Source organism: Callithrix jacchus, chromosome 6, assembly GCF_049354715.1.
Source record: "Callithrix jacchus isolate 240 chromosome 6, calJac240_pri, whole genome shotgun sequence".
Classification (NCBI taxonomy): domain Eukaryota; kingdom Metazoa; phylum Chordata; class Mammalia; order Primates; family Cebidae; genus Callithrix; species Callithrix jacchus.
The window spans coordinates 30,337,893-30,398,907 of record NC_133507.1 but is presented as its reverse complement, the minus strand read 5'-3'; the positions used below and the strand labels follow the sequence as shown (position 1 = coordinate 30,398,907).

The 61,015-nt window shown below is 52.3% G+C and overlaps 3 pseudogenes across 1 annotated transcript; 1 reads left to right on the top strand and 2 right to left on the bottom strand.

Annotated features, from left to right (window-relative positions):
- Positions 1-2,514: 2,514 nt before the first annotated feature.
- LOC128930872 (sphingosine-1-phosphate transporter SPNS2-like) lies at positions 2,515-13,868 on the top strand (annotated as a pseudogene).
- A 1,412-nt stretch (positions 13,869-15,280) lies between these two features.
- On the bottom strand, positions 15,281-33,171 carry LOC128930871 (myb-binding protein 1A-like; annotated as a pseudogene). The gene is made up of 26 exons (XR_013519299.1): positions 33,122-33,171; positions 32,280-32,853; positions 31,660-31,734; positions 31,478-31,552; positions 31,262-31,369; positions 29,347-29,522; positions 29,021-29,188; positions 28,777-28,892; positions 27,129-27,424; positions 25,954-26,066; positions 25,166-25,289; positions 24,788-24,955; positions 24,602-24,701; positions 22,191-22,287; positions 21,934-22,083; positions 21,563-21,649; positions 21,333-21,481; positions 21,073-21,243; positions 20,797-20,975; positions 19,338-19,586; positions 19,069-19,195; positions 18,929-18,981; positions 18,310-18,454; positions 17,960-18,085; positions 16,872-17,008; positions 15,281-16,705 (listed from the first exon to the last, which is right to left on the bottom strand). The product of XR_013519299.1 is annotated as a myb-binding protein 1A-like (transcript).
- Positions 33,172-37,428: 4,257 nt separating this feature from the next.
- On the bottom strand, positions 37,429-40,259 carry LOC100403436 (glutathione hydrolase 6-like; annotated as a pseudogene).
- Positions 40,260-61,015: the final 20,756 nt, after the last annotated feature.

Here is a 61,015-nt window from a genome sequence, read left to right as displayed (position 1 = left end):
GAATAAGCAGAGGTGAATTTGAGCCCAGGAAGTGTCCTCCACACCCAGGTCTGTGCACCTGCAAGGGGATTCTGCTCAAGTCCTCTGGAATTAGGGGGTCTCCTTGCACACCCACTATGTACACACACTCCCTGGCCTGCTTTTTCTCACATAAGAGAAAAGCAGTCACTCCCCCAGCCAAGTGCAAGGGGCTGTGCCCGGCCCTCTCGCCCCACCTTCCCCTCTCTTTTCCTCCTTCCTTCCTCTCTCCCTCTATCTCTTCTCTCAGGTCCCATCTCGCCAGGGTCTCAGGCCCACGCAAAAGCAGCCAGGCCCATGCACACATTCAGCCGGGCAGTCAGAGGCCAACGGGCTGCCTTGTCTGCAACTCCCAGCCTTTGTCTGGCCAACTGTCCATCAGCTGTGGGACTGCCTTCCTGGGGGAGGAATGGGGATGGGGGCTGCCTCGCTGTGTGACCTAGGGTCTACCCTGCCTTCCTCTGCCCCTCTTCATTCCACCTGGGACCTCCAAGGCCCCTCCCATCACTGGCAGTGGACTCCTGTTGAGTCTTTTAACCTCTTGTCCTGGAAGAACAAAGCCAGGTCATGGTGTGTTCTTGGCATCCCCTCATGTCTTCCTTTGTCATCCATGGACGTCACAGTCATCACTGGGGACTCTGAGGCCCCACCCGGGCCTATCTCCTGTCCTCCAACATGCTGAGTGGACTCCTGCCCCAGGGCCTGGGCGCCTGCTGTTCTTGCCCCAAGAATTGCACAGTTTGTTTTCTTACCTCCTCCAAGTCCTGGCTGAAATATCTCCTCCTCTGACCCCTCTCTTTAACATTGTGGTGGCCAGGTGTGGTGGTTTATGCCTGTAATCCCAGCACTTTGGGAGGCTGAAGCAGGCCGATCGCTTGAGGTCAGGAGTTTGATACCAGCCTGGTCAACATGGTGAAATCCTGTCTCTACTAAAAAGACAAAAATTAGCCAGGCATGGTGGCGTGCAAGTGAGCCTGGTGGCCACAGTCAAAAATAAGGACTGGGCTGGGCACAGTGGCTCATGCCTAAAACCCTAGCACTTTAGCCTGGAGGCTGAGGCAGGGTTCAATTGCTTGAACCCAGGAGTCGGAGGTTGTGGTAAGGTGAGATTGTGCCACTGCAATCCCACCTGGAAGACAGAGCAAGACTCTGTCTAAAAAAAAAAAAATTGGTGGTGGTGGTGGTGGTGAATGACAGGAGGGTAGGATGGGGGGATGGATGATAGTGTTTTCAGCCATCAGGAAAGCCCCTGAGATGCTGGGAGCAAGGGCAGCTGTGTGATTCAGCATGTGTGAAATGGAGTTCCAGTCCCAGTTCTGCCTTGATTTGCTGAGTGACCTTGTGTAGATCCCCTCCACTCTCTGAACTTCTTTCCCAAGTAGAATAATGAGTGCAGTGTGGTAAATTATAAGGAATACAGGCCCTGGAGTCAGGCAGATGGGGTCACATCCCCACTGGGACTTTTATTGCCTGTGGGCTGTTGGGAAAGTCACTTTCCCTCTGCATCTGTCTCCACGTCTTTGAGGTGGGAGGGGCTGGAAAGGTACATGATACATGAGATACAGCCAGGTGCTCACAACTGTAATCCTCACACTTTGGGAGGCCAAAGCAGGTGGATCACTTGAGGCCAGGAGTTTGAGAACAGCCTGGACAACATGGCCAAACCCCATCTCTACTAAAATACAAAGATTGGCCAAGTAATGCCAGCTATTCAGGTGGCTGAGGCATGAGAATCACTTGAACCCAGGAGGTGGATGTTGCAGTGAGCTGAGATTGTGCCACTGCACTCCAGCCTGGGTGACAGAGTAAGACCCTGTCTCAAAACAATAAACAGAAACAAATTTTAAAAAGACACATGAGATATGACATACTGAGCCCCCAGCACAGTGTCTGGCATGTAGAAAGTGTTCAAAAATAGGTCTTTACTCCTTTAGAAAGTACCCAAGGCTGGTCGCGGTGGCTCACGCCTGTAATCCCAGCACTTTGGGAGGCTGTGGTAGGTGGATCATGAGGTCAGGAGTTTAAGACCAGCCTGGCCAACATGGTGAAACCCCATCTCTACTAAAAATACAAAAACTAGCTGGGCATGGTGGCGCAAGTCTGTAATTCCAGCTACTGGGGAGGCTGAGGCAGGAGAATTGCTTGAACCCAGGAGGCAGAGGTTGTAGTGAACCAAGATTGCACCATTGTACGCCAGCCTGGGTGACAGAGCAAGACTCTCAAAAAAAGTACCCAAAGGGCTCACCTAAAACTGGGAAAACTGGACATGTATTGGAGGGGATGGTGCCATGGAATTGCCTGACCTCATAAGGCTTGTCCTGCCATTCTGGGGTGCAGGTGGGGCTGAGGTCCCCTCTCTCTGGGCTGCTTCCTCAGTCACTTTGCCCCACAGGCACTTGACCTCAAGTGGGTGTGAAGTGGGCTGGTGTGCTGGGGCATGGGCCCAGGCCACCCCTCAAGCTCTCCTTTCCCTGCGCAGTGTTCATCTGCAGCTTCATGGTGGCAGCCCCCATTCTCAGCTACCTGAGCAGTCGCTTCACCAGGAAGGTGATTCTCAGCTGTGGCATTTTCTTCTGGTCTGCAGTCACCTTCTCCAACTCCTTCATTCCCCAGCAGGTGAGGCCCGCCCTGGCTTCTTTCCCACCCCTGCAACCCGGGCCCTCCAGCGAGTGGTGAGTCTCACTGGCCTGTGCTCATCCAGCCCAGGGCTTCCAGCTTCTTTGCTTGAACCCCAGCATCTTCCCAGTGCAGAGGGACAAGGTGGTCTTTGGACACTTTCACAAACCAGCCCTGCAGCTGGGGCCTTTTCCATGCTGGCCTGACTGGAGAGACCTGTAGCCTTAGTGGCATGACTCTTTTTGAGTGGCCCTCTGACTTGGGATGGATGCCAAGAACAAGTCTGGCCTAGGAGTGAGGGCTCTGGGTTCTAGTCCTCGCTCGGCTGTTACCTGGCTATGTGATTCTGGGGGAGTCACTACCCCCCTCTGGTTCTTGCTCAGTTTGTGCTTGGTCTGATGACCAGCTAACTTCTTGGGTCATCCCAGAGAAGCAAACATCAATTCAACACAAAGAAGCATCCTCTCATTTAGCTCTCCCAGGCCTCAGCTTGACTATTCCAACTTTGTGGTTTACTCAGCTTTGTGACCTGGAGATACTTACTCTTAATCTCTCTGAGCCTCAGTTTTCTCATCATTAAAATGGGGATGATGCTTCCCAACTCGAAGGTTTCCTGTAAGAAGTAGCCTAGCTGTGAAGGGCCAGGCCCTGGAACACAACCCATGTTCATCCAGTCCCTGTTTCTGCTCTTTCTTCTGAAGATGAGCCTGTTCCCTTGCTAGATAGTGAGTTTCCCATCTCTAGGTGCATTCAAGCAGAGAGGGGCAATCACATGATGGCTGCTGTAGAGAAAGATGATGGAAGAAGGGAGAACAGATCTGTGTTCGAGGAGCTTTCAGTATAGCCCTGTCCTTGTGAGCACCGAGGCTTTGGGGCAGGAAGATTTGATGGGATCTCCTGTGCTCAGAGCCTTCAAGAGGTGCAGAAAGAGTCCTCACTAGAGACAGCTGTCTCTTGAAATCCATAGGGTCAGGGAAGGCTTCCTGGAGGAGGTGGTGTTTGAACTAGGCAGACAGGACTGAGAGATTATGCCTTTTGGTGAAGGCATCATGGGCAGAAGGGGCCAACCCACAGCTGCAGAAATGGTGCAGTGAATTGAAAGAGTAAGCTTGGGCTGGGCGCAGTGGCTCACACCTGTAATCCCAACACTTTGGAAGGCCGAGATGGGTGGACCACCTGAGGTGAGGAGTTAGAGACCAGCCTGGCCAACATGGAGAAACCTCATATCTACTAAAAATACAAAAATTAGCTGGGCGTGGTGGTGTGCCCCTGTAATCCCAGCTACGTGGGAGGCTGAGGCAGGAGAATCGCTTGAATCTGGAAAGTGGAGGTTGCAGTGAGTGGAGATTGTGCCATTGCATTCCAGCCTAGGTGACAAGAGCAACACTCCATCTCAAAACAAAACAAAAAAAAAGACTGAGGATTGCATCTTCACTGGAAAGGAAGCGGGGACTGAGTCATGGAGAACCTTGAATGCCAGGCTCAAGGGTCTGGGCTTCCTTCTGTGGTAGTTTGAAGAACAGTGGCCAGGTCAGATGTGGGTGGATAGAGGGGACGCTGGAGGGAGGGCAGAGAGAATCAGCAGGTTTTCAGGGACACCCTTGCTTTGTGCGGCAGCGTCATGGAGGAGGGTCAGGTCAGGTGTGCTCCAGGCCCAGGATGGCAAGTTAGCCTTGTGGCCACAGTCAAAAATAAGGACTGGGCCTGGCGCAGTGGCTCGTGCCTGTAATCCTAGCACTTTGGGAGGCTGAGGTGGGCGGATTGCCTGAGCTTAGGCATTCGAGACCCCCTGGGCAACACAGTGAAACCCTATCTCTACTAAAATACAAAAGAAATTAGCTGGGCATTGCAATGTGAAGCTGTATTCCCAGCTACTCAGGAGGCAGAGGCAAAAGAGTCACTTGAACCTGGGATGCAGAGGTTGCAGTGAGCCCAGATTGCACCACTGCACTCCAGCCTGGGTGACAGAACAAGACTCTGTCTCTACAAAAAAAAATGACTGGATCAGAAACCTCTAGGGCCCCTCAGGGGCTTGTCTTGCCCCTGGCCAGGCCCCTTGCCATCAACCTCTGGGGCTGCTCCTGGGACTGACCAGTGAGTCAAGGCCATCATGCCAAATCTGGGTCCACCTCTGGGTGTGTTAAAGGGGAGGGATGGTTGGTAGAGGAGATAAGCAGAGGCACAGAGAGAAACAGTTCAACCCCAATGAATCTAGAAATCCATCGCAGTCACAATTTGGTCCCATGGGGGTTTTTGGTAGACCTTGGCCATGTGGTTCTGAAGTTAATTTGGCAGAGAAAATGCCCAGGAGCCACCAAGAATATTGTGAAAAATGAAAGGGGATTTGCCTCTCAGTTATGAAAATGCAGCTATTCTAACTCGAACAGCAGAGCCATGGACTAAGATTCATGTGACAGTTCTCATTTCTGTGGGGATTTAGTGGAGGATGAAAGCTGCATCTGAAACAGGTGGCTTGGGAAAAACTATCTCTCCATCTGGATTGAAAGAAAAGTTTGGTCTGTATTTCAAACCATCCTGCAGAATAAAGTCTGGATAGGGGAGAGTAAAGCAGAAAGCAAGCTCTTAAAATCTAGGACTATACATCAATAAGAAAAAGACAAATAACGCAGCAGAAAAATGGGTAAGGGATAGTTACAGACAGCTTTGGAAGACACCCAAACGGCCAATAAATGTAGGAAGAGACAGTGCTCAGCCTTTCCAGTGATGGGGAAATGCAAATGAGAGCAGCGAGGTACCATTTCACACCTGTCAGATTGGCAACAATTGCAAAGGCTGACAATACCACGTGTTGTCAAAGCTGCGGGGACTCGGGGACTCCAGCCCTGCTGTTGGGAGTGTAAATTAGTAGAGTCTCTTTGGAGAGTGAAATGGCAGGATATTACAAAACTCTCTGTATCTCCCATGGCCCAGCCCTCTACTTGGGGTATATACCCAAGATAGAAACTCCAGCTTGTAGACACATCCATGTAAGAAGGTTCATTTCAGCACTGTCATAGCAAAACAAAAACAAAAACAAAAACAAACAAAAAAAAAAACAAGGAAGCAATCGAAATGGCCATAGTGTGTATGACTTTTTTTTTTTTTTTTGATAGTTTCACTCTCACTCTTGTTGCCCAGGCTAGAGTACAATGGCACAATCTCAGCTCACTGCAACCGCTGCCTTCTGGGTTCAAGTGATTCTCCTGCCTCAGCCTCCCAAGTAGTTAGGATTACAGGTGCATACCACCACACCGAGCTAATTTTTGTATTTTTAGTAGAGACAGGGTTTCACCATCTTGGTCAGGCTAGGCTCGAACTCCTGACCTCAGGTGATCCACCCACCTGAGCCTCCCTAAGTGCTGGGATTACAGGTGTGAGCTACTGTGCCCATCCCTGTGAGACTCTTGACATCAAAAGAATGAACTAGATCTTGATACATCAGCATAAACGGGTTTCAAAAAGATAAAATGAGGGGGCAGAAGGAAGTTACAGGATAAGACGCATGGAAGGTTTCCTTTTACGTTCGTTTTATTTTTAAATGTTGTTTGTTTTGAGATGGAGTTTTGCTCTTTCACCCAGGCTGGAGTGCAATGGCTCAATCTCAGCTCACTACAACCTCTGACACACCCTTCTTTCCCTACCCTGGGTTCAAGTGATTCTCCTGCCTCAGCCTCCAGAGTAGCTGGGATTATAGGCACCCACCACCATGCCTGGCTAATTTTTGTATTCTTAGTAGAGACGGGTTTTGTCATGTTGGTCAGGCTGGTCTCAAACTCCTGACCTCAGGGGATCCACCCGGCTTGACTTGCCGAAGTGCTGGGATTACAGGTGTGAACCATTATGCCTGGCCTTAAATGTGTCTCACTGCGCCTTGTCGCCTAGGCTGATATGCAGTGGTGTGATCACAGCTCACTGCAGACTTGACCTTCTGGGCTCCACTCACCCTCCTGCCTCAGTCTCCTAAGTAGCTAGGACTACAGGCATGCACCTTGATGTCCTACTGATTTTTATTTTATTTAAACATTTCGTAGAGACAGGGTCTCGCTATGTTATCCAGGCTGGTCTCGAACTCCTGGCCTCAAGCAATCCTCCTGCTTTAGCCTCTCAAAGTGCTGGGATTACAGGTGTTAGCCCCTGTGCCCTGCATCACACAGAGGGCCAGGCATGGTGGCTCATGCCTGTAATCCCAGCACTTTGGGAGGCCGAGGTACCTATAATCCGAGCTCCTCAGGAGGCTGAGGCAGGAGCATCACTTGAATCCGTGGGGGCAGAGGTGGCAGTAAGCCAAGATCGCACTACTGTACTCCAGTGATACTCTGTCTCAAAAAAAAAAAAAAAAAAACAATGCAAAAGAGACAAATGACCCCATGGAAAAACAGACCTAGGTTGTGGGCAGGTGATCCCAGGAAGAGATACAGAGGTGAGGAGCTAAGGGCAGATGGGGAGATGGGAAGAGCGAGAGGAAGAGAGAGAGACCAGCATGAGGGGTCAGAGATGGGTCAGCCCAGGCAGCACCCGCTATCACAGCCAGCTGGGGACGAGGTGAGCAGATGGATGGAAGTCAGGGAGCCCCCGAAAAGGGCTGGATGTGGGCAATGCTGGCCAGATGGGTGGTCAGGGTGGGGCTGGAGAACAATGACCAGGCTGGATTCTCAGGTCCTGGGCAGCTGGGGACAGGAGGGGACAGGTCCACATCAAAGGGTTGTGCCACCAGCAGCTGGCAGGGCTCCACCCTTCCCCACTGAGCCAGGCTTTGCCCTTTGGTGTGTGCAGGGGAAGGGGCTCTGGGCTGCCTGGGCTTCCCTGCCCACTCCCGACTCATACTGGGCTCACAGTGCTGCCAGAGTTGGCCCAGTCACCCGGCTTGGGAGAGGGACAGAGTGAAGTTTGGTGGCTTGAGGCTCCCGAACTGTGGTCAAAGCCAGGGAGCAGGTCTCCTACTTGGTGGAGAGTGGACACCTAGGCTTGTGTCCCCAGAGCTTATGGGGGCAGAGGGGTCTGCCTGGTCCATACCACTCTCAAGTTGGGATCATCCTGTCCCATCCCAGCATGGGCCCCATCAGACCCACTATACAGAGGGGCAAACAGGCCTGGAGTGGCTGGGGAGGTCGTTTTTACAGAGGTGCAGCTCACCAGCACCCTTACCCTTCTCTCCCCTGGCTCCTGAGCCTTGCCAGAAGGAGGGAGCAAATGGGAAGCAGAGATGAGAGGCAGAGAGTGGGTAGCTGGTCCCCAGCATCCGCCACCCCTCCCCACAGTAATTCTGGCTGCTTGTCCTGTCCTGGGGGCTGGTGGGCATCGGTGAGGCCAGCTACTCCACCATCGCACCCACAATCATTGGCGACCTCTTCACTAAGAACACACACATGCTCATGCTGTCCATCTTCTACTTCACCATCCTGCTGGGCAGGTGACAGTCGAGACATCAGGGTCTGGCTGAGGATCTGGGGAAGGTTCCCTGCACCCTCAGGGAACTCAACAGATGGATGGTCAGCCTTTGAAAAACGCCTGGACCTGCTCCCTGGCCAGCTGGCTGGGTGGTGAGGGTGGGAAGCCTCCTTGCAGACCAGTGGGCACTCCCTATTTTCAGCCTGTCTCTGCTCAGCCTGATGTGTCTCTTCTCTGCAGCGACCTGGGCTACATCACTGGCTCCAGCGTGAAGCAGGCAGCTGGAGACTGACACTGGGCCTTATGGGTAAGGCCTATGTCCCTTCCCTCCACAAGGACACCCTCCAGTCCAGCTCTTGCCCCAGGGTTGCCCAGAGATGGAGCCCAGACTAGGTCATAGGCCTCCAGGATTCCTCCCCAGCTGCCTGGACCCTGAAATCCCTGCCCTTCCAGATTAGTGCAGATCAAGGTGTCAGAATGCTCAGGTGTGCGGGGAGCCAGACACAGTCCCACCGCCCTCAGGATCCCCAGGCTGATGGTTGGAATCTCCTGCCCGGCAGTCCCAGGTTGAGAACCAAGGATTCTTCCACCATGTCAGGAAATTCCAGGTCCATGGTGGTGCTTCCTGCTTCAAGCCCTGGTGCTGTGCTAGGGTAAGTCTGGGACAAGACCTCTGCATGGGGCCCCCAGGGTCTGGAGTCACTTCCTGTCTCACTGGGTTTGGGGCAAGTTACTGAGGCCCCAGTACAGCGCAATCAGGAAACAGAGGCCCCCAGTCTCTCGGAGGAGTGGAAGCTTAAGACAAAGTGTTTTTTCCTAAAAGCAGGAAGGAAGCAGCCTCCGTGGAATTTCTTAATGGGGGACAAGAGGGAGGTGGCATGCAAAGGAACTCCCCAACCCAGGGACTCCCAGTCCCGGGGATGTGAAGGGAGACTGTTCTGAAGGGCTGGTAGGATGGAAGCCAGGCTGTCAGATGTCACTCTTTCATCCGGAGACAAACTTGGGGCCTTGGAGGTTCTCTTCTGGAAAATGGGCTGGATACAGGGAAGACCCAAAAGGGCTGGTGAGCCTCTGTTCTTGTGGGGCCTGTATGGGCCACCCTTCTAAATGCCAGCCTACCTGGTCTGTCAGTCAGTTGCTCCACGCCTAGACAGCACTTTCCCAGTGCCCTGTGGCTGAGGAACCTATGTTGGGAACCTGCCTCAGGAATTCTCTCCTCCCTCAAAGTCATCATCCCATCTGGCTATCTACTTTTCTCTCATTTGTCCGTCTGTCCATTCATCAATCTGTCAATACATCCATATATTGATTCCTCCCTTCCTCCCTCACTCCCTCTCTCCTTCTGTTCTCCATCCATCTCTTTAGCCAATCTCTCCTCCTCTGTCCATCCACACACTGCTTTACTTATCCACCCCTTCTTTTTCCTCTAGTCTGTCTGGCTTCCCTGCACCTTCCCCACTCCTGTCCTGCCCCGGGTCTGGAAGGTCCATCTCAAGCCCCCAGCCCCTTGACTGACCTCAGCCCCAGCTTTTCTCAGCAGCCCAGTTAGGAAGGCTGGGCAGACCCCCAGCTCAGAGAAGCTTGTGGCCTGGAGAAGGCGCAGTTTGCCTGAGTCCCCCTTCTGCAGCAGAGACAAGGCTGGCCAGGCCCTGGTGTCCTAACTTCCTGCTCCCTGACAGGTGTCACCTGTCCTGGGCGTGATCACAGGAATGCTCATCCTCATCCTGGTCCCAGCCACTAAGAGAGGCCATGCCAACTAGCATGGGGACCAGCTCAAAACCTGGACCTCATGGCTCCGAGATATGAAGGCCCTGATCCGAAAGTGAGTCTGGCTGGGAAGGACCTGGTGGGCAGGGGGAGGAGTGCTGAGGTGAGGGGCTCTCCCTGCAGGGCAGCCCCCCACACCCTCAGCTGGAAACCCACCAGTTCTGCTGTCTCAGTGCTGGGAGGGACGTTTGGCCCCGAGAATCTATTATTCCTGCAGCATGAACCCTCACCCCTGGGGCCTGTAAGATGAAGCATTTGGGGCCTTCTGTCCCCCCAATGCACGGCACTGCCCATGGGAGCTGGAGGAGGTCCCTCAGCTCAGTGCCACTGCCTGGCCTCTCCCCAGCTGCAGCTACGTCTTCTCCTCCCTGGCCATGTTGGCTGTCTCCTTCGCCACAGGGGCCCTGGGCATGTAGATCCCACTCTATCTGCACCACGCAGAAGTCATGCAGAAGATGGTGGAGTTGTGTAGCAGCCTGCCCTGTGGGGCCAAGGACAGGTGGGGCCCCTTGGGGTGAAACCTCAGACAGGAGGGCCCCCTCAGCCTGAGCCCTTACCCCCCTCAACTCATGCCTCCATCCTCTGTCCCCACAGCCTCATCTTCGGGGCCATCACCTGCTTTATGGGCTTCTTGGGCATGGTCACGGGTGCGGGAGCCACACGCTGGTGCTGCCTGAGGACCCAGTGGGCCAACCCCCTGGTGTGTGCCATGGGCATTGCTAGGCTCTGCCATCTTCATCTGCCTGATCTTCATGGCTTCCAAGAGCAGCATCGTAGGGGCCTATGTGAGTGTGGTAGGGGGGAGGGGTGCTGGGGGAGCTGGGTCTGGGCCACGGGGAGGGTCTGGAATGGGAAATTCTGTGACTTGTGGGACAGTCCCTTCCCTAGGGAGGCTCCTATTCTCTGGCTGCCCCTGCGTATCCCTGGCCTGTTGGGGCCTCTGGGTGCCTCAGGGCCGTGGGCATGGCTTGAAGTCTCTGGATAGCCCATGAATGGATGTGGGTCTGGGAGGAGGGGTGAGGTTTTGTGGGCTCCCCACCAGCAGCCAGTGTGTAGGGAGCAGCCTGTGGCCGCTGCGGAGGGAGGGTCCCCTTATGATTGCTTTGCTTTCTCCTGGGCAGATTCATATCTTCGTCGGGGAGACACTGCTATTTTCCAACTGGGCCATCACCACCAACATCCTCATGGTGAGCCAGGCAGGCAGAGATCACCTTATGCAGCTGACCCAGGCCTCGACCTCACAGGGGTAGCTGGGAAGGGTGGGTGAAGGGGCAGGAGAGCTGGTTGGGAGCGGGTGGGAAGGCAGGCCTGCCAGGAAGGTGAAGCCAGAGGCAGGGAGGGAATCAGAGTTTGGGGTCTGCGTCTGGACAGAGCCAGGAAGCAGAGGGCTGGGCAGGCAGAGTGAGATGTGGGGACCGGGTGGGGAGGGGTGTCTCAAGGCTCAGGTTACTGTCTGGGAGGCTGGCAGCTGGCACCGAGGTACTGCTGCCTGCCAGCACTCCTCCCCCCAGGTCTGAGTGTTCATGGGCTCTGCCCCTCCTTGCTCAGCCTGGCTGCCAGGCGTGCCTGCCTAAGTGCTTGTGGCTAGGGCTGGAGGACAGAGGCCGTCTTCACAGGGCCAACAATGGGCTCCAGACCAGCCGGCTGGGGACAAAGGGCCATCTGAGCAGCCAGCAGAGGCTTGTGTCCCTTGGTGGGGTTGGGAGCACCCTGGGAAGAGCCAGGAGGGGGCTAGGAATTCATGACCATCTGGGGGTGGCAGAGGTGTGACACTTGGTCCCATGCCCAGGGATCAGCCTGGCCAGAGTCATCAGGGGACAGGGGAGTGTGTCTGGGAGATGTCAGGGCAGGCTCTGGGGCAGACAGAGGGAGGACTCATGGGTGGACCTTCAGGATGCTCAGGGTCGGGTGCCCAGCATGGGACAGCCCAGGAGATGAGTCTGCCAGGCTCTGCAGCCCCTGATGGCTCCTGTGCTTTGGGAAGCCTGCCTTGCCCACCCCGTGCCTCCTGGGCTGTCTCTCTCTGTCCTCCTGAGTCAATGGGCTGGGGAGGTGGTGGGGAGGTCTGATGCAGCTTTGAGCCTCAGCATGGAGCCAGACAGTGGCAGGGGTGGGCAGGGGTTGCTGCCCAGGCCCAGCATGAAGGGAGGAGCGAGTCTGTGCAGATCAAATGCCCTTGGTGCTGGCCAGGACCCCTCCTCCCCCATCCCCAGGAGAGCCCCTGACAGCTGCCAGCAGGGTCAGGGTCCCAGGGAAATTGTGTCCCAGTTTAATCAGTGTCAGTTTACTCCTGCTGGAAATGAGGCCACTCTGTTTAACCAGATTCAGGCCTTTTTCCACCCGCCCCCACCTCTCCTGCAATGGGGTGCCCATGAGTGCTGGCTGCTGGTGCCCACTAAGGTTGGCACTCCAAAGAGGTGAGGCAGCTGGAGCTCAGGGCACAGGGGCTCAGGGCACCCACAGAGCTGACCGTGCCTGTCCCGCCCCCACCCCAGCCCCTCCTGACTCTGGCCTGCCCAGCTTTGAAGTGCGCCTCCTGTGGCTCGGGCCTGCTTGGTCTGATTGGGGGCCTGGGGCCCAGCAGTACCTGGCATTCAGTGCTGAGGTGCCCACAGGTGTGAGCAGAGGTTCTTCCAGGCAGGAGCCTGCCTCACCAGCTCCCGTCCCAGGCGTCAGGCCTTACTTGGTCCTCAGGAAGGGGAACCAAGATGGGTCTTTAGCTTGATGGGAGTGAGGACAAATGGCCCCAGCTGGGGTTTGGGTTCCCCTGGAACATGTGCCTCTCTGGGCCTCAGTGTCCCCGTGACTATGGGCCAAGGGCAGAAGCCACGGCAGCCTGATCTCAGGAACAGCGAGAGCTGAGCAGGAGAGGTAATGGCGTGGCCATTCCTGACGGTTCGGGTCATGTGAGGCTCAGAGGGCTCTGGGCTAATGGCCTCTAGTGACTGGCAGCTGGGCAGTCCCCAAATTACCTTCCCTTGGCTACAAGTAGCTGGGAGGGAGGTGACGATTCCCATTTCTGATGGGCGTCCCGGGGGGCACAGCAGGTTTGAGGCCAATGACACTTTCGATCTGGGGCAGGTGGCACTGGTCTGGGCTGGACGTGGAAAAGCCCCTGGTGCTGAGGGGGTGACTGAAGCTGTGTGTGGGTGGAGAGGCTCAGGGAGGAGAGGGGTGCCTGGCAGGAAAAAGTGGCCAGGCTGGCGGGAAGGAGGGCAGGGTCCAGGAGAGAGAGGAGTGAATCTGAGGGTGTGGGGCTTCGGAGGTGCCAGGCGCTGGACTGGGGCCAGCTCCTTGGGCTGATGACCTGCCCACCTCCCGAAGTACGTGGTCATCCCCACCTGGCATGCCACGGCTGTGGCCTTGCAGAGCTTCACCTCCCACCTTCTGGGGGATGCCAGGAGCCCCTACCTCATCAGCTTTGTGAGTCACTTTGGGTGGGGGCTGGCCTAGGGAGGCTGAGGGCTTCAGGGACTGTACCCTGACACCCACCCCCACATCCCCACAGATCTCAGACCTGATCCACCAGAGCACCAAGAACTCCCTGCTCTGGGAGTTCCTGAGCCTGGGCTATGCGGTCATGCTCTGCCCCTTTGTTGTCATCCTGGGGAGCATGTTCTTCCTCGCCATGGTGCTCTTCCTCAGCAACTGTGCCAAGGCTGAGCAGCAGTGAGTGGGGCTGAGGGGAGGCCTGCTGGGGAGCCCTCCTAGAGGATGGTGGAGGGGAGACTGGGGTGCACCCAGTGGGTGAGCTGGTTGCTGGGGTCCAGTCCCTGGGCCTCCCCACACCTGTGGGGCTCAGTGACAGCATCAGCCTGGAGGTGTGGGGAGCCACAGGGGTGTCTGGTAGGTCCAGGCTTGGACCTGGTGGTTTCCAAAGCTGGGACTCCTCCCCCTTCCTTTTCTTCTCACCTTCTGACTTCTCTTTTCCTCTTTACTCCTCTCCCCACCCCTGGGCTCTCCCACCTCCCCCTGGGGCTGACAAGGTCTCTGCCCACACCTCCAGTCAGCTGGCCCCTGCCTGCCTCTCCCCCAGGGTGAACCAGCGGGTGATGCCACCTGCATCTGTGGAAGTCTGAGGTGGTGAGTGCAGGCAGAGAGGCCAGTGGGGAGGAGGAAGTCCAGGGCTATGTGACAGGGAACACTCTTCCTCTGGAGTCCCCTCCTGCCCCAGCACCTCCCACCAATCCTGGGCTTGGAATCTAATGTTGCCAGAATTCACTGATGGAGCCACAGGTCAGGGCTCCCCCTTCCTTCCTTCCAAGGGCTGGGTGGGGCCTGGCTGGAACTCCCCACTCTATCTGGACTTCCGCCCTCCAGTTCCTAATGGATGTACCAGGGTCTGGCTCCTCAGACCTACCCTGTGGGAGCTAGAGCTTCCCAGTAGCATGAGAACCAGGGTCACAGCCCCAAGCCCAGGGGGAGGCCTGCTGCTCCAACGGCAAGGGGAGGAGGCAGGGCAGCCTGGCAGGGGTCCCCACTGAGCCCTGTTTCTGACCTGATGCCCCTTTCCCCAGGTGCCACTGGGACAATGAAGAACCCACACTCCCACCTAGTCTGGAAGGTGTCCTACAGCATCCGGGACTACCTGGGCTGCCCATGGGCTTTCTGTGTGATCCACGGCAAGGTGCGCACCCACTCTGGCTGGGGCCTGCTGAGTGGCCCTGGCTTCAGGAAGAGGCAGTGTCCTCAGTCACCCTGGAAGGCTGCGTGTATTGGAGCTGTGAGGTCGGACAGATTCCTGGCCCTAAGTTTGGGCTGCCGGGCCCCTGGGGCCAAGGAAGAAGGCAGCCCGAAATGGGTGCTGCCAAGAGCCTGGCTTGCCACTAGCCTATGTGATCCTGGGCCAGTCCCTGCCCTCCCTGGAACGAAGGCAACTTGCTGGGCAAAGCACGATCCACACCTTTGAAGACTCACCAGGCCCTGGGCCATATGGAGAGGGAACGGCCTAGGCCTCAGGGCAGCAGTCCCAGCTTTGAGGCTCAGGTGAGGACCGGCATGCAGGACTACTACTTCTCAGCTGGCCTCTGACCTTGGGGACATCAGACTCAACCTGGCAGATGAAGCTGGGCCGGTCTCTCTGGAGGCCACTGTCTCACAATCTTGGGTTGGCTGCTGGCCTGGAGCTCCCAGGCGGGGATTGTTCTGACAAGCTGGCATCACGAGGGTGAAGGCCCTGGCTGCAGTGGTGCAGTACCTGGGCCCCAGCCTCATGGTCTCAGGGTTTCACACACCAGCCAACCTCTGCAGGGCTCCTGGTGGCCCCAGGAATATTTCTGCTGTCTACCCTGCCACCACCCTTCCCTGCCACTACCTCAAGCCAGGAACCCACTCCCTCCAGAGGCTGGGCTGAGCCTTGGCCAGGGCCAGAGCCCAGGAGACCATTCCTAGAATCCATGGGGCAGCCGCCAGGGCTCTGCTGGTGGAGGAAGCAGCTCTCCACAAAGCTTCCTGCATGGGCTGAGGCACTGGGAGAGGCCAGTCCCTATCACACAAATGACCCCCGGGGCCAGGCCTTCACCCCGGCTTTGATCACCCAACTCACACCTGTGCGCATACCAGGATGCAGCTGCCGTCACACCAGCCCCAAACCCCTTTGGGGGAAGTTTAGCCCCTGTGTCACACACTCCCTGCACATTTGCCATCAAGGCGGTGCTGGTGTCTGGGGCCCAAGGGGCCAGTTAGGAGACCCCCAAGAGCTGGCTTGGACAATGCGCTTTCCACCCCTTAGTTACTAGCTGGCTGTGGCTTCAGTGGGCATAAGCTAGTGGAATACCCACCCACTGAGCTCTGGGGTACCCGGGGAGGCCTGACAAGGATGGGCTGGTACCCCACAAAGCCCAGCCTCCACCCCAGCCTCAGCCGGGGCCCCAGCGATGTTTTCTTGTCATACAAGAATCAGGTCCAAGTGTTGCCTCCTCTTCCTTCCAGAAGCCAAACTGCTCCTTTAGTTTTTAGAGCTGCTGACTGTGAATCTCAGAGTCTTAAGAGAGAAGCCAAATATATTCCTCTTGTAAATGAAGAAATAAATCTATTTAAATCACCCCCTGTGGCTCCCTCAGCAAAAAAACCTGGGGGGGGTGCAAGAGACGGTCACACCTGTACCCAGCCTGTAGCCAGCATGTCACCCTGTACCCACCCAGGTGAACCCCAGAGCCCTGGACCTGGCCCACAGGGCCCTGAAGCCACAGTCCCAGCCTAGAACCGGGGGCGAGGGGGGGTCTCTGCATCCTGGGACCCCTGCAGGAATGGCTTGGGCTGTGCTTACCAGAGCAGGATGCCTGGGCAGGCAGTGACACCCTCCCTGGGGACAGAGCCTTAGAAGTGGCTTACATGTTCAAATCATGGTGGAAAAACAGGAGTCTTGGGCAGATGGAGGCTGAGGGTGGCCTACACTCAGCTTCCCCGCCTTCCTCAGCTGCATTTTCTTCTTGGTTCCACTCTGGAGCAGGCTGGGTCTCCTGATGACCAAAGGTGGCCTTGCCTTTTTCTGTGCTAGTGTGGATGGCAGTGATTTGTCCAAGACCCCCTTTTTGGGAATGGCCTCGTGGTGCTGCTTTTGGCCTGCAGGCTTCATTGGGGAGCTGGGAGCTCCATTCACCTTGGATAGTTTCCAGTTTTTCTTCTGCAGTTTTGTGGACTTGGCAGCGATGTTGGGGCTCAGGGTGGGAGCGCTAGGAGCTGGGCCCTTGGTGGTAGGCATCCCGTTCACCTGGGCTAGACCTTGCCCTTCATCCTGTTCCTCTTGCTGCACATGCCAGCTGGCTCCCACCAGTGGCTGCAAGTGTGCCATCCTCTGACACGTTTCTTGCAATTCTTTGTCTCTGGCAAGAATCCCTTTTTCTTCTGCTTCCTGCTGACGGGGCTCTGGGTGGCACTGGGGATCTCCTTGGTATCCTTCTCCAACTTGGGGCACCTGAAGGGGAATAAGCAGGTAAAAAGGTGCCCAGTGAGGGCAGCAGCCACCTCCACCCAGGTCTCGTGGGGTTCCAGAGGCCCAGGGCTCCCACATCTGAGTGTGCGCAGCAGTGTGAGGATGATCCTAGCCCCGCCCAAGTGTGCATCCCCTGCCCAGAACCTACTGGACTCCCAGGGTTTTCATGGCTTGCCAGTAGAGGTCGAGTAGGCAACTGGAGCTGGTGGAGTGCACCCCCTGCCACAGGCCCTGCTGCTGCCCCTGCAGCATGCCCAAGAGCACTGTCAGGTCCAAGGTCAGCTTCTGCAGAGGATGGGAAGGCAGGGCGGTGGTGGCCACAGGGGCAGGCCTCTCTGGGGCTCCTGGTGGTCTTTCCACCTTGGCCCCATTGCTGTCTCACTAGCGACCCCTGCAGTCTCCTGGGCCTCAGCCTCTCCTTCTGCCTGTTAAGGCATCTGTGTCTGTCTCACCATTGGAGGAAACATGTGCCCAGGTGTTGGTTCTCCTCCTCCCCACAGCTGCAGGCCTGGTCTCAGAGTCTCCACTGTGGCCCTGGTGCACCCACGTCCAGGAGGGCCATCCCCACCACTCCATCACTGTGGGGCTACCAACACCCTTTCCCCCAACCTCCCTGCACCTCCTGAATGGGTTACTGTTGGAATCTGCTGGCTTCTAGGAGCCCTGCTCTCCTGACTTCCTCGCTATCACCCAGTTTTGCAAGGCCTCATCCCGGGCCCCACCTCTGCCTGCTGGCGCAGCCTTGGCAAGCTCTCCCTCCATAAGGGCTGACTGGCACCTATGCTGAGGCCTCCCAAACCTTGCCCTCTGGGCCAGACTAGGGGACCGAGATGGCCACCTACAGCTGCCTCCCAGCCCTGCCCTGTGGCTGCCCAACATATCACATTCCACCCATCCACACCCTGCACCAGGCCTGGAAACGTGGCCTCCCTAACGTATGTCTGCCCTGAGTCTTCTCCCATCCTTCACCATCTCCAGCCCTGCCAACCCCTTCTCAGCTTTCTCACTGGACATGGCAGTGCCACACCCTTGCACCCTGCCCTGCAGGACAGGGTGGCACAGTCCCTTCCCTAGTCACTTGCCCATCCACAGCTCTGTAACTGCCCAAATGACAGCCCAGAGCCCCAACCAAGGCACTGAGAACCTTCCCCACATGACCCCCACCCCCAAGGTCAGGCCCGGGGAATGGCAACTGCTGCCCAGGAGGCCCCGAGGCCCCCAGGAGGAATCCAACACTGCCCTGGGCTGGCCCTGCCTCATCTCATGTTTACAGGTCCTGAAGACAGTATTGAGCAGCTCCAGGGAGGACAGCATCTGCTGGTGCTCTGCCTTGGTCTGCGCCTCTCCCAGTGTGCGCAGGTTCTGGGGAGGGGTGGCCAAGCTCAGGTACTCCAGAGGGCTGTCAAAGCCTTTGTTTCCCAGGAGGGACTAAAGCCCAGAGGCAGGGACCATCTCCTGGGACAATCCCAATTCCCTGTCTCCCTACCCCCCACACTCCGGGAGGCTCAGGCTCCAATCCTGGCTTGTCCTCTCCCAGAGAACCAATCCCGAACAGGCCAGGAGGAGGGGCGCCCCCCAGCTATTACGTCCATGACCTTTGTCAGGACCTGGCCGATCAGCTGCTTCCACTCAGGGTCCTGGAAGCACGACCTCACCTCCCGCATGGACAGGGTCTTCTGGAGCAGCAGGCAGGCTTGTGCCTGTGGTTGGGTGAAGGTGGGTGCCTGGAGCCTTAGCACGTTGGGTATGAGAGGCTGAGGGGTGTGAGGGGGCCTGCCAGGCATGGCTGTGGGCGGCGTGCAAGGCCACCTGCTGCTCTCAACTCCGTGACCACCTGCTCTTGTGCCTTCATGTACAGGTGGGGGCACCGAGGCCTCCCAGCTGGATAGAGGTGGGACCTCAGGCAGAACAATTCCTACCCATTCCTGGCTAATGTCATCTTCATTCAGTCAGTCTGCCCCCAGCAGTCCTGGCACCTGAGCAGACACTACCAGGGTGTCCTCTGTGTGGCCAGATGGGCAGTGGTGGCTGCAAGAGTGAGGCCAGCCCCACCCCCTTAGTGTCTCCATGCTCATGGTGTGGCAGGGACGGCTGTGCCCGTGTTCACCAGGGCAGTGCTCTGGGGCCTCAGAAGCGGGTTAAGCAGGTTAATTCACACAGGCCCTGGGCTGGGAGCTGGGAAGTCTTACCTGCTGGCATGGCCACCCTGGGCTTGTGACATGCTAGACCAGGATGGACAGCAGGCTCTTACAGAGCACCTGGCAGGGAAGGGAGGGTTGTGAGGCATGGGTGGGGCTGGGGCTGAAAGGGGACCCCAAGTGGGCAGGGTGGGCCCCAACACTCACCAGGTGCCGGGAGAAGAGGCTGAGGAACATGGGGACCGTGAGGGGGCTGTGGCACTTGGGTCAGGAAGGAGCTCAGTGCTGATGAGTAGACGCACATCATGAGGTTCAAGTCCAGGCAGCCAGCAGCCTAGGCCAGGTTAGAGAGCTGGCTGAGGCCAGGAAAGGGCCTCTGGGATGGGAGCAGAGACTGGGCTAGCTTCGGACGGTGGAGGGTGAGTCCTGGGGAAGTGTGAAGTGCGTGGGCTCCGCCTGGGCCAAGCCCTGCTCACCTGTGAGCCCTTGGTCATGGGGCTGGGGTTGGTGCCAGCCTCCAACTCCTCCTGCGTCTCATGCATGCACCCCTTGGCAGTGCTGCCCTTCAGACTCAGAGCAGGTAGAGGGAGGCGTTGAAGTGGTAGAGGGTGGTGGAGTAGGGCTGGCGGCCAGCCTGCTCCACCAGCCACGCCACCCAGCCATGCAGGACCTCGACATGGTCACCCAAGTCATGGCAGTAGCGACAGCCATGGCACAGGTGGTGCCTGCAGGTGGTGAGGACAAGAGCTAGTTAGAACAGTCTCGGTCCACCCTGCTCTGCCAAGCAGCACCAAGCAAGTCCCACTTTACAGGTGAGGAAACAGACCTGGAAGACAGACATGACCGAGGCCACAGAGGAAGGCAGGGCCACCTGCAGGTTGCTTGGGAGCTATGTGGGCTCGTCCTGCTTGGGTGAGGGGGCACCCCACAGGGGGAAGAGAACAGTTCCCCAAGTGGGGGCTGCACCAGGGCCAACCACTGCCTGGTGCACCTCTCCTGTCCATACTCATCCCTTGTGGGGCAGTGGCCTCCAGGCCTTTTGTAAAGCGAGGCAAGGGTTCTGCACTCAGAACCCTATGTGGCCCTGCAGGGCCAGGACAGAGTGGGGACAAGAGGCAGGATGCTCAATGAGTGACACTGTCCACACATGCTGGCAGAACTATCTGAGAAGGTGTGGCCTGGGGTGGAATGGAGAATGACCACCAGTCATGCCCCCCACCCTGCAGACCATCCATGAAGTGCCCAGGGGCCCAGGCCTTCAACTACCCAGCACCTGAGCCCTGAAGGCAGGTCTGCACCTGGTGCCTGCCTGGCTCTCCCCTGCCTGCCATCACCTCCCTGCTGGGCCTGCCTCCAGCACAGCCCTGCCCAAAGCCTTCTCCACACCGCCAGCCATTTCCAAAAAGGGAAACCAGACCCAAAGCCTTCCCCATGCAAAATGTTCCTGCTGAAAATGCCTCTGTGGCCCCAGCCCCACTAGGGTCAGGCCTGCGAGGGTACAGGGGCCTGTGGCCTCATGCCTCACCTGACCTCCCAGCTGGATGTCTGATCACCTCACATCAGGATGCTCTTTCCCCTTTCTGCACTCCCCAAGGCCTCCCAACCTGACAAACTCCCATGTACACTGCACCTCCGTGGACTGGGTGTGTGTCCCCTGCCACAGGTGCTGACACTGTCCCCACCCACCCCCCACACAGCCCCACTGGAGACTGTCAGGGGTTGGGATAGAACCAAGCTCCAGGGTACCACTCGCACATGTCAGGAGAACACCGGGATGGACCAAGGACCCTGTGAGTCACTGAGTGACACATGACCTAGGGCTGAGCGGTGAGCCTGCAAGCTAGGGCCCAGGCTGGAAGCTTGGCTCTGTCTTTCCTGTACAAAAAGCAAGCCAGGAGTTCTGCCTGGGGGCTGGGGACTGCCAACCACACCCACCCACCTTGCCCCCGTGCTCATGTGAAGATGCATGCCATCTTGTGCAGCAGGTCCTGCTCCTGCTTGGAGCTGCTGCTGTGCAGGCTGCACCGAATGATGCCCAGCAGCGGCTCCAGCAGCTCCAGGACCAGGACGTTCTCAGGCTGCTTGGTCACCAGCACCTCCACCAGGTCCAGAACCTGCAGCCGGGAGAGCTGGTCAGCAAAGTGGGGGCAGGGCATGGGGTGGGCAGGGGGTGGTGAGGGAGGCGGTGGAGGCACCAGCCCCCAGGTTCACCCAAATCTGGAAGTCGCACCGCAGCGCCTTCTCCTTCTGTGGCTTGCTCTTCTTGTCCTGCCGGGCCTGGATCCACAGCTTCTGCTCAGCAAAGAGGCTGGTGAGGCTCTGGTCCAGGGCCATCATGGCCTCATCCCCCAGCTCCTCCTCATCCTCGCTTTCCACTCCACCCTGAGGGACAGAGGCCCAGCAGTCAGCCTGGCTTCGGGTGGGTGTACACACAACACAGGGACTCAAGAGCCCTCCCTGGCCCCGCTCACCAGCACCTTCTCAGCATGTAGCACACTCATCAGCTGTACCCAGAAGCCCTGGTCCACATCCCGTCGCGCTCCTCCACCTCACTTTCCCCACCATCGCTCTCATCTTCACTCTCCAAGCCTCTGCTCTTCTCACCGTCCTCGCTCTTGTCCTGTGGGGTGGCGGCAGGCTCATCAGACACCTCTGCAATCTTCCCACTCCTGTCACCCCACCTGGCCCGCGCTGGCAGCACCTCTGCAGCCTTCAGCCACCACTCGTCAGACTTGTCCATCACCACCATATGGTCATCCTCATCCTCACTGGTCTCCGGGTTCAGCACCTGGGGAGGGGACCCAGCCACTGACCAATCTGTGGCCCCCGCCCTCCTGACCAGGCCCTGCCTGGCATTGGCCAAAGATCCCCATTTCAGGGAAGAAAACAGAGCCTAAGAGAGGTGGCCACACCATGCAAGACCAGGCCAGGGCCTCGTCAAGACCCCTCCCACCAGGTGCTGGCTGGCAGAGGGAGGCTAGGAGGCCACAGGCTGAAGTGCTTCCCCACCGGCTACAGCTCCCTGCTCAGTGAGCCCCAGCCCAAAGTGCATTCCCAAAGGTCCCAACTCACATCCAGAATCAGCTGTAGGGCACACGGGGTCAGGTGGGAGCAGAAGTGGCAGAACGCTCTGGGCCACTTGACACATGAGGTGGCTGGGCTGGGCCAGCAGGGCCAGCAGGATCTCCACCAGCACCTCTACCCATGGGGGCTCCTGGGGATCTGCAAGAGGGGGGATTGAGCCCAGGCAGGGGACCGCTGGCCTCACTGCACCACTTCAGTCCCTCTTGTGCCCAAGGATGTACCCTGTCCCAGAAGCAAGGACCCACCAATGGCCTTGGTGCGGCTTCCGCAGTGCCTCTCTCCCAGGCTCTTTCTGATGCAGGTCTGGATGTCACCCAGCAGGTCACAGCTCTCTGTAGGGGACTGGGGACAGAATAGGACATGCACTGGGGAGAACCCTTCTGAGCCAGGCAAGGGGCTGGTCAAAAGGAAGCAGTGGCAACAGAAGCCTTCAACAGCCCAGCCACTGGCCTGCCCCAGCCAGCCACCCCACAATCCAGAATGGAAGACCTCAGCTGGACCCCAGAATACCAAGGGCTGAGGACCTTTTTACACCTAATATGCAGTTACAGGATCTGAAAACCTGCAGGGGACAGAAAAGGAGGCCAGCTCCCACTTTGACACTCAAGACAGACAGAGCTAACAAGGATGGTCAGGGTCCCAGAGCAGCCAGCAAACCCCAGCCCCCCAATTCATAATTCTAAATGATTTCCTCCATGCTTGGCTCGGCGTGAGACAGAATTGAAAGTCATTAGTTTCAACTAATTTAATCATATCTGAACTCATCTGATGGGACAGCCCTGGATTCCAGGGACTGAGTGTGTGCATGTGCAGGGCATCTTGACAACTGTGTGATCTTTGGAACCTAAAAGACAGACTTTTCCCTCAAAATGCAGTGGGCAATGTTTAGGCCAGGGTGAGAAAAGCAGCTCAAAGCCCTGGTCACTGCCCCCGGCTCCCAGGCTGTGTGCCATGCAGGTCCCTGTCCTCCGGGCTGCACCTTTTTAATTTATTCATTTTCTCTGAGACAGAGTCTCGCTCTGTCACTCAGGCTGGAGTGCAATGGCACAATCTCAGCTCATTGCAACCTCCACCTCCCAGCTTCAAGCGATTCTCTTGCCTCAGCCTCCCAAGTAGCTGGGATTATAGGCGCCTGCCACCACACCCAGCTAATTTTTGTATTTAAGTAGAGATGGGGTTTCAACATATTGTCCAGGCTGCTCTCAAACTCCTGACCTCAGATGACTCACCTGCCTCGACCTCCCAAACTGCTGGGATGACAGGTGTGAGTCCCTACGCCCAGCCACAGCTGCAACTTTTATCTGAAAGTGGGCACGGCAAACTGCCGCCTCCTCTGTGCAAGTCAAGACCAGAGACCCCAAGGTTGCAGGCTCTATGTGTGTCTTGGAATCAGCAGGGTTCCATTGCTATCAAAGGTCTGACGCCAACACTCAAAAGGGGCATTATGGGCAACCTTTACCCACACAGCTCATCCACAGGCTGGGCTTGGAATAACCAAAGCTGGCAAGTAAAACCACCATAGCGAAGAGGCCAGATGGGCAAGTGAGAGACCCATCTACTCAGGCTACGTAAGACCAGCAGCCTCGATAAGAGCCTCCCATGTTGTGAGAAGAAAACTCTCTAAGAATCAGGGTAAGGGCAGATGCAGTGGCTCATACCTGTAATCCCAGCACTTTGGGAGGCCAAGGTGGGCGGATCACCTGAGGTCAAAAGTTCAAAACCAGCCTGGCCAACATGGCGAAACGCTGTCACTACTGAAAATACAAAAATTAGCCAGGCACAGTGGCAGGCACCTATAATCCCAGGTACTCGGGAGGCTGAGGCAGGAAAATCACTTGAACCTGAGAGGTGGTGCTTGCAGTGAGCCAAGATCATGCCACTGCACTCCAGCCTGGGCAACAGAACAAGACTCCATCTCAAAAAACAGATGGCCAGGCACAGTGGCTCATGCCTGCAACCCCAGCACTTTGGGAGGCCGAGGCGGGTGGATCACGAGGTCAAGAAATCGAGACCATCCTGGCCAACGTGGTGAAACCCCAGCTCTACTAAATATACAAAAAAAATTAGCTGGGTGTGGTGGTGCATGCCTGTAGTCCCAGCTACTGGGGAGGCTGAGGCAGGAGAATTGCTTGAACCAGGGAGTTGGAGGTTGCAGTGAGCCAAGATTGCAGCACTGCACTCCAGCCTGGTGATGGAGACTCTGTCTCAAAAAAAAAACAAAAAACAAAACAAAACAGACAGACAAAAGAGGAATCAGGGTACTGAGTGTTGAATGTGGTCAGGGCTTCCTGATGGGAAAAACTGAGAGGGAGACCCCCTGGTTCTAGAGAACCCATGGCCAGAAGGTGTTCCCACAGTCAGAGGGTACAGTGCAAGCTACTCTGCCTCTGAGTCTCAGTTTCCCCATGTCAAACATGGAGAAGCAGAGTCTGCCTCAAGTTTCAGGGATTAAAAAGGCCTGCCTGGAAAGCTCAGGACACCAGCGGGTGCCTGCTAAGGGGCTGGAGTGACATTTCCTTGGATAATTCTACCCATGATGAGGCTGGCTTAGAAAACCTCCCAATATAACTCCCCAAGCCTTTCCTGGCTTCCTCACCATAGCCCTCATAGCTGCAGGACCCCAGGCTCACGGCCCCTCCATCCCAGGCCACAGTACTTTGAAGAGGTAGATGACCATGAGCAGCAGAAGGTGCTGGAAGGCAGCAGCCCTGGGGTCTGAGGAGGGGGCCTCCAGCTCCTTCAGATTCTGCAGCATCCTGTGAGGACCCAGGCGGATCCTCAGGCCCTGGCTGCCATCAGACCGCAGCGTCCTGTCCACCCCCTGGAAATCCCACCTGCTCACCCATCCCAGGCCTGGCGCTGCTGCACAGTGAGGGGTGTCATGGGGCTCATGCTGTGGCTGTGATTCAGCAGCAGGTCTGTGAAATGCACCAGGTGGTAGGTCCAGGGCTGCCCGCCCCAGGTCTGCTCTGGTGCCAGCTTGAACTGTGTGCTGAAGGTCTGCAGCACACTAGGCGATGGGCAGGACTTGGTCACCAGACCGATGAGTGAATATAGCTGCCTCCCTCTGCCCTCCCCAGGGCTCGGTCTCCCACCTCTCCAGGACCTGCTAGGACTCCCTGGGCCTTAGCCATTTTCCCCAGCATAGGGGAATTGCAGGAAGCAGGCATCCTGGAGGACTTTCCACCTTCAGACCTCTCCCAGGCTGCCCCAGGCTCACCTGAAGAAGGCGCTGCTGACGGTCTCTTTGGCCTGGTGTTCCAAAGGGAGAAAGAGCTGCTGCCTTGTCTCAGGGATCTGGGATGTGGGCTTCTTTGTGACGAAGAACAAGTGAACAAACAAAATTAGGGGCAGGCGGGAGAGCAGCTGGCACCATTCACGGCCATTTGTTTCCATGGGCCCCCCTCCCCTGGTGGCACCACCCAGGGTTCAAGACCAGGAGGAGGAGGGGAGCCCTTCTGTCCCCTTCTGCTCTGGGTACAGTCCTCAGGGCCCTCACTGGCAAGGCTAGAGGTGGCTGGGCCAGATGGCCTGGATCCCCAGCTGAACATGGCTCAACCCGAGCTGGGGAGAGAGAATCAGTGCCCCCCTCAAAGAACCAAGAGACGTGAGGCTGTATGGTTACGGCTGAGTCATGCCACTGCTCCTGCAAACACGGGGCCAGTGCAGCCCCGTCCTGCAACCAGGCACGCTGAGGGTGAGGTGAGCACCTGGCTCTGCTCGGACACAGATGAGGCAGGTGTGGGGCAGGCTTCCCTGATGCCACCCATGGGCAAAGGCTCCCTGCAAGGCACACACAGCACACCTGAACCTCTTAGGCGCCTGCAGCTGGGGTGCCTCCTGGGTCCCTTCCCTACAGGCTCCTAAGGAATTCCCAAGTCCCCTTGTGCCTGCTCCCCACTGATGACTCAACCCAAAGGCTTCTGGCTCCAGAGGACACAAATCAGGATGAGTTGAGGGGCACAATTCCTCAAACACACGCCTGTGGGAAGCTCCAGCACCTCTCGTACCTGGCCACCTCCTCCATCAAGGCCTCCTCCATCTCTAGGTGCAGGCTGTCCAAAAGGCTCACAAGTCTGAGGATGATCCATTTCCGCAGCCAGAACACAGCTCGCTGAGGCCTGGGGCACAGAGACAAGGTCACATGAGCCACTTAGAACTGGCAAAAGCAGGCTGTGCCCAGTGGCTCACACCTGTAATCCTAGCACTTTTGGAGGCCGAGGCAGGTGGATTGCTTGTGGTCAGGAGTTCAAGACCAGCCTGGCCAACATGGTAAAACCCAATCTCCAAAAAAAATACAAAACTTAAGGCCGGGTGTGGTGGCTCATGCCTGTAATCCCAGCACTTTGGGAGGCCAAGGTGGGTGGATCACCTGATGTCAAGAGTTCAAGACCAGCCTGACCAACACGGAAAAACCCCATCTCTACTAAAAATACAAAAATTAGCTGGGTGTGGTGGCACATGCCTAAGGCTCAAACACACGCCTGTGGGAAGCTCCAGCACCTCTCGTACCTGGCCACCTCCTCCATCAAGGCCTCCTCCATCTCTAGGTGCAGGCTGTCCAAAAGGCTCACAAGTCTGAGGATGATCCATTTCCGCAGCCAGAACACTGCGGAAACAGAACACCCAGGTACTTGGGAGGCTGAGGCAGGAGAATCACTTGAACCAGGGAGGCAGAGGTTGCAGTGAGCTGAGATCACACCATTGTACTCCAGCCTGGGCAATGAGAGTGAAACTCCATCTCAAAAAACAAAAATTAGCTGGGCGTGGTGGTGGGTGCCTGTAATCCCAGCTACTGGAGAGGGTGAGGCAAAGACTCACTTGATGGCTTGAACCCGGGAGGCAGAATATGCAGTGAGCTGAGATTACATGCCACAGCACTCCATCTTAGGCCACAGAGTGAGACTCTATCAAAAAAAAAAAAAAAGAAAAGAACAAATTAGCTGAAACAGGACATTCCTTTAACTGATCTCAGAGACAGAAAACCAAGCTCTCCCACTCCCAACTGCCAGTGCAGGATCTCAGTTTCCTTGAGAGCTATCGTGCTTTCCCTCTTTCTGCTCATGGTTTAGAGCCAGGACACCGTGGGCTGGGGGTTGGGGGTGGGGAGGGCAGGGTCACTGGGCTCTGCAGGCTGGAAAAGCTAACTCCTGAAGGACAGGTCCTTCGGACAGTCCACTCACACGTGCAGTGATGCATCCTGAGCTTTCTTCAGGTTGTTGGTGCTTAAGTTAATCAAGAAGTCCAGGTCTGGCTGGAGAAACATGCCCTGCAGCCAGGCCACATAGCCCTGCAGGGCCCAAGGGCTCAGGAACCGCACGACCCACCAGAAGGTAGGCACCACTGGGAGATTGTGGTTGGTGGTGGAGGAGAAGGCCACCAGCATGGCCAGCTGCTGCTCAGGGTCATCCCAGCATCCCTCTAGGAAGGGGGATGTATTCCTCCATCTCCGGGGTGAACTTGAACTGGTTTGGGAGCTGTAAGAGTTAGGCACGGGGCTGAGTCCACAGGCTTGCAGACTTTAGGGTTAAACCGAGGCCCAGGGTCTCCCCTTGCACACAGAAGGGCTGAGCCTGAGCTTGCTCCATTCCTGGTCACCCCAGTGCTTCTGTCTGACCTCAAGGCCTCCCCGGGTCTGACTTCCCCAGCTTCAGTGCCTCTGGCCCCAGAAGGCCCCTCTTGCCACATTGCTGCAGGGGATGGCCTGCTTTCCTGGCTCAACGCACAGGCAGAGCAGTGGTTAAGAGGCCAGACTGACCTGGGTTCAAGGCCTATGCCACCAATTCCTTGCCATGTCATCTTCAGGACCCAACCCAACCACCACTAATGTGCTGCCTCAGGGCCAGGACCTGTGTTCCGCTTTTGGTCTGGCTGCTTAGCATTTTAGCAACCCTTTGCACTTGGCCATTACTGCCATTGTGTAGGTGAGTAAAGTGAGACACAAAAATGCCTAGAACAAAACTCCTCAGGGTCAGAGGGCTCCCAGTGGGACCGCGTCTGGCCTCACAGCCCAAGCTTTTCTCATTTTAATTTTTTCCAGTTGTGCCCTGGGAGTGCAGTGCCACTATCATGGCTCACTGCAGCCTCGAAATCCTGGGTTCACGTGATCCTCCCACCTCAGCCTCCTGAGTAACTGGGACTACAGGTGCACACCACCATCCAACCCAGGCTCTTAACCACTGTCTGATACTTCAAATCTGCCCCTCACCCAGAATGACAGCTCTCAGAAACTTGCTGCAAAGATAAAATGAGCTGCTGAGAACAGTAGTGACTGGGCACCAGGCACACCAGTGCTCAAACATGGTCACGACGACTGTTCTCATCACCACAACATAGGCAGGGGTGGAGGATGGTCTGAACAGCCCGCTGGCTTACCCACACCTAAGTGGGGGCCCACTCCTTTTCAAAACTGTCAGAGCACAGTGACTCACATCTGTAATCCCAGCACTTTGGGAGGCTGAGGTGGGTGGATCCCCTGAAGTCAGGAGTTTGAGACCAGCCTGGCCAACATGGCAAAACCCTGTCTCTACTGAAATACAAAAATTAGCTGGGTGTGGAGGTGGGCACCTGTAATCCCAGCTACTCAGGAGGCTGAGGCACGATAATTGCTTGAACCCAGGAGGTGGAGATTGTAATGAGCAGAGATTGCATCATTGCCCTCCAGCCTGGGTGACAAGAGAAAACTCCAACTCAAAACAATCTGTCAGAGGGGAAGGGGTTCAGGCAGCTCACTACCCAGACAGTAGAGACACCCAGGTCTCTGGCCAGGCCCCTGAGGTGCCCTCTCCCCTTCTTGGCAAGGAGAGCCCCTCCCTAGCCCTTCCAGCAGCATTGGGCTGCATGGGCGGTGCCCACCTTGGCCGTGCCCGTCTCCCCGAATTACCAGCTGCAGCTGTTCCTTGGTCAGCAGGGGAAGGGCAGCGTCCAGCAGGCAGAAATACAGGTAGCTAAGAGGGAATGTGGGACCGAGCATGGTCAGAGCCCTTGGTCCCCCGGCAGGGACCTCAGGACTGGCGGTCCAGCCCCATTTCACAGACAGGGAAGGGGGCCGAGAAAGGCCACATGCCACACACACCTGGCTGGCCAGAACTGCAGCTTCAGCAGCCCCTGTTCCACCACCCCCTTCCAGAACTGCAGAAACTTGTCTTCCTTGAGTGCCAGGCAGAGCAGCTCCAGGGCGACGGCGGGTAGCTTTCGTTCCTTCTTCACTGAGGACACTGCCATCTTCAGCATGTTCACCAGCCTGTGGAGGGCAGGGGACTCAGGGAACGCTTGCCTCACCATCAAGGGCCAGGGTGTCAAGAGCAGCCAGGGCACCCCCAGGCTACACAGCCAATCTGGGCTTGGCCAGATGCAGTCCCACAGCCCCAGGGAGAGCAAATCCATCCACCTCCCTCACACCTGGGAACATTCTCATCCGAAAATAAGTTGACAGATCCCACCAGCTTCTTGAGCCTAGAGGGTACCTTCTGCTGGGCCAGGAGGAAGAGCCCCAGCTGTTCAGGGCAGCTGAGCACCGCATCCAAGTCAGTGCTGAGGACCTCTGGCAGCATCTCCTGCAACGTGGCCTCCGAGACCTAAGGGTGGAGAGGTAAGAAAGAGCAGCTTCCTCTGCAGGGTGAGCCCAGTGTTGCCTCTTTTACCTGCCAGGCTCCTGACACAGGGCCACCTGGCCAAGCACCAGAGTCATCAGAGGCCATTTGCTAAAAAACTCAAATTCCCAGGCAGCTGGGTTTTTGACAAGCATCCTGCTGATGCTAACTGGCCCAGTACTACCTGCCTTTTTTTTTGAGACAGAGTCTTGCTTTGCCACCCAGGTTAAGTGCAGTGGTGTGATCTCAGCTCACTGTAACCTCCACCTCCCTGGTTCCAGCGATTCCCCTACCTCAGCTGGGATTACAGGTGTGCACCTCCATGTCCAGCTAATTTTTGTGTTTTTAATAGAGGTGGAGTTTCACCGTATTGGCCAGGCTGGTCTCAAACTTCTGACCTCAAGTGATCCACCCACCTCACCCTCACAAAGTTCTGGGATTAAAGGTGTGGGCCATGGCACCTGGCCAGAGCTACCCATTTAATTATTCCTGGTTTTGGGATTTCAGAGGACTAGCCCATTTTATACACAAGGGGCCCTAGGTAGACAGCTGGGATTCAAATTCAGGTCCTTTTGGCTCTAAGGTCAAGACTCCTCAGCAGTCCAGGCCTGGGACTTCGCAGCCCTGCCTTTCCCTTCAGTGGCAAAAAGGCCTAGGTGTACCTTCCCAAGGCGGGCAGTGGAGGCCCAGGAGGGACCAGCCTTGACTAGGACAGCAACAGCAAACGTTTTATATACCTGCCATGTGCTGAGCTCAGTTCTAGAGCAGCACTAGCCACACAGGGCTGCTTAGTGCCTAAAAGGCAGCAAATCTGAACAGGGGTGTGCCTACATGTAAAATACATGCTAGATTTTGAAGCACACTGAAAAAAAGAGTAAAGATACCTCAACGATTTTTTTTGAAGCAGTCTCATACTGTCACCTGGGCTGAAGTGCAGTGATGCAATCTCAGCTCACTACAACCTCTGCCTCCTGGGTTCAAGTGATTCTCCTGCCTCAGCCTCCTGAGTAGCTGAGACTACAGGCACCTGCCACCATGCCTGGCTAATTTTTTGGATTTTTAGTAGAGACAGGGTTTCACCATGTTGGCCAGGCTTGTCTCGAACTCCTGACCTCATGATTGACCCACCTTGCCCTCCAAAAGTGCTGGGATTACAGGTAAGAGGCACTGTGCCCCACCAGCTCAACAGTTTTGTATACAAATGCATACTGAAATAATATTTTAGATATAATAGATGATGTAAAATGTTACTAATGACACCTGTTTCTTTTTAACTTTTTTTTGTGAGACAGAGTTTCACTCTTAAATGGCTTGGGCTGGCTGGAGTGCAATGGTGTGATTTCGGCTCACTGCAACCTCCAACTCCTGGGTTCTAATGATTCTCCTGCCTAAGCCTCCCAAGTAGCTTGGATTATAGGCATATGCCACCATGCCTGGCTAATTTTTTATATTTTTAGTATAGATAGGTTTTCTCCATGTTGGTCAGGCTGGTCTTAAACTCCTGACTTCAGGTGATCCACCCACCTCCCAAAGGACTGAGATTACAGGCATGAGCCACTGTGCCTGTCCTCTTTTTACCTTTCCAACAAAGTCACTGAAACACTTCAAATTATATGTCTTTATATTTCTATGGAACAGTGCTGTTCCTGATTCTCATCTGAGCCCTCTTGATGTCTTTGTAGCAGGAAGTGTCTCCCAAGCCCGCAAGGCTGGTGAGCTCATACCTCGGAGAGAATGTCCACCAGGGCCTTCTGGGGCTTCTCCTACAAGTGGTTCTGGTACTGGGCCAGGGCCTGCAGCAGCTTCACTGACTTCCTCAGCACCTCCTGGTCCTGGTCCCCACAGAGGGGCAGAGGGTATGAGCAGGGACCGCTACTGTCCCCTACCCATCCAAGGCCAGCCTACATCCCGCACCCTCACCACCCTCCCAAAGTTCTCACCTTCACCAGCCAGCCTGACTGAAAGAGGGTGAGCACTCCGAACAGGTTTGCAAAGAAAGCAGGTCTCACCATTGACTAGAAAAGGATTCCAGGCACAGTATGAGGGGCCATGGGACTTCCCACCCCTGGCCTCTCACCCCCAGAACTGCTGACCTCCCTGGGCCCTCTCTCTCCTTCTTCACCTGATGCAGGTCATATTTTTCTTATATCTGCTGCAGGATGTTGCACAAAGGGAGGTCTTCAAAAGACTGTAACAGCTGCCAGGAGGAAGAGGGACTCAGGAAGTGGCCCAGTACATCCTCACACCTCAACCTCCCTTCCCCCTTCAACGCCTCCTAGGAAGCCTCAGGTGCCTAGTCACACCCCACGAATGCCTCTGAAGCTGCTCTCAAGGAAACGAATCTTGCCTCTCTGCCCCATCTCCACTAGGGTTTCTGAAGTACCATCTGCAAGTGGTTCTGGGACTGGGAGTGGAATTGAGCCAGGGCAGCTTTTTTTGTTTTTTTGAGGTGGAGTCTTGCTCCATTGCCCAGACTGGAGTGCAGTGTTTTGATTTCCGCTCACTGCAACCTCCACCTCTCAGGTTCAAGCAATTCTCCTGCCTCAGCCCCCACAGTAGCTGGGGATTACAGGTGTGCACCACCACACCCAGCTAATTTCTGTATTTTTAGTAGAGATGGGGTGTCAACCTGTTGGCCAGGCTAGTCTCGAACTCCTGACCTCAGGTGATCCACCCGCCTCGTCCTCCCAAAGTGCTGGGATTACAGGTGTGAGCCACCACCGCTCCCAGCCACAAAAGTACCTTCTACAGTCCCTAGATTGCTCTGCGGAAATTCTCAGCCACTGGGTCTTCTCTCCACAGCCCGGTCTGAGCTCCACTCAGGCTGATCCGGCGGGCCTGGGTCTTAACTGCCCTTCCCCTTGTCAGGGCTCCTCAGAGAGTGGGCTACTCCAATCAGCTGAATGCCCCTGCAGGCCTAAGGGAGCCCTTCCCACCCAGCGCTCACTGCTCCCAGCAAGTGTACCTAAGAGGCTGGGTAACGCAAGCACCAGAAAGAAAACCTGCTCCGCTTCCCACTACCCCTGCCTGGACTGCTTTGGAGACAGGCCTTGCTCACGCTTTCTCCACCTTCATGGGAGGAGGCTCCCTCAGGCTGGCCTCCAACACACTCCCGACTTCTCTCTCGGGCTGCCCCTCCGTGGCGCTGAGACACCCGCCCTCCTCACACCCCACCGTTTTCACCTGCGTGGCTGGGATTCTGCCAGGAACACCACCTCACCTGTGCCAGGCCCAAACTGTAGCAGGGCCGGGCTGTCTCTCGCCCGACCCCGAGTCCCATGATTAGCAGCTTCAGGGCGTATTTCATCTCAGACCCCTGCGGAACCAAGCGCACCCTCGCGTTGAATGGTGACAAGAAGCTGCACACCCGTGCACCTTGTCATCCAGGTTCGCGACCACGTGCCCCCATCCCAAATCCCTGGGCCCGCCACCGCTTCCTTGTCGGGAAGTGAGCGGCCCCTGCCCCAAACCCGCCGTTCCATCTTCGGCCTAGCGCGCAGCGCGCAGATACTCCAGCAGCTGCGTGGCCGCAAGTCGCGTCTCCTGCTCAGGCTTCGCAATGTCCCAGAAGTCCAAGAACTCACAGCTGTGTTTCAACAGGCCGTGGCGGTCCGCAGGCCGGGCGCTGTTCTGCGAGGCGTCTCCGGACGACAGGGTTTCGGAGGGTTCCCGGGTCCCCATCTCCAACACACTCATCGAAACACTTAGGCCCCAGATCCAGCCGCTTCCCGGTCAGCGCCCGGCGCATGCGCACTGGTTTTGTGAGTTGGCTCGGAGGGGAAACTGGGAGGGGCGGGGCAGGGGACGGGGGAACCAAGAGGAGCGAGGCTGGGGCGGGGACCCAGGAGGGGCCGCATTTCCGCCCTCGCTCTGAGCGGAAGTTCCTCTCTGCGCCGCGCGCGGTGGCTCCAGCCTTCCGCTCATGCTCGCTCTGCCCCGGCGGCTGGGGCATCTGCCCCTTTGGAGCCCCACGGGGCAGTTTCTGAGGGTCCATCTCGGAAACAAACTGAGGTGCAGCACATCATCCGCCTCGTCCCAGGGCGGCCCTGCCCTCGGAGCCCTGAGCCATTCAACAGTTACTGGCACCTGCTTTGCGCAGCGCTAGGCGGTTGGAACAAAGCGGCCGCTTTCCTGGGGGAACACAGAGCTAAATGCATCAAAAAAAGATCGTAATTATGAGGCCGGGCGCGGTGGCTCATGCCTGTAATCCCAGCACTATGGAAAGCCGAGGCGGGTGGATTACGAGGTCAAGAGATCGAGACCATCCCCGTCTCTACTAAAAATATTTTAAAAAATTAGCTGGGCATGGTTGCACGCGCCTGTAGTCCCAGCTACTCGGGACGCCGAGGCAGGAGAATTGCCTGAACCCAGAAGGCGGAGGTTGCGGTGAGCCGAGATCGCGCCATTGCACTCCAGTCTGGGTAACGAGTGAAACTCCGTCTCAAAAAAAAAAAAAATTAGCTGGGCATGGTGGCGCGTGCCTGTAGTCCCAGCTACTCGGGAGGCTGAGGCAGGAGAATTGCCTGAACCCAGAAGGCGGAGGTTGCGGTGAGCCGAGATCGTGCCATTGCACTCCAGTCTGTATAACAACAGCGAAACTCCGTCTCAAAAAAAAAAAAATTAAAAGATTCGTAATTATGAAGAGAACTGCATATGAAGGTCAGAGGGAGCCTTTTCAGTGCTGGAACGTTAATACATCACCGGTTAAAAACACGCCTGTGGGAAGTTGAAAGGTTTTTTTTAAAGTTTCCTTTCATATCAAGGAATAAGCTGCTAGTAACTGTTAAGCTGTGGGGGAAAACCCGGCAAGAGCCGAGGCAAGGGCCTGAAGTCTCAGCATGTTCTCATATAAATGTAGAATTAGTTAATCTTGCATGTTCTTCACATGTACCCCAAAACCTAAAATACAATTTTAAAAAAAAACTCAAAAAAAGAATTAGAGATAGAGTTATTCCTATAATCATAATCATATAGCTATTCATATGTAATCATAACTATTTACAGATGTATAATCACGTAATCACATAGCTCTTTATATGTAATCATACATACATGTATGTAATGATATAATCTCTAATCTTACTTATAAGCCTCAGGAAGTATGGGACTGACGTGGCATTGGAAAAGAGGTGACCCTAAGGCCAGATGCTCTAAGCCCTCTGTCATGCCCGCATAAGGGCGGCTGGAGGACACCTTGGCTGTGCGACTGTGTCAGCGCTGTGAAAGCACCCGGTTTAGCCAGCTAGGGGAGGACACATCCAAGATGGTCGAGACATCTCCTTCCTGGGGGAGTAAGGAGAAAACTCCACTCCCCCAAGCTCTGGTGGCAGGCCTGATGCTGTCAGGGAGGCCCACAGATACCCAGGGACTTAATTGTCTCTCAGTGGTGCTGTGCTTCAGTGGTCATGTTCTGTGGCTACTTTCAAGTTCTGCTTCTGTACCTGGTTCCTCTTTTTCTTAGAATATAAGAATTAGTAACATAAATCTTAGTGACCTTGTTATTTATTGACAAGTATAGGAAAAAAGTGCTGATGCCTTAGGTTTTCTCCTCACCTGGGCCTCAGGAGATTTACATGACCCTTCACTGACCGTCATTACCTCATTCTACCTGCTCTTCCCCCTGTAAGTGTGGTGAATGAGCATCCAGGAATGAGAAATAAATATGTCTGCTTTCTTTTATTTTCATATTCTTGTGGCTACTTTCTGTAGCCCAGGAAGTAAAAATTGTGTTGCTAAAAGATCCTTTGTTTCAGTGCCAATTTTTCTTTGCAGCACTGAGCATCTATTTCCACCAGCCGCTAATTATCATTCAACAGAGTCTATGGTAATGATTTGAGGGGTCGGTCAGGGAAGGCCTCTGTGAGGAAGTGGCTGGCATTTGGGCTGAGAGGTGAGTGACAAGAAGCCCTCCCCCACACTCCTGCAAGGATCTAAGGGGAGGAAATCCCAATCCTTGCAACTGCAAAGGCCCAGGGCTGCAGGGGCTGAGGCTGCCAGCTGGCTCAGAGAAGCAAGGTTGCATAGGACCCCAGGCTAGGATTTCACTCAGAGTGTGGTATAAGTCATTGGTGAGTTTAATGCAGGGGCAGGCCTGGATCCGATTTAAATTCTCACCAGGTGATGCTGGATGCTGTGTGGGGAATGATGGATTGTAGGTCCGCACAAGTGGAAGAACAGGAAGACCAGTTAGAGACAGTGGTGGACTGGACCCAGGGAAATGAGAACAGGTCAGATTTGGACTGATGTGGAGCAGGTGGGGTAGGTGATGGATTGGATGTGGGGGGAGAGGAAGTGAGGAGGATGCCAGGTTTGGGACTAAAATAACTGAGTACATTTTGGTGCCATAACTGAGCTGGAGAAGAATTTTCTTGGGAGTGGGAGGTGGAGGTGGTGGGATCAAAGGGTCTATTAAATCAGAGGAGCCTTTTACAATGGCAGGGAAGGGAAGAGCTGCTGGTCACCCTTGCTTCCTGGTTTGAGAAGCTGTTTTTAGAAGGCTGTGGTCCAGAGAGGACCAAACCCTGTGAGGAGGTAAGGGCTACCCTTCACCTTGAATTTCCACCCATTCAACTCCAACTCACTCTCTCAACTGCTTCCCTGCTTTGCTGTCTGTTCTAGAAAGTGAGGTTAAAACATTTACCTCTCACATCTAGTACCCCAGGAGGCAGGAGGTGAGCAGAGCGGGGGTGGAAGCTGAAAGATACCAACCCAGGCTCTCCCCTTTCTGTTTACTGGTCACCTGTGCTGCCCATCAGGGAAGCCCCAACTCCAGTTGCTTCAAGGCTGATGGGAAATTAACCAAGAAGCAGGAATGGCTCTTGGCCCCTGGGAGACTTGATCTTTATTTCGTATCAGTCTGGTTGAGGAAGATGGGTAGAGGGTGCCCTGAAGGGAAGGACGGGATGCCAGCAGTACCCTGGGCTCTGCCTGCCCTGCTCCCTGGGCCCAGTGCTTGCCGAGGCAGAGGCTCTGCACTCTTTCTGCTGTCCTACCAAAAGCTGGATCTGAACTCAGTGCTCGCCCCAGGCCCTGTTGCTTTTTCCTCATCACCGTCATGTTCCTTAGCTGGCAAAGGAGCCAGCAATTCCCTCAGTGTGGGTGGTTTGAAGAATGATTGTGCTAGCTCTGGATCCCGCAACTCAAATCTAGCTAATGGAAAAAGCCAGAGGTTGGGGGCCTGAGCCAGTAGGGAGCAGATAATAGATGCACACTTTTTTTAATGAGGCTTCACTCTTGCTGCCCTGACTGAAGTGCAGTGGTGTGCTCTTGGCTCACTGCAACCTCCACCTCCCAGGTTCAAGCAATTCTCCTGCCTCAGCCTCCCAACTAGCTAGGATTACAGGTGTGCACCACCACACCCAGCTAATTTTTTTATATTTTTAGTAGAGATGGGGTTTTGCCATATTGCCCAGGCTGGTCTCAAATTCCTAGCCTCAGGTGATCTCCTGCCTAGGCCTCCCAAAGTGCTGTGATTACAGGCATGAGCCACCACACCCAGCCATTATTATTATTATTATTATTATTATTATTTCAAAAGACAGGGTCCCACTGTGTTTTCCAGGCTGGAGTGCAATGGTGTAACCCTAGCTTCCTGCAGCCTTGAACTCCCGGCTCACGCAAACTTCCTGCCTCAGCCTCCCAGGTAGCTGGGACAACAGGCATCTGCCACCTTACCTGGCAAATTTAAAACTTTTTGGTACAGACGAGATCTTGCTATGCTGTCTAGGCTGGTTTCAAACTCCTGGCCTCAAGGAATCATCCTGCCTTGACCACCCAAAGTGCTTGAGATGACAGGTGTGAGCTGGGGTACACTCCATTCCTGCTGGGTCTGCTCTACTCCTGCCCCAGGCTTCAGATAACTCTGCCTTGTGCCAGACCCACCCTGATCCTGTTAGATCCCCTGGTAGGGACAGCAGCCATGGGGGACACGGGAGACATGCATGTGCTCTGCCTAGGCTGCCACCTGGAGCAGGATACCTTGACCACAAGTGCTGGGCTGCTCTGTTGGTTCTTGCTGGCCCTGGTGCTGGTGCTGGGCCTGGGTTTGGGGCTCTGCCAGATGGCTGAGTATGGTGTGAGTCATGGCTCTGGCCATATAAGGGGTCCCTGAAGCCACTAGCCCGAACACATTGGCCTCTGTGTCATCCAGACTGCCCCAGAGGATGAGGGGGCAGGCCCAGGCACTAGCAGTAGACTTGGCCGTCATGTTGCTGAGCAGAACCCCCATGCCTGGCAACAGGTGTGCAGAACCAAGGGAGCTGTTGAGTGAGGAGGTGAGAAAGAACACAAAGCCGCTGCTGTCCATGGTGGCCAGGTTTCTGCTCTTGGGGCTCACAGCAGTTTGCAAGACTGGTGGGCAGGGGTCAGTGCTGGGTGCCCCAGACCCTAGGGCTGCCTCTAGCAGTGCCAGCAGCTTTGGGCCAGCTGAGGGACTGGAAGTGGTGAACAGGATGCCCTGGGCCATGGGTAGCTGCTGCGCTGGTTCCAAAGTAGGCCTGGGCTCAGCCAAGGGCACCTCCACCCCCAGGTCTCCTGCCAGCAGACTCAGTAGTGAGTCCCTGGAAAAGTCTGAGGTGGGAGCGAGGGCTGCCCCGTGAAGCCTGGCTGCCAGCTCTGGGTTGGTGGCTTGGGCTCCAGCACCCAAGGGCATCCCATCAGGATGGCAAAGCAGTGGACAGAGACCTGTTCCCTGAGCTGCCAGGGGCTGGTCCACCAGAAAGGCCCTCCTGAGCCAGTGTGGTAGGGCCGACTAGCAGGCGTGGCCAGGGCAGGCGGCCAAAGCATGCATGCAGCAGGTGCAGGGTGGGCAGAGCCACGAGCAGCGCCACTCCGGGGGCCAGGGTCTGTGCTGAGCCTGATGTCAGGGCCGTGGAATTGCCCGAGGAGCTATTGTGGAAGAGGCCCCAAAACATGGCACCTGCAGGAGACAGAGGGTCACTCAGCAGACGTGGGTCAAGGGCCGCTTACTTGTTTCAGTCAAGATCCCAGGAGTTACTGACCACACCTGAGGTCAAGGTGATGCAGACCTGGCTCAAGGGATGGGGACTGCTGCCCAAACCCCGGGTCCTGCTCATTGAGCAGCCTTGAGGTCAGGGCTACTGACTCCATGAGGCCCAGGTCACTGATTAGGCTGTGGGTTGGGATTGTGTTCCAGGATCCCGGGTCACTGACCTAGCCCTGTGGCATGAGGATGCACCACTGCCAGGCACAAAGCGGCACCCACGCCGGCATCCACGACATTGCCCCCAGCAACAAGCACCTCCTGGCCTAGGTGGGAGCACATGGCTGCAGCAAGGAAGGGACTGTAATACAGCAGGAGGGACTGGGCCCAGTGACCCCTGACCCTCCCTCCCCCAAGCCGCTGCCAGCCTGACTGACCTGAAGGGCTGATGATGGCACCATGATGGTAAACGCCAGGGCCATGGGAGTGTCCGCTGGGTGGAGGGGCCGTGGAGCCCAGGCTATCTGTGGCACTGCCTTGATGCTGGAGCTGCCACATGGCCAGGAAGCAGCCCACAGCCAGCAGCAGCAGGGCGGCCACTAGACGGGCCCAGGTTCTGGGCAGCCCACCAGCCTTGTTCCTGAAGAGGGGTGTCCTGAGCTGTGGCTGGGACAGAGGGATGCCCAGGAACCCTGAGAGTCCCCAGGGGATGTTTTCCAGAAGGTTTGATTTAGCGCTGGGCATGGTGGCTCACACCTGTAATCCTAGCATTTTGGGAGGCTGAAACGGGCAGATCACGAGGTCAGGAGATTGAGACCATCCTGGCTAACATGGTGAAACCCCATCTCTACTAAAAATACAAAAACATTAGCTGGGCACGGTGGCATGCACCTGTAGTCCCAGCTACTTGGGAAGCTGAGGCAAGAGAATTGCTTGAACACAGGAGGTGGAGGTTGCAGTGAGTGGAGATTGAACCACTGCATTCCACCCTGGGCAACAGAGTGACACTCTGTTTAAAAAAACAGAAAAAGGTTTGATTTAGCAAGAGGAGTACAAGTCTGCCAAGGAGAAAAGGGCTTCTTCACAGTGAGCACAGCTTGGGCAAAGACATGGAGCTGTGAAAGAATTGGGGAAACTGAGGCTAGCTAGGGCGGGAGCCTCTGGAGGGGAGACTGGAAAGGCAGAGTCGAATCAGGTGGGAGGAAGGCCTAATGGGGTGTGGCAGGCGGGAGAGAAGCGGATGGGGGCAGGTGCTGCCAGGTGTAGCCAGGCCCCAACTTGCCCAGCAGGTGCCTCCTGTACCAGGGATTGGGGGCTGGGGACCTTTGACAGAGCAGCAGATGGTACCAAGCAGAGGCTGGCTTGGTACTGATGTCTTTCCAGATGCACAGACCTGTGACTGGGTAAGGCCAAGTCTGGGGCTGCAGCCTACGTTTTCCCCAAGTTGATGGGACAGTGTCTGGAGCTAAGCACAGCAGGGAGTCACCCTGTCCCCCTGAGGGGCTCCAGAGAGAGGGACTTGCAAACCTTAAGCCTGGGGAGGCTGGCCCCCAGACCCTTCCCTTACTTACCCAGAAGAGTCCTGGGGCCTCCAGGGGTTGGGAACCAGTGCCTCTTATGTCTCCTCTTTCTCCTCCTCTTCTTCCTCCTCCAACTCCAAGCTTGGCTCCCAGAACAACAGCTTCTGATAGACTACAGGCTCTGCTGTCCCCTCCATGGCCCCCAGTGGTTGCCCCAGCCCTCCTGCCTGCCAGCCTTCCTGGCCATGTCTCAGAGGCCCTGCCTAAGCCTTGCAGGTGGGAGGTGGCAGCGACCTTGGGGAAGGGTGGGGTGGAATCCAGAACAGGTCTGGGCAGGGCACGGGGCCAAGGAGCCTGCATGTTAGCCTGCCCCATTAGGACACAAGGCCCAAGGAGTTTTTGCGACACGGCTTCCAGTGTGACTGCCTATAAGGGATCCCAGCTCAGTGAGGAGGAGCCCATCCCTAAGGCCACAACCTTGACACTAAGGCACCTGCTGGACACCCCCCTTTTCCCTTGGGGGTATGTAGCCCATGGACCTCACCCAGGACTCTAGTCTAGAAACTGTGGGCTTGAATTAGAGCTACAGTGGCATGGCAACTTGGGTCGGGGGTCCCACATGCTTGGGTCAGCACGTGACTAGGTTCTGGTGTTGGGGTATCTGGTCTCTGGCCAGAGTCAAGGCTCAGCCTGTGGCTACTCCAGGTCTGGGTTTCTCTGGGGAGGAACTTGGTTCATAAGAGAACTCCCTGGCATGTTATGCGACTCTGCTTCAGGAGGCCACAGCCTGGAAACCAAGCATTGCCAAGTTCCTTCTGGGATTCCCATCAAGGACCTGTTGCAAAATAGCGCTACTTGTAATGCCTCCAATTGGAAAGCGTCAAACATCCATGATCGGTAGAATGAGTGATGTAAGTCACAATGGACCATTCTGCAGCAATGAGAACGTGCGATCTACAATCATATTCAAATAACATACACAGGTCTGACAAACGTAAGGACGAGGGAAACCAGCCAGGCCTGAGACAGCACACGCAATATGCTTTCATTTACATAAAGTATACAAACAGGCAAAACGAGTCTGCCCTTAGAAGTAGGGACGAGAGGGCTTCTGGGATGCTGGAGATGTTCTTTCTTTTTTTTTTTTTTTGAGACAGAGTTTTCATTTTTGTTGCCCAGGCTGGAGTGCAATGGTACAATCTCAGCTCACTGCAACCTCTACCTCCCAGGTATGCAAGCAATTCTCTTGCCTCAGCCTTCTGAGTAGCTGGGATTGCAGTTGTGCATCACCACGCCTGGCTAATTTTTTGTATTTTTAGTAGAGACAGGGCTTCACCATGTTGGCCAGGCTGGTCTCGAATTCCTGACCTCAGGTGATCCACCCATCTCAGCCTCCCAAAGTGCTGGGATTCCAGGCGTGAGACACCTCACCCAGTCAAAATATTGTTTCTTCATCTGAGCATTGGTTACAGGAGTGTCCTGAGTGTGAAAATGTGTCAAGCTGGGCACTGATGACGTGTACTTTTCTATATGAATACTGTCTTTCATTTAAAAAGTAAAAATGAAAAAGCTGAAGTATTTTCTACATTAAAACAGCAGCCATACAAATCATCCTTCAAATCATCCATCCCTCCAGCTGCTTCCCTTTCTCGTGGTCTCTTCACAAGCAAGTACAGAGGTTTGTAAAGTTCATCACAATCACCTGGGGAGCCTGTGAAGTCAGATCACTGGGCTCCACTCCCAGAAAGTCTGGCTCCAGCTGGATGTGATTTCCTCACCGCCACAGTCCTGGGACCACACCTTCAGTCTCAAAACAAATTCAGTTTCACCTGCTGTCTTCACTTCTCTCTCTCCCATTTCTTCCCTTAGCTGGTGTCTGTCTTTAATTCCCCAGGGAAACCTTTGGCTTCCCTTTTTTTTTTTTTCTTGAACCAATAAAAAAACCAACCAATCAGAGCAGCCTAGGGTTACCACCTTCTAATTTTGCCAATGGTGGGAGGGTGGGAATCAAAATGACCATAGGATTATTTTATGACATTTTATATTATGATGTCATAAAATAATTTGGTTTCACTTTCTGTTAACACAATGTAAGAAAGTTAGAATCTCAGAATGGAGAGAAGGACTCAAGATGGCACTGTGAGAACAACCCAGGATTGAAGCTCTCATTGAATCCGCAAAGAGGTGAGTCAGAGCTGCATTTCCAGACTGATCTTTGTTGCCCACAGAACGGGGAAATTCCCAAGTATAAAAGAGACGCTGGACGCCAGGCAGAGGTACCGCCTGGCAAAGCTGGCAGCCGGGGTGCTGGCGGCCGGCCCTACCCAGTGCTCCCCACAGGGCGCACTTGTCCGGGTGCCCTGTTGAACCGGCAACCTGAGACTTGAGAGGGCTGGACTTGAGACTGAATGGGACTCGGAAAGTGAGCCAGCCCAGGGGATTGCAGGGACACAGCGTTTAGGATAGCCCAGTGGGACGAACAAAACTGCAATTCCAAATGCTCCTCGTGCAGACGGTCCCTGAGACGCTCTGTGGGGGAAGGGCATCCACAATTACCAAGGCAACCCGCCCCTACTGAGATACACGCCCACTGCTGACGCAGCCTGCCATTGCCGAGGCAACCTGCCCCTACTGAGATACACGCCAACTGCTGAAGAAGCCTGCCATTGCCGAGGCAACCCGCTACAACACAGAGACTCCGCCACAGGGTGTAGCCCGTGGTGGAGACCGCAGCAGAAGAACAGAGCCTGCAGCAACCGGGTGAACCACACAACAGCAGGGCAGGCAAACAGTGACTAGACTGCCTCCTAGCTGGGCAGGACACGTCAAGGACATCCAAAAATAAAGCCCGAACCCCACAAGACAGAGCATTTAAGAAAAAACGGGTTTTTTAAATGAGCTCTGTTGCAGCAAAATCAAACACGGCAGCCTAACAGCCCTGAATGAACAACAGAGCTCACAGCTCAGCAATTGAGCTCATATAAAGTACAGACTGTCTCCTCAAGCAGCTCCCTGACCCCTCTATATCCAAAAGAATGACATTTGGCAGGCATCATTCTCGGAAAAAGATAGCAGAAAAAGAAACTGGTAGCATCCCTCACTGTTCCGCAGCTACTACAGGTGCACCCCAGACAAGCAGGGCCTGGAGTGGACCTCAGCAGTCATACAGCGAAGGGGCTACAGTGGTAGAAGGAAAACCAAGTAACAGAAATACTTCATCATTAACAATCTGGGTGTCCACTCAGAGACCCAATCGAAAACTCAGCAACTATGCAGACGACAAGTGGATAAATCCACAAAGATGGGAGGAAACCAGCGCAAAAAGGAGGAAAACACCCGAAACCAGAACACCTCGCCTCCTAGAAAGGACCAAAACTCCTCACCAGCAAGGGAACAAAGCTGAACAGAGAATGACTGTGATGAAATGACGGAATTAGACTTCAGAAGGTGGATAATGAGAAACTTTTGTGAGCTAAAAGAACATTTATTAAATCAATGCAAAGAAACTAAGGAACTTGAAAAAAGATATGAAAAAAGATTCGAGGAAATGGTAACAAGAATGTATAACTTAGAGAAAAATATGAATGAATTAAAGGAGCTGAAAAACACAATACGAGAACGGCGCGAAGCATGCACAAGTTTCGATAGCCGAATTGTCCAAGCAGAAGAAAGAATATCTGAAATAGAACACCAACTCGATGAAATAAAACGAGAAACCAAGATTAGAGTAAAAAGCGCAAAAAGGAATGAACAAAGTCTCCAAAATATGTGGGACTATGTGAAAAGACCTAACCTACGTTTGATAGGTGTACCAGAAGGGGACGAAGAGAATGAATCCAAGCTGGAAAATACTCTTCAGGACATCATCCAGGAAAATTTCCCCCACCTAGCAAGACAGGCTAACACTCAAATGCAGGAAATACAGAGGACACCACAAAGATATTCCGCAAGAACAGTAACACCAAGGCACATAATCGTCAGATTCAACAAGGTTGACATAAAGGAGAAAACACTAATGGCAGTCAAAGAGAAAGGTCGGGTCACCCACAAAGGGAAGCCCATCAGACTCACAGCAGATCTCCGGGCAGAAACAATACAAGCCAGAAGAGAGTGAGGGCCAATATTCAACTTCCTTAAAGAAAAGACCTTTCAACCCAGAATTTCATATCCAGCCAAACTGAGCTTCAGAAGTGAAGGAAAAATAAAATCCTTTGCAAACAAGCAAGTACTCAGAGATTTTGTCACCACCAGGCCATCTTTACAAGAGCTCCTGAAACAGGCACTACACATAGAAAGCAACAACCAGTACCAGCCATTCCAAAATCACACTAAATGTTAAAGAGCATCAACATAATGAAGAATCTAAAAAAAATAACAAGCAAACCAGCCAGTTAGCATCAAAATGGCGGTATCAAATTCACACATAACAATATTAACCCTAAATGGAAATGGACTAAATGCACCAATCAAAAGACACAGACTGGCAAATTGGATAAAAAGCCAAAACCCATCAGTGTGCTGTATCCAGGAAACCCATCTCACATGCAAGGATACACAAAGGCTCAAAATAAAGGGATGGAGGAAGATTTACCAAGCAAATAGAGAGCAAAAAAAGCAGGAGTTGCAATTCTCATCTCTGATAAAATAGACTTTAAAGCAACAAAGATCAAAAGAGACAAAGAAGGCCATTACATGATGATAAAAGGATCGATACAACAAGAAGAGCTAATGATCCTAAACATATATGGACCGAATGCAGGAGCACCCAGATACATAAGGCAAGTTCTTAATGACTTACAAAGAGACTTAGACTCCCACACAGTAATAGTGGGAGACTTTAACACTCCACTGTCAATATTAGACAGATCAACCAGACAGTAAATCAACAAGGATATCCAGAGCTTGAACTCAGACCTGGAGCAAGCAAACCTGATAGACATTTACAGAACTCTCCACCCCAAATCCACAGAATATACATTCTTCTCAGCACCACATCGCACCTACTCTAAAATTGACCACATAATTGGAAGTAAAGCACTGCTCAGCAGATGCAAAACAACTGAAATCATAACAAACAGCCTCTCAGACCATAGTGCAATCAAGGTAGAACTCAGAATACAGAAACCAACCCAGAACCGCACAGCTTCATGGAAACTGAACAACTGGCTCTTGAATGTTGACTGGGTAAACAATGAAATGAAGACAGAAATAAAGAAGTTCTTCGAAACCAATGAGAACGAAGACACAACATGCCAGAATCTCTGGGACAAATTTAAAGCAGTCACTAGAGGAAAGTATATAGCAATGAGTGCCCATATGAGGAGAATGCAGAGATCCAAAATTGACACCCTATCATAAAAATTGAAAGAGCTAGAAGAGCAAGATCAAAAAACTCAAAACCCAGCAGAAGACAAGAAATAACTAAGATCAGAGATGAACTGAAGGAGATTGAGACACGAAAAACCCTTCAAAAAATCAATAAATCCAAGAGCTGGTTTTTTGAAAAGATCAACAAAATAGACAGACTACTAGCCAGATTGATTAAAAAGAAAAGAGAGAACAACCAAATAGATGCAATAAAAAATGATAAAGGGGAAATCACCACAGACTTCACAGAAATTCAAACCATCATCAGAGAATACTACAAACAACTCTATGCACATAAACGAGTAAACCTGGAAGAAATGGATAAATTCCTGGACTCCTGCGTCCTCCCAAGCCTAAACCAGGAGGAAGCTAAAACTATGAATAGACCAATAACAAGGTCAGAAGTCGAGGCAGCAATTAAGAGCCTACCACACAAAAAAAGCCCAGGTCCAGACGGATTCACAGCCGAATTCTACCAGACACACAAAGAGGAGCTGGTACCATTCCTTCTAAAACTATTTCAAACAATCCAAAAAGAGGGAATCCTTCCAAATCATTTTACGAGACCAACATCATTCTGATACCAAAACCCGGCAGAGACCCAAAAAGAAAAGAAAACTTCAGGTCAATATCCGTGATGAACATAGATGCAAAAATCTTCAATAAAATATTGGCAAGCCGATTGCAACAGCAAATCAAAAAACTTATTCATCATGATCAAGTAGGATTCATCCCGGGGATGCAAGGCTGGTTCAACATACGCAAGTCTATCAACGTAATTCACCACATAAACAGAACCAAAAACAAAAACCACATGATTATCTCAATTGACGCAGAGAAGGCATTTGACAAAATTCAACAGCTCTTTATGCTAAGAACCCTCAATAAACTCGGGATCGATGGAACATATCTCAAAGTAATAAAAGCTATTTATGACAACCCAACAGCCAATATCATACTGAATGGGCAAAAACTGGAAGCATTCCCTTTGAAATCTGGCACTAGACAAGGATGCCCTCTCTCACCACTCCTATTTAATATAGTACTGGAAGTTGTAGCCAGAGCAATCAGGCAAGAAAAAGAAATAAAGGGTATTCAAATAGGAAAGGTGGAAGCCAAATTGTCTCTATTTGCAGACGACATGATAGTATACCTAGAAGACCACATCGCCTCAGCCCAAAAACTCCTGAAACTGATAAGCAGCTTCAGCAAAGTCTCAGGATATAAAATCAATGTGGAAAAATCACAAGCATTCGTCTACACCAATAACAGACTTAAAGAAAGCCAAATCAAGAACGAACTGCCATTCACAATTGCTACAAAAAGAATAAAATACCTTGGAATACAACTCACGAGGAACGTAAGGGACCTCTTCAAAGAGAACTACCAACCACTGCTCAACGAAATCAGAGAGGACACAAACAGATGGAGAAACATTCCATCTTCATGGTTAGGAAGAATTAATATCGTGAAAATGGCTATACTGCCCAAAGTAATTTACAGAATCAACGCTATCCCCATCAAGCTACCATTGACTTTCTTCACAGAACTGGAAAAAACCACCATGAACTTCATATGGAACCAAAAGAGAGCCCGCATAGCCAAGTCAATTCTAAGCAAAAAGAACACAGCGGGGGGCATCACACTACCGGATTTCAAACTATACTACAAGGCTACAGTAATCAAAACAGCATGGTACTGGTACCAAAACAGAGATATAGACCAATGGAACAAAACAGAGGCACCGGAGGCAAAACAACATATCTACAACTATACAATCTTTGATAAACCTGACAAAAACAAGCAAGGGGGAAATGATTTCCTGTTTAGCAAATGGTGTTGGGAAAACTGGCTAGCCATGTGCAGAAAGCAGAAACTGGACCCCTTCCTGACACCTTACACTAAAATTAACTCCAGATGGATTAAAGACTTAAACATGAGACCTGGCACCATAAAAACCCTAGAAGGAAATCTAGGCAAAACCATCCAGGACATAGGAGTAGGCAAGGACTTCATGAACAAAACACCAAAAGCATTGGCAACAAAAGCCAAAATAGACAAATGGGACCTAATGAAACTCCACAGCTTCTGCACGGCAAAAGAAACAGTCACTAGAGTGGATCGGCAACCAACAGAATGGGAAAAAATTTTCGCAGTCTACCCATCTGACAAAGGGCTGATATCCAGAATTTACAAAGAAATCAAACAGATTTATAGGAAAAATACAAACAAGCCCATTCAAAAGTGGGCAAAGGATATGAACAGATACTTTACGAAAGAAGACATATATGAGGCCAACAATCATATGAAAAAATGCTCATCGTCACTGGTCATCAGAGAGATGCAAATCAAAACCACATTGAGATACCATCTCACGCCAGTTAGAATGGCGATCATTAAAAAATCTGGAGACAACAGATGCTGGATGATTTATTTTTAGCAACCCCATTAAATGAATAAACAAATTTTCCATATGTTTTCTCTCAGTCTGTGGTTTAACTTTTCATTTTCTTTTTTATTAAGGTGGAGTCTAACTCTGTCATCCAGGCTAAAGTGCAGTGGCATGATCTTGGCTCTCTGCAACCTCTACCTTCTTCACAGTTCAAGCAATTCTCTTGCCTCAGCCTCCTGACTAGCTGAAATTGTAGCCATGTGCCACCATGCCCAGCTAATTTTTGTATTTTAGTAAGTTTAACCATGTTGGCAAGGCCGGACTTGAACTCCTGCCCTCGTGATCTGCCTGCTTTGGCCTCCCAAAGTGCTGGAATTACAGGCATGAGCAATCGCGCCTGGTCAGCTTTCCGTTTTCCTAAAGCAGCTTTAAAATGCTGGTAAAGTTTTAGTTACCATTTTGCTTTTGTTTCCCATTTAAGAAATCTTTGCCTAACTCAAGGTCATGAAGATTCTGTTCTATATTTTCTTTTAGAAGTATTATACTTTTAGCTCTTACATTTAGGACTATGATTTATTTCAAATTCATTTTAAGGTACAATGTGAGGTAAAGGTCAAGGTTTGTTAAATTTTATTTTGGCATATAGGTAATCTAATTTTTCTGGCACTATTTATATGAAAGACTATCCTTTTCCTCACTGAGTTACCATTGAAGAAAATCAGTTGACTCTGAGCCTAATTCTGGACTGTATTCTGTTCCATTGATATCCCTGTTTATCCTTAGAGTGAGAGAACACTATCTTAATTATAATTGCATTATAATACATCTGAAAATTGAAAAATTTTATCCTCCAACATATTTCTTTCTTTTTTTAATTATTATTGTTTTTTAATTTTTTATTGGATTATAGGTTTTGGGGTACATGAGCAGAGCATGAAAGACAGTTGCGTAGGTACACACATGGCAGTGTGCTTTGCTTTTCTTCTCCCCTTCACCCACATTTGGCATTTCTCCCCAGGCTATCCCTCCCCACCGCCCCCTCCCACTGGCCCTCCCCTTTTCCCCCCAATAGACCCCAGTGTTTAGTACTCCCCTTTCTGTGTCCATGTGTTCTCATTTTTCATCACCCACCTATGAGTGAGAATATGCGGTGTTTCATTTTCTGTTCTTGTGTCAGTTTGCTGAGAATGATGTTCTCCAGATTCATCCATGTCCCTACAAACGACACGAACTCATCATTTCTGATTGCTGCATAATATTGCATGGTGTATATGTGCCACATTTCTCCAATCCAGTCTATTATCAATGGGCATTTGGGTTGATTCCAGGTCTTTGCTATTGTAAACAGTGCTGCAATGAACATTCGTGTACATGTGTCCTTATACTAGAATGATTTATAGTCTTTTGGATATATACCCAGTAATGGGATTGCTGGGTCAAATGGAATTTCTATTTCTAAGGCCTTGAGGAATCGCCACACTGTCTTCCACAATGGTTGAACTAATTTACACTCCCACCAACAGTGTAAAAGTGTTCCTTTTTCTCCACATCCTCTCCAGCATCTGTTGTCTCCAGATTTTTTAATGATCGCCATTCTAACTGGCGTGAGATGGTATCTCAATGTGGTTTTGATTTGCATCTCTCTGATGACCAGTGACGATGAGCATTTTTTCATATGATTGATGGCCTCATATACGTCTTCTTTTATAAAGTATCTGTTCATATCCTTTGCCCACTTTTGAATGGGCTTGTTTGTTTTTTTCCTGTAAATCTGTTGAGTTCTTTGTAAATTCTGGATATCAGCCCTTTGTCAGATGGGTAGACTGCAAAAATTTTTTCCCATTCTGTTGGTTGCCGATCCACTCTAGTGACTGTTTCTTTTGCCATGCAGAAGCTGTGGAGTTTCATTAGGTCCCATTTGTCTAGTTTGGCTTTTGTTGCCAATGCTCTTGGTGTTTTGTTCATGAAGTCCTTGCCTAATCCTATGTCCTGGATAGTTTTGCCTAGATTTCCTTCTAGGGTTTTTATGGTGCCAGGTCTTATGTTTAAGTCTTTAATCCATCTGGAGTTAATTTTAGTGTAAGGTGTCAGGAAGGGGTCCAGTTTCTGCTTTCTGCACATGGCTAGCCAGTTTTCCCAACACCATTTGTTAAACATGGAATCCTTGCCCCATTGCTTGTTTTTGTCAGGTTTATCAAAGATTGTATAGTTGTATGTATGTTGTGTTGCCTCCGGTGCCTCTGTTTTGTTCCATTGGTCTATATCTCTGTTTTGGTACCAGTACCATGCTGTTTTGATTACTGTAGCCTTGTAGTATAGTTTGAAATCCGGTAGTGTGATGCCCCCCGCTGTGTTCTTTTTGCTTAGAATTGACTTGGCTATGCGGGCTCTCTTTTGGTTCCATATGAAGTTCATGGTGGTTTTTTCCAGTTCTGTGAAGAAAGTCAATGGTAGCTTGATGGGGATAGCGTTGATTCTGTAAATTACTTTGGGCAGTATAGCCATATTCACGATATTAATTCTTCCTAACCATGAAGATGGAATGTTTCTCCATCTGTTTGTGTCCTCTCTGATTTCGTTGAGCAGTGGTTTGTAGTTCTTCTTGAAGAGGTCCCTTACGTTCCTTGTGAGTTGTATTCCAAGGTATTTTATTCTTTTTGTAGCAATTGCGAATGGCAGTTCGCTCTTGATTTGGCTTTCTTTAAGTCTGTTATTGGTGTAGACGAATGCTTGTGATTTTTGCACATTGATTTTATATCCTGAGACTTTGCTGAAGTTGTTTATTAGTTTCAGGATTTTTTGGGCTGAGGCGATGGGGTCTTCTAGGTATACTATCATGTCGTCTGCAAATAGAGACAATTTGGCTTCCACCTTTCCTATTTGAATACCCTTTATTTCTTTTTCTTGCCTGATTCCTCTGGCTAGAACTTCCAGTACTATATTGAATAGGAGTGGTGAGAGAGGGCATCCTTGTCTAGTGACAGATTTCAAAGGGAATGCTTCCAGTTTTTGCCCATTCAGTATGATATTGGCTGTTGGTTTGTCATAAATAGCTTTTATTACTTTGAGATACGTTCCATCGATACCGAGTTTATTGAGGGTTTTTAGCATAAAGGGCTGTTGAATTTTGTCAAATGCCTTCTCTGCGTCAATTGAGATAATCATGTGGTTTTTGTTTTTGGTTCTGTTTATGTGGTGAATTACGTTGATAGACTTGCGTATGTTGAACCAGCCTTGCATCCCCGGGATGAATCCTACTTGATCATGATGAATAAGTTTTTTGATTTGCTGTTGCAATCGGCTTGCCAATATTTTATTGAAGATTTTTGCATCTATGTTCATCATGGATATTGGCCTGAAGTTTTCTTTTCTCGTTGGGTCTCCGCCGGGTTTTGGTATCAGGATGATGTTGGTCTCATAAAATGATTTGGGAAGGATTCCCTCTTTTTGGATTGTTTGAAATAGTTTTAGAAGGAATGGTACCAGCTCCTCCTTGTGTGTCTGGTAGAATTCGGCTGTGAACCCGTCTGGACCTGGGCTTTTTTTGTGTGGTAGGCTCTTAATTGCTGCCTCAACTTCAGACCTTGTTATTGGTCTATTCATAGTTTCAGCTTCCTCCTGGTTTAGACTTGGGAGGACACAGGAGTCCAGGAATTTATCCATTTCTTCCAGGTTTACTAGTTTATGCGCATAGAGTTGTTTGTAATATTCTCTGATGATGGTTTGAATTTCTGTGGAATCTGTGGTGATTTCCCCTTTATCATTTTCTATTGCATCTATTTGGTTGTTCTCTCTTTTCTTTTTAATCAATCTGGCTAGTGGTCTGTCTATTTTGTTGATCTTTTCAAAAAACCAGCTCTTGGATTTATTGATTTTTTTAAGGGATTTTCGTGTCTCAATCTCCTTCAGTTCAGCTCTGATCTTAGTAATTTCTTGTCTTCTGCTGGGTTTTGAGTTATTTTGATCTTGCTCCTCTAGTTCTTTCAATTTTGATGATAGGGTGTCAATTTTGGATCTCTCCATTCTCCTCATATGGGCACTTATTGCTATATACTTTCCTCTAGTGACTGCTTTAAATGTGTCCCAGAGGTTCTGGCACGTTGTGTCTTCGTTCTCATTGGTTTCGAAGAACTTCTTTATTTCTGCCTTCATTTCGTTGTTTACCCAGTCAACATTCAAGAGCCAGTTGTTCAGTTTCCATGAAGCTGTGCGGTTCTGGGTCGATTTCTGAATTCTGAGTTCTAACTTGATTGCACTATGGTCTGAGAGGCTGTTTGTTATGATTTCAGTTGTTTTGCATTTGTTGAGCAGTGCTTTACTTCCAATTATGTGGTCAATTTTAGAGTAGGTGTGATGTGGTGCTGAGAAGAATGTGTATTCTGTGGATTTGGGGTGGAGAGTTCTGTAAATGTCCACCAGGTTTGCTTGCTCCAGGTCTGAGTTCAAGCCCTGGGTATCCTTGTTGATTTTCTGTCTGGTTGATCTGTCTAGTATTGACAGTGGAGTGTTAAAGTCTCCCACTATTATTGTGTGGGAGTCTAAGTCCTTTTGTAAGTCATTAAGAACTTGCCTTATGTATCTGGGTGCTCCTGTGTTGGGTCCATATATGTTTAGGATCGTTAGCTCTTCTTGTTGTATTGATCCTTTTACCATATGTAATGGCCTTCTTTGTCTCTTTTGATCTTTGTTGCTTTAAAGTCTATTTTATCAGAGATGAGAATTGCAACTTCCGCTTTTCTTTTGCTTTCCATTTGCTTGGTAAATCTTCCTCCATCCCTTTATTTTGAGCCTTTGTGTATCCTTGCATGTGAGATGGGTTTCCTGGATACAGCACACTGATGGGTTTTGGCTTTTTATCCAATTTGCCAGTCTGTGTCTTTTGATTGGTGCATTTAGTCCATTTCCATTTAGGGTTAATATTGTTATGTGTGAATTTGATACTGCCATTTTGATGCTAAGTGGCTGTTTTGCCTGTTAGTTGTTGTAGATTCTTCATTATGTTGAAGCTCTTTAGCATTCAGTGTGATTTTGGAATGGCTGGTACTGATTGATCCTTTCTATGTGTAGTGCCTCTTTTAGGAGCTCTTGTAAAGCAGGTCTGGTGGTGACAAAATCTCTGAGTACTTGCTTGTTCGCAAAGGATTTTATTTTTCCTTCACTTCTGAAGCTCAGTTTGGCTGGATATGAAATTCTGGGTTGAAAGTTCTTTTCTTTCAGAATGTTGAATATTGGCCCCCACTCTCTTCTGGCTTGTAGTGTTTCTGCCGAGAGATCTGCTGTGAGTCTGATGGGCTTCCCTTTGTGGGTGACCTGACCTTTCTCTCTGGCTGCCCTTAGTATTTTCTCCTTTATTTCAACCCTGTTGAATCTGATGATTATGTGCCTTGGGGTTGCTCTTCTTGCAGAATATCTTTGTGGTGTTCTCTGTATTTCCTGCAATTGAGTGTTGGCTTGTCTTGCTAGATGGGGGAAATTTTCCTGGATGATGTCCTGAAGAGTATTTTCCAGCTTGGATTCATTCTCTTCGTCCCCTTCTGGTACACCTATCAAACGTAGGTTAGGTCTTTTCACATAGTCCCACATTTCTTGGAGACTTTGTTCATTCCTTTTTGCGCTTTTTTCTCTGATCTTGGTTTCTCATTTTATTTCATTGAGTTGGTCTTCGACTTCCGATATTCTTTCTTCTGCTTGGTCAATTCGGCTATTGAAACTTGTGTTTGCTTCGCGAGGTTCTCGTATTGTGTTTTTCAGCTCCTTTAATTCATTCATATTCCTCTCTAAGGTATCCATTCTTGTTATCATTTCCTCGAATCTTTTTTCAAATCTTTTTTCAAGGTTCTTAGTTTCTTTGCATTGATTTAATACATGATCTTTTAGCTCACAAAAGTTTCTCATTATCCATCTTCTGAAGTCTAATTCCGTCATTTCGTCACAGTCATTCTCTGTCCAGCTTTGCTCCCTTGCTGGTGAGGAGTTTTGGTCCTTTGTAGGAGGCGAGGTGTTCTGGTTTCGGGTGTTTTCCTCCTTTTTGCGCTGGTTTCTTTCCATCTTTGTGGATTTGTCCGCTGGTCGTCTGCGTAGTTGCTGACTTTTCGTTTGGGTCTCTGAGTGGACACCCAGAATGTTGATGATGAAGTATTTCTGTTGCTTGGTTTTTTTTCTACCAGTCTAGCCCCTTCGCTGTACGACTGCTGAGGTCCGCTCCAGACCCTGCTTGTCTGGGGTGCATCTCTAGTAGCTGTGGCACAGCGAGGGATGCTACCAGTTTCTTTTTCTGCTCTCTTTTTCCCAGGATGATGCCTGCCTAATGTCAGTCGTTTGCGGATTCAACGAGAAGAGCTCCAATCCTGGGTTGTTCTCACAGCGCCATCTTGAGTCCTCCCCCCATATTTCTTTCTTAATTTTTATTTATTTATGTTTTTAGAGAGAGTCTCGTCCCGTCACTTAGGCTGGAGTGTAGTGGTGTGATCTCAGCTCACCGCAATGTCTGCCTTCTGGGTTTAAGTGATTCTCCTGCCTCAGCCTCGCATGTCGCAGGGATTACAGGTACATGCCACCACACCTGGCTAATTTTTTGTATTATTATTATTATTTCTTGGAGACAGAGTTTTGCTCTTAATTCTCAGGCTGGAGGGCAATGGTGCAATCTTGGCTCACCACAACCTCCGCCTCCCAGGTTTGAATGATTCTCCTATCTCAGCCTCCTGAATAGCTGGGATTACAGGTGTGTGCCACCATCCCTGGCTAATTTTCTTTTGTAGTTTTAGTAGAGATGGGGTTTCTCCATTTTGGTCAGTCTGGTCTTGAATTCCTGACCTCCAGATCTCAGGTGAGTCACCTGTCTCAGCCTCTCAAATTGCCGGGATTACAGGTGTAATCCACCATGCCTGGCCCATATTTCTTATTAAATTTTTTTGAGGTAAATTTTAGAATTAACTAGTCTGTTTTTAAGAATGAATGCCTGCAGAAATTTTGATTAACATAGTGATACTCTCTAGATAAAATTGAGAATTTGCAATGTTGATTCTTAAGATCCATGAATATGGTATATCTCCCCATTTCTTTAGGTCTTCTTTAATTTATCTCAGCAGTATTTTGTAGACTTCCTGAACCCTCTCTCTTCTTCTCACATAAGGACCACTCATGATTTTGTTTTTTCAGACAGATTCTTGCTCTGTCACACAGGCTGAAAAGCAGTGGTGTGATCTCAGCTTACTGCAGCCTCCACCTCCCAGGTTCAACTGATTCTCCTGTCTCAGCCTCTCAAGTAGTTGGGATTGCAAGTATGTGCCACTACACCTAGCTAAATTTTCTTTTTAGTAGAGATGGGGGTTTTGGCCAGGCTAGTCTTGAACACCTGACCTTCAGTGATCCACCTTCCTTGGCCTCCCAAAGTGCTGGGATTACAGGTGAGGACTTTAGAGATACTTTCTTTAAAGTGCTTTTTGGTTAGCTCTAAAATGATTTTCTCAGTAATCAGTTCCCCTGTTTGCAGAGTTTGTTTGCTTACATGACGTTGGTCTTCCTCAGTGCTCTGTGCTTCCTGGTTGTGGGTTATCTGGAGAGTCTCTAGAAACCAAGTCCATCTGTTAGTGACCTCAGCTTGGTTCATATTGGGCTGGGCTCTAGACAACAGTTATCTCAGAAGTATCTACTGTGGGTCTCCACCTCATGTGAGTGATGCATTTCTGGGAAAGTACCTGTGAGTGTGGTGGCTGTGCTGAGCCACAGGCATGTGGCTTGACCTTTGCCATGACCTTGGAGAGGCGGTGTAACCACTCTGGCTTATGCTCACCCACTGGCAGAGCGGGTCCCAGTGGCAGCCAGGCTCTGCTCCCAGTCCTGCTTGGCATCGGCACCATGGCCCAACCTCTTCCCTGCTGTCTTCTTTTCACAGAGACTGCCAACATCAGCTCCTGTGTCCCCTCCTGGCTCCAGTCTCCTTTCTCCTAAGGAGAAGTCTCCAGTTTTGGTCTACAAAACTGTCTACCTTTTGTTATGGCTCATGTTTGTGTTATTATTACTTTTAAAAAGAGCTCATGTTTGTGTGTTTGAAGCAGAAGAAAAAGGTTTCAACCATCTCAATCTGAAGCACTGTGACTTCTCTACGTGTGTTTCCAGCTGCTGTGAACTTGGTTTTGTTTGGCAAGCAGATCAGCAGAAATGCATGCACCCCAGAGCTCTGCGTTCACAGCAACCATTCACGTCAAGCCTGTTTAATTCTGCTGTGACCAAGGTCCAGCTCGGCCTGGGGCAATGGGATAAAGGTGAAAGCCACCTCTAGTTTTTATTGAGTCCATTTTAAACATATATGCATATTCATTAATTTTCTTCAGAGGGTGTGTGTGTGTGTACATGTGTGATCACTACATACCAGACATAAGGGCTTTTGTAAGGGACTTACAAACATGAACTAATTGAATCCTCATAACAATCCTAGGACACAGATACTATTATTATGATCCCCATTTTACAGATAAGGAAACTGAGGCCAAAAGAGTGCTGGGTGATGACTGGGATGCAGAGTCCTGCAGCTCCCTCTGCTGTGTGTGTGCACATGTGCCCTCGTGCCTTAGCCTGCACGCAAGCATGGGGGCATGAAGTCCATGCTACCTCTGACAATGGCATGCTTTTCCTCAGCCAACAGTGGAATGGGGAAGGACAGGAGAGTGGCAGTCTCAGGGACTGGCTTGGGGACACCAACCCTCTGACTTAGACAGGCTCTGCCCACATCCCCCCTGCCTACTTACAGGCTCAGATCCAGGAGTCCAAGGCTGCCAAGGAGGCCTGGCTGCAGCTCTCTCTCCCGCTCTCCCATCCCAGCCCACCAGGAGGACGAATCTGTTCCCTGCAGGCTGTAGGGACCGGGGCCTGGAGAGGAAGCAGACATGAAGACAGCCATCTCCTTAGAGGAGAAGGCCACCATGCCCCCTCACTACTGTTCTTCATGTCTAGAGACACAGCAAGATGGAGAGAGAGAACAAGGGATTCAGGACCCAGGAGAGAACAGAATAAAGAGAAATACAGAAATACAGGCCGGGTGCAGTGACTCACAATTGTAATTCCAGCACTATGGGAAGCTAAGATGGGTGGATCACTTGACATCAGAAATTCAAGACCAGCCTGGCCAACATGGCAAAACCCTGTCTCTAAAAAAAAAAAAAATTAGCTGGGCATGATGATGGGTGCCTGTAGTCCCAGCTACTTGGGAGGCTGATTACAGAGAATTGCTTGAACCCGGGAGGCAGAGGTTGCAGTGAGTCAAGATTGCACCACCACACTCCAGCTCAGGCAACAGAGCAAGACTCTGTCTCCAAAAAAAAAAAGAAAAAGAAAAGAAATATAGAGGAGGTGGCAGTGCAAGGAACGAGTCCTCGGCCATGGGGAATTAGAGCTCTGGGGAGTCCGAGTGAAAAACGCCTGGAGCCAAAGATTCCTCCCACCATCCATGCTGACCTGTGTCTGGAGGGGCGGGGCTGGAGCAAGCGTGTGTATTGTATCCAGGTTCTTCTGGCTGCTGCTCTGCCATCTCTGGGTCTGACGACAGGCGCCTGGCATCATGGTGCCCTCCTGCTGCATGGGCCAGTTGGCTCTACCCTCCCGGTGCCAGTGTCAGGTTCCACGCTGTTCCCTGGGGGAACTTTGATCTGGAAAGAATGAGAGTGACCGATCTGGCTTTTGCCCAGGGCTGAGCCGTGTCGCTGAGACCTGGTCTGGGCTGCCCCTGCCGCTTTGCCGCCCACTGGGACACCAAGTGGTTACCTGGGCTCAGGAGACACGAAGGGGGGGTCTTTCCTGCTTTCCTTCCCTTCCTTCTCCTCTTTATCATCCATCGTTATTATTATTTTTTTTTGAGATGGAGTTTCACTCTTGTCACCCAGGCTGGAGTGTAATGGTGAGATCTCAGCTCACCACAACCTCCACCTCCCAGGTTCCAGCAATTCTCCTGCCTCAGCCTCTCGAGTAGCTGGGATTACAGGCATGTGCCACCACAGCTGGCTAATTTTATATTTTTAGTAGAGACAGGGTTTAGGCTGGTCTTGAACTCCTGACCTCATGGGATCTGCCTGCCTCAGCCTCCCAAAGTGCTGGAATTACAGGTGTGAGCTGCTGTGCCCAACCCATCACCCATTGTTTATTCATTAGTTCACTCATTTCACAAGCATTGGCTGACGGAGTGGGGATGAGTGATGGGGTCATAGGGACAAGGAGATGGTCCTGCCCTTTAGGGAGCCCCTTGCCTGGTTGGGGGGCAGGTGGCCACACCCCAGAGACCACTGGTTGAGAAACACAGCCCTGCTTTGGAGGAGGAAGATGGAGTGTGATGAGGTTTGTGTTCTAGTGGACACCACGTGGGGTTAGTGGAGGTAACAAGGCAAGGACAGGCTTTATCAGGGGAGGCTTCCCAGAGGAGGGGGCAGTTAAGCTGTACCCTGATCTGGAGAATGAGGAGGAATGTGTCTGTTTGAGAAGTAGGAACCCAGGTGCAATCACAGAATTGTGAGAGAGTTTTGTGTTTGCGGTTTGTGGTGGCAGCAGCTGAGAAACGGAGGTGAGATCAGCGGGGGGACTGGTTAGGAGGGGCCTTGAATGGCCCCCTCAGGCACTCCCCTGTTGGTGAGGGGACCCATGAGTCAGGGATAGGGGTCCTAGCTGGGACAGGATGTCAAAGCAAGATGCAGCTGGAGGCTGGGGGAAGTGGCAGCTTGATGGTACTCCAGGCCTTGCCAAGGAGGGGCTGGAGCCTCCAAGACCTCCCCTGCCAGCCCTAGCCCAGTCCCAGTTAGTCTGAAAAATGCTTATGAGGAAGCCCAGCTGGTCTATGGGCTGTGGTGGCTCAAGTGGGCTCTGGCCCAGGTCTCAGCCCAGCCCCCTGCCTTGACCTGGCCTCCTCACCCCCACTGCCCACTCTGATTGATGCAGCCTTTTGCTGGGCTGAAAGTGGACACTGCCTGGCCGGTGAGACCCCTGGGGAAGGCCCAGGGAGCAGAGCCCTGGAGCTTGGGCTCCTCTTGTCCTGAAGCCTGCTGAGCCAGTGCCTATAAGTAACCCCTCCCCTGGCCCTTTCTCTGGGAAGGGGGAGGGAAGGCCGGCCCAGCAGGCTGGAGGTGCCAGATCTATTGGGAAGCTGTGGAGGGGTGAGGGAGGAAGAGGACAGGGCCCATGGTTGGAGGCCCAGTTCTGTCCCCAGCAATGGCTGCTTGTCCCTGGAGTCTCGGGATCCTCTGGGCTGGAGCAGCTGAGCTCCATCCACAGGGAAAGAGGCACTGTTGTTGTAGAGAAGAGGCCAGTCCTCCTTCCTCCCAGCTCTAGGTAGATTTCTGGAGGTCCAGGAGTCGGGATATGAGCTCTGAGGGCCCCCCAGGCTGGGCCTGGCCTGCTCCAGAAACCCCTTCCTTGGTTCCCAATGGCCCAGGACAAGCTGTCCCTGCTGGCCTGAGGCCTTAATCATGTGTCTGTTCTTCCTGGACTCAGTCTCCCCTCCTGGCTCTGCAGTTTTCAGGGTGGGGGTGGGGAGCTGGTGAGTCAGTGGAGAGCCCTCTTCAGGCCATTTGTCCAGATCTTAGGGGCTGAGACCCAAGGGGGAGGGCCCTGGAAATGGAAAATCTGAGCCAAACAGCCTTATCTGAGCTGGAAGCAGCTGTCTTCACCTGACACCCTGCACAGCCCCAGCCTCTGCAGGGAGGACAGCCCCTCCCTGCAGGAATAGGTGGTGTTTGTTCTCAGGGTAGCCTGGGCCTCCAAAGAGGCCTGCAGGAAATGCTTCCTCACTGGGGCCAAGAGATCCAAGGCTGGTGCAGGAGGGTGAGAAGCTCAGCTCGCTCCCTTCGCTCACCTCACAGCCACCCTGATTTCTTCTCTTTTCTTTTGAGATGGAGCCTGGATCTGTCACCCAGGCTGGAGTGCAGGGATGCTGTCTCAGTTCACTGCAACCTCCGCCTCCCCAGTTCAAATGACTCTCATGACCCAGCCTCCTGAGTAGCTGGGATTACAGGTGCCCACTACCATCCCCCACTAATTTTTTTGTATTTTTAGTAGAGATGAGGTTTCTTTCCTTACTTTCCTTTTTCCCTTTCTTTCTCTTCCTTTTCTTTCTCTTTCTCTCTTTCCTTCCTTCCTTCCTTCTCTTTCTTCCTTTCCTTTCCCTCTTTCCCTCCCTCCCTTCCTTTTTCTTTTCTTTCTTTCTTTCTCTTTTTTCCTTTTTCTCTCTCTTTCTCTCTTTCCCTTTCTCTCTCCTTCCCTCCCTCCCTCCCTTTCTTTCTTTTCTTTCTTTCTTGATGGAGTCTGGCTCTGTCACCCAGGCTGGAGTACAGCGGTGCAATCTCTGCTCACTGCAACCTCCACCTCCTGGATTCAAGCGATATTCCCATTTCAGCCTCCTGAGTAGCTGGGACTATGAGTGCATGCCACGACACCTGGTCTTGAGCTCTCCTGATGGTATATATTTTAGTAGAGATGGGGTTTCACCATGTTAGACAAGCTGGTCTTGAGCTAATGACCTCAGATGATCCACTTGCCTTGGCCTCCCAAAGTGCTGGGGTTACAGGCATGAACCACCACACCCAGCCATATGCTTAGAATTTTAGCAGCCCTCGCAGCGCCAGGATCTGCATCTTCCAGAGACCTACTTCTGATTAGAGTGAGCCAACACCGGGGCATGTGACATACATGTTCAAACTCATGCTCACTCAGCATTATCCACACACACATTTAATATATGGAAGCGTGTGTGCACATGTGATGCACATACAAGCATGTGGGTGGTCCACTGCACAGACACAACCTGATGTCTACAGCGACACATGTACTGCAGGCATGCATGTGTATGTGTGCACACAGACATGCTCCCTACCTGCAAGCAAGCACATTACAAACCCTCCTGTAAACATGGACACTTACAAATGTGCTCATACCCCACACACAATCTATCTGCGCTGGTAAGGAGCACAGACACCTTAACCCCCAAATATTTTCTCTATACACACACACACACACCCGGATGCAAGCAGCATGGATGCCCAGACACATCCTCAGATACAGGGGAAAGAGATGAACACTGAAAGGTACACGTGTATCTGGAAGAATGTCTGGTGGGAAGGAGGGACAGAGTTTAAAAGAGGGTTTGGTGGAGCGCAGGTGAAGTTATCCAGGTGTCAGGAGGGTCCCAGGATCAGCCTTTGTGGCTCTGCTTCAAGCAGGCAGAGCTGTGGGACTGGGGCTGAGACCCATGCGTCCCTCTCCTGAGCACTACCCTGAG